Below are 72,089 nucleotides of genomic sequence, written 5' to 3'. Positions count from 1 at the left end.
TACAAAGAAAAATACACTCACAATGTAAAAATGTACCTGAGTACTAGTATTAGATGGTGTTTGCAAATTCTTGCACACATTGATAATTGAGTCTCCCACGCATACTATTCCATAATTTATAGTAAACAAAGTAAACCTTAAGTAGCATGAATATAATTTCCACCCTACGGGATGTCATTGTCAAAGGCATAAACCAAAGAACCATACAAACTACGGTTGAGAATTTGATAAAGGCGAGTTGTAGGAAAACTGCTTAAACGCATGTCAAAATGTTTCTCTTAGTTATATAAAAATGCTACAGTAACTGTAAGAAATTAAGCAGCAAACCATATAACTTGCAGATTTTAGGTTTCTAGCACAATGCAGTGCCTCGGGAAGTTCAGATTATGCTGTAAATATCTGACCTTCAGAACCCAGGGGCATATTACCAACAAATAGCAATATTTATCGCTAAGTAGGGTTAGCAGCAATATTTTTATCGCGGCGCATCACCGTTTTTTATCGCTGAGATAACTTGCTATCAGCAAGGTTTATCTCAAAAGCGATAAAAATCAGGCGAAATGCGTGAATATCGCTGAGAATACAGCGATATTCATGCATTAGCGACAAAATGCTCTTAGCCATGTTATCCACCTCCCATTGGATAACATGGCTAAGAACTGGTCTGAGCAGGCGTTAGTTTTTGGCGATAGCGGGAATATTTCCATCGCTATGCCTGCCTTGCTAATAGGCGATAGCGACGTTAGCGACTGCTTGCAGTCGCTAACAGGTTGGGTACACCCACTTTGCATGTCATTAGCGATAAATATCGCTGACATGCAAAGCAGGCCCCAAACCGCTAGCTATTGCCTTAAAGCTGTCGCTAACATCAGTTAGCGACAGCTTGCTAATAGAGCGATAGAATTATCGCCGCTTAGCGGCCGAAAACGTTCACTAAACGGCCGCTAAACCGGCGATAATTCACTATCGCCACCCTTGGTAATATGCCCCCCAGTTTCCAATGCCAATGCAAAGTTGATTGTCCCAACTACTTCATATATTTTCCCAGACAGGGCATTGACGTCAGCACTCTGGAACACTCTACCGGTGACTATCAGAAGTATTCAGAATCAATTGGCTTTTAGAAAGGCCATAACAACCTGCATTTTTCCTGTCTTGTCCTTGCCTCCTGTTTTGTCACCCTGCAATGCTATATCTAGGTTTTAGCGCAGAGACGCCCCGCCGCTGGGTCAGCCATACGCTATACAAATCTTATACCATAACATAATTCAACTGCATTTAGTATGCATGAGGCTTGCACGATAGGTTACGTGTGGCTATAGATCTGCTTTAGATACCTTTTCCCAGACCTGTAAAAATAATTTTTTGATCCAAGTAAAATAGCTGAGGGGTTTACTTTGTGAGAGAAAGCTATGTGTGAGCAAAATCTGTAGGTACTACAACTCTCCATCCCCGAAAGACAGTATCAACATGTTAATGAGCTTCAAAGATTATTCATTTTGGCACTCACTTCTAATCTATGTATAGTGGCTTGGATTTATTGTGACTAATTGTTACCTGCCTGTAGCATGCTCCATGGTACATAAATGCACACATTTTCAGTACCAATGTGATGCTGCACACACGTTTATAAACTTCAGTCAATAAATATGAATCCTTGCCGCATCAACTCAGACTTTTCAAGTTCCTGAGGTTGATAAAATAGGGGCATTTAAATTGACTAAAACTTTGTGATATGGTACCTTATATTGGACTAACCAAAATCAAAAACTTACTTGCATGCATTAAATGATTGTCTATGATAATTGCAAACAATCATTATGAAATGGAGGATTGGAATATAGAGTATAGAGTCAGATGTATTTACTGCTCACAAAATACTTGTTGAAGCTTATGACCAGTTGTTTGGGACACCAGCAAATAATTTCCTGAACTGGCAATTGTTCGGCTCAGAAACCTCAGATTTTGCATGGGTCGCAACCTGACCTTTGTATGAAAAATCCTATTTTTGGTTTACTCACCACCATGTTTTTTTGGACTGATGATTCCCATTTCCTTTACTCTGTTCACTGCAGTGCATGTGCTCTGAGCTCCAAAACATGTTGAATTTGTCTATATTCCTAATTGGCCTATGTAACTAACGTATAATATATTCTAGTATACCTTAGAAAACTGTAATAAGTACATAGTTCTAAGTTTACCTGTTGTCTCTGAATTAAATGTCACTAGTACCCTGCAGCTCTTATCATGCCACCACTAAAGTGACAACGCAAAACATTAATGCAGGCCTGCTACCAGTAGATGGCTATGCATAATTAAACTGCAGTTTCAAACTGTAAAAATAACTCATTTTAACATGCTTATAACTTCCTTACACATATTAAAGTCACCCCTGAGTTAGGCCCAAGTGCCCATAATGCAGGGTGCATGTTATTTAAAAATAGGACATATAAAAGTTTAAAGTAAAACAAAACCTTACAGTGAAAAGGCCTCAAATGCTATTGTCACTGTAGAAGATTTAGCTGCTCCATATGAAAGTATTGAGAGTTAATGTTAAAACAAAATAATGTTATTTCCACTTTGGAACCAGATTAAAATACTTTGTGGACTTTTTAAAATATTTATTACAAATCCAATCAAATGGTACAGTCAGATTTCTGTCAAATGAATCCAAACAGTACTTTTGAAAAGGTACATTTAGCCTCCCTAAAGCCTATAGAAGCCCATTTGCCTGAGCTTTCATCTGTCACCCAGAAGCTAAATAAATTAAGTGCAAATTTGCTCCCATGTTGTGATAAAGGGCCTGGGTGTGGTTGGGAGTAGACCTACCCCTGACAGGATAGCCTCAGGGCTGGCGCAGCCTCTGACACATCTTTAAAGGATGCCTAGCCTGTCACTTACAGACATAGTTCACATCTGGGTCTACCTCCTTTTTGTCTAACTTGCCAGCCAGACACCAATCCCAGTGCAAGAGGAGCTGTCCCCAAAACTTGTTTTGAGCTACCACAAGGAAAATGTGCTTATTTTATGGGCCACACCTCTAGGGTGGGCACAGGAGCTCTGCACAAGGAGAGTATGGTGCTGCCATCTTGGTTTTAGGTAGGGAGGTGCACTGTTGGAATGTTTGTAGTAAGGAACTCAGAAAGTGCTGCAGAGTGGGTAGGGTTAACCATAGGAACCTTTTGCCTACTGGTCAGGCAGGGACCAGGAGTCATCCCCACCGACAGGCTAGTGGCAGGTATGAAAGTGGCACCTCTTGGCACCCACTGCTCCCCCTTAAAACCCAGATCTAAGAAGGGACTCCAAAGGTCAGTTGATAAACTTCCTGTTAAGCTACAGGGACACAAAAACTGCACGTAAATCCCTTTGCTGAAGGAGCCCAACTGACCAGCATCAACTTGATGTGCCCTGGACCCTGTGTGTGGCTTCTGTCAGAGTGACTCCTCATCCTGAGCAGTGTTCCTGAAGACCTGGAACCTTTGGCTAGTGTTAGAGTGTATGTCCCCTTCCCAAACTGCAAAAGCTGCAACTTACAAACTATTCGCCAACTTTCTACCTTTAGAACCAATGGATTTTGGGGGCGCTGTGAAAACCACAGCTGTTGACGTCAAATCACTGGTCAGACTCAGCTTGCTATTTTGTCCCACTGAAGGAAATCTGACTTTCAGGAATTTTTCTAAGTCTGAATGTAGAGATAATAACAAATGAATGAATGAAAAGAATGAATGAATGAATGAATGAATGAATGAAAAAGGGACTTGCTAAAGCGCTCTGTGGCCAAGCGGCTTCCTGGCGCTGAGAACTGGTGCCTGACTCTACAGAGCATCCGAGAGAGCTAACAAGGGAAGGCCTGGGCAAAAAGAAACCTTTTCAGGGTTTTGCGAAAAGAGGAGTAGGTGGGAATGGAGGGAATGGAGAGGGGAAGACTATTCCAGAACTGGGGGGCAAGAACCGAAAACCGGGTGCCCCCTGTTCTGGATTTGCGGAAGCGGGGTACTTGGAGCAAAGATAGAGAAGAAGAACGGAGAGTGCGAGCCGGGGTATAAGGAGTGATCAAGGTAGCAATGAAAAGGGGGGCGGAGTGAGAATAAGCCCGGAAGGCTAAGCAGGCCAATTTAAAGAAAGATCTAAAGTGCACAGGGAGCCAGTGAAGGGACTAAGTACAGGCGTGATGTGAGAGGATTTGGGAAGGTGGAAAATGAGGCGGGCTGCCTGATTTTGAATGGCCTGTAGCCGTCGTCCTTCGAAAGCTGGTATGCCCACGTAGAGGCCGTTCCCAAATCCGCTGCATTGAGCAGCATCCAATCCATGTTGAGTTCTTCTTGGGCATGGACTTTGAACTTCACCTGCTCTGAGCTTTCCCTCCTTTCATGACGACTGCACTGGGACCCTGTTGTCGAACCCTGCTTCAAATTCATCTTGCCCTGCTGATGACTCGTTGACGACAACTTTGTTTCCATATATGTTTCTAGGTTGGAAGGTTACTCTTTGACTGGAATCAACTTGGTGCTTGTATCCGACTCGCTCTTTATCATGGCCAGGCTTAGAACTTACCTTTGTCAAAATCTAGCATAACCCCCTTGCCCATGGTTGGCACTTTGAGATATTTGCCGCTATTTTGACCTCATATTTAAAATTCATATCTCCAGTTTGCCTTACTGGATTCTTGTCATTTTGTACGTTAAAATATTCCCTACTTGTATCAATTAAAGCAGAACTTTAATTGAGTAGTGTTTTCAACTGTTTTGGTACTTCTAAATGTGTTAGACATTTTCATGAGCTGACCCTGTCTGCTCTGAGCAACTGCTACCAAGGGTTAAGCTAAGGTTTACATCATATAAACCCTTACTGGACAAGAAGAATAGTGACATTATTACTTGTGGTGGACTATCATCAACCACAATTAATAGCCCACTTTCTCACATTGCTGTCCAGGAGTGGGATCCAGAACTTATGTCTAACAGTAACACTCAGCTATTACGTTGGATATAAAAAATCCCGAAATTGAACAGAAAGCAAAAATGTATTTTTAATTGAGAAAGCGGACGATGGGTCAACAGCACTGGGAAGCCTGGCCATGGGAGTTAGTACCAATGTACTGTCTCTAGAAAAGGGGGTAGCAGACTCCTACACTTACATGAAGGATACCATTGTGCAGAAGTTTGGGATTACATCTGAAGAGTACCGAGACATACATAAAGACACAAAACAATCCTGGTTTGATTTTGTAGATGCATAAAGGCACTAGAGGGCTAGATGAAAGGCAAAACAGTCAATACTTATAATGGGCTAAAATATCTGATCATGAAGGAGCACATCTTGATTAACTGTCATTCAGAGCTACACCAGAATATAGTAGATCTAGAAGTCCCCAGGAAGGTTGGAAAGGTAGCTAATTTATGGGTGTGCACCAGGGTTTCTAAGAAGTCTGAGGATGGTGATCCCAATAAACTGGGTTCAGCACCCCTCAGGGGAAAGAGGAGAGCCACAAGGATAAAAAGAAGTTTCCTATCAGGGCCCAAAAAATCTGGTCAAGAGGGGGAGACCTGTGCCTTTCTCAAAGCCAAGTGGGTTGGGTAAAAGTGGAAGAGGCTTAGGTGTGCCTGGACAGTCAAATGCAGGAGATAAAAAGGGAGACTCAGTCTGTTCAAGGAAGCCTCCACTGATGATTAGTCCCAGGGGATTGCTATTGTGGGAATTGAAGTGGAGATTTGCCCAGGGAAAACCAAGGGTTCGGATGAAGCCACCAAAGTCTCTGTGTGTGGGGTGGATGTTGAAACCATTTCCACCTTACCTCACAGCATGCTAAAGCACAGGCAATTTTCAATCACAAATGGGTACAAGGCATAGGCTCTGAGGGATACAGCAGGATAACAGTAATGGGCCTACCGGTTTTCCTTGAGCAAATTAACATAGATACTCCTCATAAGTTTCATCATCCTATGACAATGGTCACTTTCGAGTGGGGAGTGGTTACTTGCCTAAAGAAGAAAGCAGTGAGCCCTTCCATTTCAGTGAGTGTTTGTTGTTGGGAAAAAACTTAGAAACCTCTGCTTGTGCTGAGATTAAAAGAATTTCTCATGGAAAAATGTTGGATCTGCCTGAGTCGGTTTGTGTGGCCACAAGGGTCCCAAAAGGCCATTAGGAAGATCAAGGGAGCCTGGAGTTTGGAACAATGGCTCAAGTTTCCATAACTAAGAGGAAGGGCAAGAGGTATAGGTAACCAACCTCAAAACTTCCCATGCGCAAGAAGAAATCTGACCCTCAGGAGAAGGATCTGGAACCTAAACGGGAAGACAAGCCTACCCTGAGAGACCTACCAGATCTCTCCAATTTTCATGGGGCTGAAAGAATCCCCATGGAGGAATTCTGCCAGCACAGACAAAATGACCAACCTTTGAGGGTCTTAGATGCCAGGCTAAAGTCTAGGAGCAGGGGGATACCAGTGGAATTCAGAGGACCTACTTGGAGAAAGGTGCCCTACACAATGAGGCTAAAGGCCATAAGTCTGTGGCAATCATGATATTGGTCATTCAACTACATTACAGGGCCTTCCCCTTAAATCTAGCCTATGATACCCTCTTGGCTGGGCATCTGGGGCAGACCAAAACCTGTGGCAGGTTGTTCAACCACATTTACTGGCCCCAGATGTCTGAAAAGGTGAAGATGGTAATTGCGCTGGTTGTGGCCACAACCCTGCTTTATATTGTAAGTATAAGTAGGGTTCGCCAAAGAGGTAATCGCAGACAGGGGCAACAACTGTCATGTCTGTGTTCTTGAAGGCTATGTGGGATAAGTGTGGGGGAACTTATAAGTTCCTTATTCCTTATCACTGGAAACCAATAGTCTTATGCAGAGAATTAACAAGACCTTAAAAGGTATAATTTTGATGTTGTCTGAGAAAGTGAGATGTCCTACTCTATTGCTTTTTATTTGCCTACAGGGAGATACCACAAAAAGAGTGGGCTTCAGCCCCTTTGAACTTTTTATGGGCACCCTATCAGAGATCCCTTAAATGTTATCCCAGAAGGGTGGGAGAAACCTCTCAAGGAACCCAAACAGGACACTGTAGACTATGTGCCAAGTCTGCATTCCCTCATAACTGAGTGCATGAAGAGGGCGAACAAAAACTTGGAGGCAAGCCAGGATCTTATTAAGCACTGGATTGACCAGCCTGGTCAGAAAGTGTGGGTTGTGGTGCCTATGGCTCCCTCGGCCCTCCAGGAAAAATTGACTACGCCTGAATGGTACTGGAAAAGATGGGTGAGATCACCTACCTGGCAGACCTTGGTACCCCATCCCCACCTCCACCGGGTAATTAATGTCAATCTTCTGAAGCCTCACTTTGACAGGCCTGACATGACCATGCTCATTGTCACAGATGAGGAGAAGAGAAGGAGAGTGAGCCTTTCCAGTTTCCCCTACTGGATTTCTATCTTTTAGATGTCATTATATTTATTAAAATAGTCTCCATTTTTATAAATGTGAGTGGGATTTTTATTTTGTTGTATTTTCAGCCATTCTAGTTCATCTAAATGCTTTACCCAATTTCTCAAGTTAATCCTTTCTTCTCTGTGCCATGGCTACCAGGGCCTGAGCTCAGGTTTAAATTACTGAATCCTTTAATCCACCTAATAGGAACAGTGACATTATTATGTGTGGGGCACTACCACCCACTCCCATTAATAATCCATTATCTCACAACCTTCCTCATTAATTCATGAGGTAGGTCACAAATTGTGTCTCTCTCTGATTCAGGGCATCACAGTGATGGTGGCCGTTGAGATCAAGAGACCACAATTATCATTTAGTCATGTAAAACATTTTTTAAATGCATCCGTTTTACTTAAAGGAAATACGACACAGTTTAAAAAGATAAGTTTACCTTTATTGAGGTTTGTTTGCGAGATAGAAGTGGTCTCTCGGAGACCTGCCTATTCACCAATAACATTCAGAAAGGGGATCCTTTAACTTTGGCAAATTGATTATCACCTTATCTTCTGAGTCTGTAACTTTTTAAGGGTTCATTACCTCTATTTCAGTACTAAAACACATGAATAGGAATCGGTATTTGGAAGGGGCACTTAAAACAAAACCCTTTAAAATAGTGATTCCTTATTCATTTCTAAACCGATTTAAGGAGTCAGAAAAAGTTGTGAATCCGAAAATAAGTTTAGTACAGTACAAAAAGTATCAGATATTTTTTAACCACACAAAATGTTTTGTACCTCTGACTTCTGATGATGTTAATCTTGTACAATACATTGAAATAAAATAATATAAATATAATAGTCCTAGTTCTTTCACTTAGACTAATTTGATAGATGTGTGTAGTAAAGTGAGTTCTGTCCATTTAATCCGCCTGGATTTTTTACTTTTGGATCACTCTGTTTTGGACTTTTTACTGTGGGTGAGTCTCACTACGTGTGTTTCACCCACTGTAATCCAAGGTAAGTGTTCACCATCAATGTCCACCTTTTAAGATAAGCAACCTATGATGCAGATAAGTTAAGGGGCACTTGGCCGGTTTCATATGAACATGTGCACACGCATGTGCATATATGTGTAATTCGCAGCTGTGAGACTCCACTGTGCATATCCCAGTAACTGTGCACAGGTAGCCTAGCGCAAAGGGGACTCTGCAAGTTTAGATGTTGATCTAGGATAGACCTAATAACATTAGTGAGCATTCATGGGTAAGATCAGTAGAGTTTCTTGCAATTCCACTGTATTATACACATAGGGAAATCTGCCTTAGTGTACAGTTTGACTTCTCTTCAGCCAACAAAATCCAGCATTGTAAGTATCAAACTGGGGTGCAACATGTACGGCAAGTTTGAAAATTCAAATTGCAAGAGTCTAAGGGACAGAGGTACGATGATTGAATTTTGCAACTCGCAAATTGCGTCACTTTACAACTTGCAATTTGCGAGTCGCAAAATGCAATGTACAACAGTGTCTGAGACACTGTTTGCGATTCCCAATGGGATTGCAAATTGCATGCCTTATCAATATTCATGAGGAAAGTGCAATTTGCGACCCCATTGGGAATGTCTAGCACTCCTAGGGATGGGGGCCTGCTGGGGTAAGCAGAATACCATGACTATGACTGCTTTTTCAATAAAGCAGGTCCTTTTAAGGTCGAGCCCTGAGACAGCGCCCACGCGCTGCCCATGGATTGATCTGTGGTAGTAGAGTATGGGGAAGAAGCCACGCCACTCCCCCCACTTTTCATTGGCTTGTGTCTTTGTCCTTTCTAAATGCTGTCTCCTGATTGGTTTATAGGCTGTCAGTCCCTCCTTATGACGGTCATGGCGTCATTTGTATCCTTCCATGGCTACTGGCCCCTTTAATTCATGTTACATGAGCACTATCTTCTTTCCGGGCCCCCCTCCCACTGTCCATGCCTTCTCTCCCGCCCCCCCCCCACTCCTGTTGTTCATGCCTTCTCGCCCCCCTGCTCCCTGCCCACCCGCACTCCCGTTTGGAATGCAATAGGTCTCGTGTAAATGCAAGTCCTATTGCATTGCAAATGCTTGTTTCACCTTTGCCTGAGCGCCCTTGTTTCCTCCCACTACAATGCCCCCTGTCACCTTCCAATGGAACATCCTGTCTCACAATGACCTGCTTACTCTTGGGGGACACGAGGCCTAAGCTCGTGCGCTACCCCTTCAGTCCCTCGCAGGTCGTAGACCTCAGCTGTGATGTCACGGCCGTGATTCCGTCACCTACATCGCGGCAGGGACTGTTGTTTTCATTGCGGCTTTTGCCAGGCGCTGAGAGCTAGAGTGCCGGTTTGAGGAGCGAGGGGAAACCGAAGGGACTCTGCATAGCAGTCATTGGTATTGACTAAATCTGGGGCAGTTGGTGTGGGTCATAGTCACACAATGGCATAGCTCACGCCTGATTACACTGGCAGTCAGGCATTCCTCTGATCTGTGGTCTCTGATCGGAAAGAACACTGGGGCCTTTGCCACCCGGGTCCACCTCTCTCTCTCTTGGTGGCCATATGCTCTCCCAGTCACAGACTACAGCGGTGTTTGTTTCTGGTGCAAAGCCCAGTCCAGCCTGGGAGACAGCCTTATAACTGAGGTCGTAGGGCAGCTCAGTCTTGACCACTGCGGGCTATCTTCAGAGCAAACTTGACCAAAGTGTTCGCACTGGCCGCCAGACCAGGGGCGGCTAGTGCTACAGACTGATCAGCTCCATGCAGCATGCCTGCCACCACTACCCACAGTCAGACCCCATGCTACTCTAGTATGCTGGGTAACGTGGGCAGCGCTTGCCAGCGAGGTGAAGTGGCGATGGGTAGTGAACAATTCTGAGAAGGCCTGGACGAATGGAAACTTAGAATGTGAATGCAGGTGAATCTACACGTTTAATTTAGACTCAACAGGGACATTCAAAACTGATCTGACCCTTCTACTCCTGTATTTTGGTTTTGTTACACACTTTGTGCTGTAAAGAAAAAGCGGTACAAAAGGGGGTGGTGTAAGAGGGAGCATCTGAACCAATCAAACACTCACACCCAGTCAACAGATTTGGGTTTAATCCATCACCGTTCTTTAGCCCACTCCAGTTCAGACATGGCCATATGCAAATCAGTCTGACCCTGTGCCTCATGGGAACAGTCCAGCCCGAACTGCCAAGCCATGCCTTCCCTGGACAGGAAACAAGCTTCCTAGGACCGGTTTCTGGCATTTCAGCTGTCTTCAGCCAGGCTTGCTTGAATCCAGTGGCAAAGTGAGCAAGGGACTCACTTCTGAGCATAGCCTGCCAACTTATAGCAAACAAAGTGGTACAAAAGGGGGTGGTGATGGATTGAGCATCTGAACCAATCAAACACTCACACCCAGTCAACAGATCTGGGATTAATTCATCCCCGTTCTTTAGCCCACTCTGCCATCCCAGTTCAGACATGGCCATATGCAAATCAGTCTGACCCTGTGCCTCATGGGAACAGTCCAGCCCGAACTGCCAAGCCATGCCTTCCCTGGACCGGAAGCAAGCTTCCTAGGACCGGTTCGTGGCATTTCAGCCGTCTTCAGCCAGGCTTGCTTGAATCCAGTGGCAAATTGAGCAAGGGACTCACGTCTGAGCATACCCTGCCAACTTATGGCGAACAAAGCGGCACAAAAGGAGGTGGTGATGGACGGAACATCTGAACCAATCAAACACTCACACCCAGGCAACAGATCTGGGTTTAATCCATCACCGTTCTTTAGCCCACTCTGCCATCCCAGTTCAGACATGGCCATATGCAAATCAGTCTGACCCTGTGCCTCATGGGAACAGTCCAACCTGAACTGCCAAGCCATGCCTTACCTCGACAAGAAACAAGCTTCCTAGGACCGGTTTCTGGCATTTCAGCCATCTTCAGTCAGGCTTGCTTGAATCCAGTGGCAAAGTGAGCAAGGGACTCACGTCTGAGCATACCCTGCCAACTTATGGCGAAAAAAGCGGTACAAAAGGAGGTGGTGATGGACGGAGCATCTGAACCAATAAAACACTCACACCAGACAACAGATCTGGGTTTAATCCACCACCGTTCTTTAGCCCACTCTGCCACCCCAGTTCAGACATGGCCATAAAAGTATCACTGGAAGGGCAAGTTGAAGAACACAGTGAAAAAACACAATGTTACCCATCAGCTTAAGAACAAACGTAAATGTAATCGACACAAGCAACACATTAGAACCCTTTGTTTACACATACACATGTTGTGAATCGTACTGTGGCATAATGGGCGCCTTTTCCCGCTATATGTTAGAGAAGTGTTCAATCATAAACAGCAAATCACTCCTTGCACTAATGTATTCAACAATGAAATATCTGCTTAGTCTTATTGCACGGGATACTAAGAGCACATGAACACTTGATCTTGGGGCTGTTCATCTGGCGCCCTTACTAAATGTTCTCCGTAACGGGTACGTACACGTATCATTTTAGGGTGTTGGAAACTGTTACAGTTTATCGTTTAGCTTGCACACATACCCGTTGGCTGGCGGTCCAGAGTTGCGTTCAATATGTAGAACATAAAATGTGCTCAGCTGAAAGTAGTGAACTCATTTTCAGTCGTTGTAATTAAAAGCCTGTTCATGTGACTCTTCTAGTTCGATAATATCCAAAGTCCAGAAAAAGTTCTCTGCATATGCACTTACTAATTTTAAATTGTCATTCATGAAATAACGGATTAAGACAAAATATCACACAGAACACTTGTTTCATAGGCCAACCCTCATAAATAGCTCAGGTTTCACTTAGGGTTGATGTGACAAGTGACTTGGATGTACCTCCTATGCTTCCAACACCAATAGCACATCCTAATGGCATGTCCTACAAAATATATCCGACAACTGGCATCATGTTTATTTTGGATCACTGAAATAATATCGAGGGACAGAATATCGACCAACAAAAATATCGTTGACAAAATATCGAGAGACAAAATATCGAGTTTCTATCTACAAACAGGTAAGTACAAAAGTATCGAGTTAAAAATATAGTTTACAAAAATATAGTTGTAAAAAATATCGACTTTAATAAAAACAATGTTTAATTACATTAATATAAAAAATTAATTACTAAAATATACTTAACAATACTTAAAATAACTTTTAATAATTAAATAATTAAAGTAAAAAAATAATATTTTTTTTAATCATATTTCTTAAAACATATATATATATATATAGTAACAAAATTTAATTAAATAATAGCCAATATTATTAACGTACAAATACAAAAGAGTAAAAATTACTATTCCCACTCCAGTGGGTGCAACAGTAGGGAAAGCGTTGGATAGCGTAGGGGTTAAAATTACTATTCCCACTCCAAAGAGTGCAACAGTGGATATATGACGTTACAACGCAACTTTTACAACGCACTACCATTACAACGTAAGTATTGGTAAGTATATAATAATTTTTTTAATTTAAATTAATTAAAATTATTTTAATATAATTTAATTTAATTTCATTAAATTAAATTAATGTAAATTTAAATTTTACTTTATTTTTACACTGTACCCCTGTACCCCAAAAACTCAAAACTGACCCTGAACCCTAAAAAAAACCCTTTACCCAAAAACCCAAAACTGACCCTGAACCCTAAAAATACCCCTTTACCCAAAAACTAAAAACTGACCCTGAACCCTAAAAATACCCCTTTACCCAAAAACTAAAAACTGACCCTGAACCCTAAAAATACCCCTTTACCCAAAAACTAAAAACTGATCCTGAACCCTAAAAATACCCCTTTACCCAAAAACTAAAAACTGACCCTGAACCCTAAAAATACCCCTTTACCCAAAAACTAAAAACTGACCCTGAACCCTAAAAATACACCTTTACCCAAAAACTAAAAACTGACCCTGAACCCAAAAAATACCCGTTTACCCAAAAACTAAAAACTGACCCTGAACCCTAAAAATACCCCTTTACCCAAAAACCAAAAACTGACCCTGAACCCTAAAAATACCCCTTTAATTTAACATAATTAGCAATTAATCAATTAAATTAAATTAATTACCAATTACATTTTAATTAATTAACAAATATTTTTTAATTAACAAATAATTAAATATTACTACCAATTAATACATTTACATATTTAATTAATTATAATTAAATTACTTCCCACCCTATTCCCCTATAAACCCACAACCCGCTACAGGAAATAAATTATTTTAATTTACATAATTAGCAATTAATTAATTAATTTAATTAATTACCAATTACATATTAATTAATTACAAATATTTTGTAATTAACAATTAATTAAATATTACTACCAATTATTAAATTTACATATTTAATTAATTATAATTAAATTACTTCCCACCCTATCCCCCTATAAACCCACAACCCGCTACAGGAAATACATTATTTTAATTTACATAATTAGCAATTAATCAATTAAATTAATCACCAATTAAATTTTAAATAATTAACAAATATTATTTAATTACCAATTAATTAATTATTACTACCAATTAATAAATTTACATATTTAATTAATTATAATTAAATTACTTTCCACCCTATTCCCCTATAAACCCACAACCCACTACAGAATAAAATTACACAATAATTTTAAAAAAATCATTAATTAAAAATATTTATAACATAAAATGACACTTTTCACACATATTATAACATAAAAACACTATAAATAATTAAATATTATTTAAAAAACGATATTTTTTACTATCTAGATTATATACTTGGATATTTTCACTTTCTATATTATTTACAGTCGATATTACTTCACTTACCTTAAAAACGATGTTTTGGCTGTCTATATTCTGTCCTGTCGATATTTTGTCCAAACGATATTTACAACTCGATATTCTGTCCAAACGATATTTTGGAGTCGATATTATGTCTGTGCACCGTTTATTTTTATTCTCCTAAACTCGAAGGGCACCATAATTTAATTATCTGTACATTGTCAATTTTGGATTTGAGTAAAGTAATCTGCTCCCAGTGAGTATTTTAATATTCATTGCCACAGACTAAGGTTGTTATACTACGCATTGTCATCAGTGACACACATCAGTTTGGCATCTGACCACATTCAACTTTGAACATTTATTTATTTATTTATTTATTGGGCTTTTAAAGCGCGACAGCTACCCAAAAAGGGTTTCCCGGCGCTAAGAGATACATGACCACATGAGCGAACATTAGCGCACATTTGTATGTCTGGCTGGGTAACTTCTTTTGGAAGAGCATTGTGTTGTAAAACCTATATGGAAAGTACTCAGTCAATTATCTGACACATGGTGTAACTATTGGTGCTATTTTTATCTCGTATTTCAACGTATCTCAAATTTCATGACAGAACTCAATTAGACCAACCCACACAATGTTGGGCCACTAATATACTAATTTCTTGTTGGTTTATTAGGCTTGTACGCTTTACCTTTTGAAGATGAGACTACACATGATTTTTTTTTAAGCAAAGGAAAGGGAATTATCATCAGTGATCTCAAACCATGTCCATTTCACTTACTTTGCAATGCCATGCTTGTGAATCCTAGGCTAAGCACTTACTTTACCATGGGTTAAGAACTCATTTTACAATGCCTTGCTTGTGAATCATAGTTCTTTATTCTTCTGTGTGAGGTTCATGTTTTTCAGGACTATCAAGAATTGATAGGCTTTGTGCGTAACATGGGTTTGATCAGTCCTCTTTCAACTTCTATCAAATATCACTCTGTTATGTAAATAGTAAATGTTCGTAGGGAAATTCAGTACCATCTTTTTAGTCATACCGGGCTGATACTTATTTAGATCCTTGGTACTGATGGTTTTGCCTTATCTGTGATCCTTTCTGGAAGAAAAAGTGTAGCAGTGTCGCTATTCTTATTTTATTTCTAGGGTTTCAAGGAAACCTTTTGTTGTGGTTTGCCTTTTCTAAAATCTTATTTGCCTTTTCTAAAATCTTATTTAAAACCTGACCAAGCTGCAAAGATGTATTTGCTGTTACTTTCGCCTATGTTACGTCCTCACTCAGGTTTCAGTGAGTAGGTTAAGGCATTGGACAGGCCAAGTGCAATGTGTGTTGGGAGAAGAAGCAGCTGTGTGTTCATGTGTGGGTCAATATCTGTCAACACCTCCTCCCGGTACTGGTCCGATTTGGGGCAGGGCCATAGGAGGCACAGCAAGGTGCCTGTGCAGCCCTGCAAGCAAGTGCCCTGTGTGTTAGATCGCTCTGATGCCGCTGGCTGGTGTGAGATAACAATATGTGGCTCTTATGATAGCTGTTGCTGTGCTAGCTGTGTTGCATTTGGTGTGGCGCTCACAGTGATATATTTCTCCCATTCCTTATGTGTAAGAGTGCGCCCCACTTCCTGCTCCCAGCTCAGTTTCACTGTTGGTTTCTCTCCTGAAGTGGCCTGGGTGAGGAAGGCGTAGTTTTTGGAGATGAGTCGCTTGTTGCCGTTTTTAGTAAGAAACATTTCTCGAAGGGTCTTGGACATCTCTGGGTACCAGGCTTCAAGGTAGGATGCAGAACCCAGTGTCTGATCTGAAGATAGCAGAGGCGTTCCGTCTCCGGGAAGCCATCGTGGTCCTTTAGTTGGTCAAAGGGCATGATCCCATTGTACCAAAGAAGTGTCATATTGATTTATAGTCCACTCGATGACAGGCAGAGAAGGCCGTGGGATGTAGACCCAGGTAGAAGCCTGAGTTGCCCAAGGCCAGCGTCACTGGTAAGGGGAATGTGGTCCAGCCCCGATGTGTCGCTCTTAAATCCCTGGATGAGATGGTGGTTCTTATGATAGGTGATGAGATGAGTAAAGACCTCAGGCCCTATGCTTGCTTGACAGCTTGGTCAGTTTCCAGGGCTCGAAGCATATCCGTACATTTACCATTCCACAAGCAGTGATGAAGTTCTGCCTGTAGCTACTTTAGCAGAATAGATAGAAGGCTCTATGAAGTTGTCATATTCAGGCTGGCTGAGCCATGGGAGTCTGTGGTGGTACAGTGAGATTGAGAGCTTGAGACTTCTGCAAGTTGACCTTGAAGCAGGAGACCTCTTCAAAGAGCCAGAGCTTGTCTAAGTAGGCTGAAAGGGAACGCTGAGGGCCAGCGAGCACTACCAGAATGTCATCAGCATCGATGCTGTTAGTGTGAGTGTCTCTCCAAACCAGTTCCCTGTGATGCCCGGGTTGTCCCTCATTTGCTGGGCCAGGGGTTCCATGTAAAGTGCAAACTTCAAGGGGGACAGCCGGCAGCCCTGTCGAATCACCCTAGATACAGGGAACATGTCCGAGCTGACTCTGATGACCCTCAACGCAGTCCGTGGGCCTCATATAGACTAAATATCCAGCCCCTGAATCTGCTTCTAAATCTGAAGTGCTTTAAGGTTGTTGCAAGGTAAGCCAATTAACACTATCAAACACTTTCTCTGCTTCAATTGCCAGGAGCATGTTCTACCTCTGAGAGCCCCTAGCTTTATCAGGTGAGGATCTATTTGGTTTAGTCTCCACACTGTCTGAGGGATAAATCCCGCCTTGGTCAATCATGGATGGCATTAGAGATTTGAGACTCACCGCTACAGGTGAAGAGCTTAGCGTCAACATTAATCAGCAAAATAATTCTTTAGGAGCCACAAGAAGTTTGTTGTTCCGTGGTTTTGGGATTATTATAATAAAAGCCTCAAATATAGACTTGGAAAGAAACCCCATATCCGCAAATGAGTTATACAACCTGATGAGAATCTGCGCAAGGGTCTAACAGAAAGTCTTGTAAAACAGTGGATAAAAAGTTGCCTGGGCCAGGGGAATTTAGGGGTTTCATGACGGGATGGCCGCTATAACTTCCTCTGTGTGGATGGACTGCTTTAGGGACTCCACTAGCCTGGGGGGTTAGTCAAATGGCGTGTGCGCCCTGCAAGTATGTCTAGTTCTCATCGTGTTAGAGCTCCTGCATATTGTTAAGCTGCAGTAGAACTCCCCAAAGCACACCGGTATGTGTAGAAAAATCTGTTACTTCGGAGCCGTCCCGTCTCTAAATGACTTTGGCCCTATAGGTCTTCTGCTTGGTCCGTAGCCTGGGAGCCAATAGATTACTGCATTTGTCTGGGAATTTAATATTTCTTAACTGAAATTGACAAGGTCACAAAGTCTTCTTTTGGGATCAGCTTGCACAGGTCTTGAACAACCAAGCCTAAATGGTTGCATGGCAGATTTATTTTATTTATTTGCAAAGTTTTATATAGCGCTGGCTAGACCGGAGGTATCAGAGCGCTTTACATGAGGATCAGCAAGTTACAGTGATGTCAGGGTCATATACTGTCCTTTGATAGAGCTGGGTGAGATCTGAATATGCTTAGAGAGATTGGTAAAATGGCATATGCATGAGCGTGTGATAATAAAAACTTCTTTATGCACCCTTGATTTCTATGATTTCTGGAACATTGGTGGGACAGAGGGCAAGCTAGGTGATGCTTATTCTTTATGGCTCTCCTCAAGACTTGCTGTCTCCAGCAACATGGGCTCCTGACCCTCCCCCCTTTATTTGCTTAGGTTGTCTACATTTCTTTTGGTGGCCCCAAAAGGTTGTCATGGACGAACTAATAGTAGGGTCACTTTTTGGATTTCCCAGGTGAATATAACGATAGCCAGCTGGCTATCGCCATTCCTGCCATATTTTTTACTTTTTTCTAACAGGGACTCTGAGTATACTTTTATATTTTATAAAATATTTTGTTGGGTTTTTACATTGAATAAGGCATAATAAGAAGTGCAGATCTTAAATCACGAGTCAACTGATCCTACAAAGTCAAGATATGTCATTCTATATTCCTAGATATAAAAAAATATAACCAGAGCGATACTACTCTGCCATATATGTCCAAGTGAAATGCCAGGGCTATGCTATATTGATAATAATATGCATGGCGCAGTCTGAATGAATGAATGGGCAATTTGTTAAGCGCGGACTAAGCCCAAAGGCAACAAGGCGCTGAGTACAGACAAGCCTACAGACAAAACCAGCATTCATACTCAAACCCGTCTCGCAGGAAACAACCAGGTCTTAAGGGTCTTACGGAAGATTGAGTGAACTTGTTGTCCCGAGAGGGAAACAGGGAGAGTGTTCCACGCCTTGGCAGCAGCCAGTGAAAAGGCTCTCCCACCCCAGCTCATCTTTTTAAATCTAGGAACCACGAGCCGATTTTTATTAGCTGACCTGAGGTTCCTAGAAGGAGCGTACATATGGAAGATATTCTTTATGCCCACCGGGCCATGTCCATAGTATGCCTTAAGGGTGAGGCATAGGGTCTTAGACAAGACTCTACGGTCCACCGGGAGCCAGTGCAGCGAACAGAGAGAAGATGAGGCCGAATGACGCTTGGGAAGATTCAGCACCAGCCTTGCAGCGGCATTTTGCACCAGCTGAAGGGGGCGCAGCTGACCCTTGTTATTTCTCAGATAAAGGGCGTTGCAGTAGTCCAGTCTGGCCAATATTAAGGCCACGACCACCTTTTTACGAGCTTCAAGTGACAACAACTGGGACTTTTTTTTATGACTCGAATAAGTCCAAAACAAGTGGCCACTGTTCTAGAGACCTGACGAGTCATGGAAAGACAGTCATCAACCACCACTCCAAGATTTTTCCCATGGGAGACAGGAGTGGGACAGGTACCCAGGAAATTGGGCCACCACTCGCTCGACCAGATGTCAGAGTTGTCCCCAAAAATCAGGACTTCCGGCTTCTCGCTATTTAATTTGAGGTGGTTTTGAGCCATCCATGATGAGACAGCTGTCATACAGTCTTTAAAGTTTTGCGCGGAGTCCCAGATCTTTTATGTAATAGAGACCATGGTCTGAGTGTCATCCGCATAAGACAGCACCTCCAGCCCAAATGATTTCACCACCCTTGCCAGCGGGGCCACATATATATTAAAGAGGCTGGGGCTCAAGGAGGAGCCCTGAGGCACTCAACAGACAAGGGGGGAGGACTCAGAGTAAAAATTGCCCATTCTAACAGTTTGAGACCGCTGACTAAGGAATGAAGCAAGAAGGTCCAGGGACCGGCCCCCAAACCCTATCTCCTTGAGACGCTCCACCAGACTCAAGGGAGACAGGGTGTTGAATGCGGTGGTAAGGTCAAGTAAGATAAGGAGAGTGGTGTGCCCTGAATCCACCTGAACTCGAATATTATCCAACACCGTGGTGAGAGCGGTCTCCGTACTATGAGACCGCCTGAACCCATGTTGGGAACCGTCCAGGATCTGGTGGTCCCTCAGGTAAGCACTCAGATGTGAGTTCAGATGGGATTCAATGATTTTAGCAGGGAGTGGCAGAAGGGAAATGGGACGGAAGTTTTTTTATTTTTGAGGATCTTAGGAAGGCTTTTTTTGGATGGGCCTTACCACCGCAGTCTTCGAGATCAAAGGATATTGGCCGGAAGATATGGCTAAGTTCAGGACAGTCGTGAGATGCGGGATCAAAGCCACCTTGGCCATTTTCACGACTTTAAGGGGACAGGTATCCAAAGGTGACCCAGATTTGATACCTTCAAGCAAGAGATCTACAGTTTCGGGTGATAACATCGGAAAAGCACAAAAACTTGCCGAAGTCATTTTACTAAAACAGCTGTTCAGGAGAGTTTCAGAGGAGGCATCAGGTGTCTGACTGGCATTTAGAATCTCCAACTGATCATAAATATCGGAGATCTTAGAGCAAAAGAAGGAAGATAGGCTGTCGCAGAGCTCTTGTGAAGGCTCCACTTTATCAGAGACTGTAGGAGCAGCAAGGGACTTAAAGATGTTAAAGAGCTCCTTAGGAGTGGTGATATCCCCTGTGATCTTGGAGTAGAATCTTTCCTTTTCCTCAATTATAGCTGCTTTATATACCTTCAGACATTGTTTATCTGACCTTCACATGTGCAGTTTGCAAGGCAGTTGTCCAGGAATACACCTCCATCACCAGAATGTAACAATTACTTTCACCCCTACCCGCTGTGTTCCACCAAGGTCCCCCAGATCTTCTTAAATTACTTAGTAGAGCAAACCCTGTTAGCTTACAATACATTTTTTGCTTATTGAACCAATCTTTGCAGCAAACGCAGTCCTCAGTTGTTGGAGTGGTGTGAGCACCCCATTTATGGGTAGTGACTCTGTTAACTTGAGTAAATCCTGCTTTTTATGGTAAATGCTTTCAGTGGTAGTAGGGGCGGGGGCACAGGCCTAACAGTGCAGACCCTCAATTTCCAATATTCTTCTATTACTGGGCAACTTTAGTGCATGTTTCAAAGTGCCTTTCAGCCTGCATCTCCCAAGACATTATTGGTGGACTTGACAAATGTTTTTATCTGGACCTTTGTATAATATACTCAATGGATAATTTATAACTATATTAATCTCAATGTTGATCTCACTGCTACATAATTTGAATACATCAAAGCTTACTACCATTAGTCATTATCAATATTACCTGTATCTCGTTCCTATCTTGTCTTCAATTTCTCCAGACCTTTCACCATAGGAGTGACATACATGCATGATATTGTCTATTAGTCTGTATTCTAATGGTGACTGCTCTAGCTCACTATCTTCTTGTGAGTATTTGAATGTTTGAGTTGTGTAATGTAGATTCAGATTGGAATTGAGAAAATGATAATACACTCTCAGGGTTTGTGACTGGCAGCTTCTCATATGCTGGTGGTCTTTCATGCAACATGTGTACCCTTTCATATCTGTCGCTTATGTAGGCTGGTTCATCCTACGGCACACAGGCCCTTCTGTTTATGTGAGTTAAAGCAACGTGACTTTGTAATGTAGGATTCCCTCACATCATGGATGCTAGCGGGGGCAGCGGCTTGTAGTCACATGTAGGCCACAGCCAAATGCCCGTATGGCACTCTGAATACCCGTCATTCAGGACCCCGAGGTCCGAGGTGTCACATTGCATTCAGGAATGCTGAAGGCCTCATAGTAACCATAAATTGCGCTGTTTTTTGTATGTCACAGGTTAGGGTACACCTTAGCGTGTGTATACCACTGTGACATTTGCTCCTGAAGAAAGCCTTGCTATGGGCATTTAGGAGGCTGAAACATGTGGATCACTTTTTTCTAACACTTCGGGATGTTTCTGATCAATAATACCAGTTCCACACTTTCTCCTCAGTAACATTTTAACCTTGCCTTACCTCTCCACCAATACATTCTTTTGGGAAGGTAAAGGAAATTTTATCTCATCACACTATCACTTTTTGAACCTCTACAAAATTAAAAACCTGATCCGCTGTAAGCAGGAATTGCAGCACACCAGAGATGCACTCGGTCTCTCTGGTGGGACCCCATGATGAAGCATGTCACCAACTAGGTTAGTGAGTGAGGGTTTTTCTAATAAATAAGAGTGACTCCTCTCACAATGCTCTTCATCCTGTCAGGATTTACTCGTCTGTTATTTATTTATGGGAATACACATAGGCAAACTGCCAAGCAATTCTCAGTCATGTGACTAATGACACAGGTAGCAGGCACCAAATGGTTAAGACAAGAATTATTCTCATAGGAAAACATGTCAGGTTTGAAATTGAAGAGTCACATTCAGATCTGAGTGGTAGATGGGCATTTGTCTACGGGAAAATAAATCAGGTAAATATAATACTTGCCACAATATATGCACCAGTTATAGCTAACCCATTGCCTATTTTGCAATTAAAACAAGCATTGACGGGCATACCAGGTCAAATATTATGGGGGGGGGGTGATTTTAACTTTTTACAAAATCCTACAATCAATTCGACTAAAAAAGATCGGCGTCAAAATAAACCGCAAGTGGCTATTGCCCTACAAAGTTGCAAAACAGATCTGGACATCTTTGATTGCTGCCGTTTTCAAAATCCATCTAAACGTGAATACTCTTGCCACTCTGCAAAATATAACTCAGCATCTAGGCTGGATTTTTATTTTATCTCACATGGTCTCGAAATTAGTAGCTATGAACATTTCCCAAACGCATTCTCAGATCATGCATTAATTAAGATGGAAATAAATATAGGCAATTTGGAAAAGGAAGGATCTAAAAGTTGGTATTTTAATAAACTAAATCTTGCAGAACCTCAATGGTGCACAGAAATCGAGGAGGAGATACAGGTTTTTTTTAATCTGAACAGAGGGTCGGCCCAAATCAATGTAGTATGGGATGCCTTTAAGGCTACATTAAGAGGCATAATCACCTCCAAAGAAATACCGAAACAGAAGGCTAAAAGGGAGGAGAAAGTTGCTCTACAGACAAGTCTGGCCCACGCAAATCAAGAGCACTATAGAATTAGGACCCTAGCTACTAAATAAAATGTATTGAACGCCAAAAAGGAAATTAGGGAATTCTATTATGAACTAGGGGATACAGCTAGCCGTCTATACTTACAGAAGCTTTACGAAGAGAGTGGGTACACAGGGAGACTGCTAGCCTGGCAAGCGAAAGAAAACCAGGTTCGTAACAGAATTGACTGTTTATATGATACAGTAATCAAAATCCATATGAAGACCACATCGCCAATAGGTGAGATGTTCTTCAACCATTATAAGGGGATTCACCAGACCACTGAACAGGTTACGAGCAAAACAATTTATGATTTTTTAGAGGAATTACAAATTCCAAAATTAGGAAATGAGTATAAAAAGCTGCTCCTCGCTGAATTTACACAATAGGAGCTAGATGTGGTAATAAGCTCCCTACCTGGCGGTAAAGCCACTGGGGAGGATGGTATCCCAGGTGAATTTTTCAAAGTATTTTCTGGAACTCTGAATACCGAGTTTATAAAACTTGCTAATTATTTGTTACAAGGAGGGTCACCGCCGGAATCCTTTCACACTGCAGTCGAAGTCAGTATTTTAAAGAAAGAAAAAGATAAAGAAAATGTAAACTCATATAGGCCAATAAGCCTATTAAATACAGACTACACAATTTTTACTAAACTGCTTGCTAATCGATTGAATAAAATGGTACGATCACTTATTGAACCAGACCAGTGTGGCTTCATAGCAGGGAGACAGCTTCACACTAATACAAACTTTTTACTGGAGGCTTTGGATTTTTTTACCGTTAACAAGGTAAAAGCACAGATTTGTTTTTTAGACACCGAAAAGGCATTTCACCTTGTCTCATGGAACTGCAACTTTGAGATTTTGGAGAGTTTTGATTTCCTGAATGAATTTATATTTTTATTAAAACCACTTTTTAGGCACTCTCAGGCGCAGATTGTAATTAACTCAGTAAATGTAGGGACATGTCATATAAACAGAGGCACTCGGCAAGGCTGCCCCCTTTCTCCAATTTTATTCGCCTTATTTATTGAACCGCTGGCTATTGCAATTAAGGGGGAAAAGAGCTCATACGGTACCAGTATCTAGAATGACTAACATAAAACTTTATGCCCATGATATCATTTTATTCTCAAATCCAAAGCTAACCAGCCAGTTGGAAATTTTAAAAATATTTTCAAATTTCCCAAAATTAGGTGGTTATAAGATAAATAAGACCAAAACGGAAATCATTTTATGTAATTGCACTGTAGGCATCTTATTTACTGAGTTTAGGCAAACATATATAATACCCGCCCTAAGAGGTATTTAGGAATTTATATAACAGAAAAAATGGAAGATCTTTATCTACTAAATTCTATGCCACTACTAAAGAGGGTGTGTTCTCAGTTAGCTCTGTGGAATCAACTCCCATTGTCAATAATGGGACGTGCTGCCTTAATCCGAATGTCTATTCTTCCACTTTTTAACTTCCTCTTCAGTGCAGCTCCTTGTGCAATACAGGTTTATTTTTTTAGCAAATAGATGGTATGTTTTCTTCCTTTCTATGGGCAAATAAGATACAGAGGTTGGCACTTAGCACTTTAAATTGTTCGATCACAGAGGGAGGATTGTCTCTTCCAAATATTAGAGACTACTACTATGCGATGTTTGCACATCACAGTTTTAGCTGTTTTTTTCTAGATGACCAAGAGGCAGACAATTTTTTATGAAAAAGATCTTAATAGAACTCAATATTATTGACCCAGTAAGAGTGACCAAGTACCCTAGGAAAGTACGATATAAGACCATACAATGGTTATTCAAACACAAAGCCCAGCTCCTGAAATATTATGACATATTAAGAATAAATAGCTCAACTAGACTAGTGAAATTACACACAGGAGAGATGGGCACTTTAGATAAAAATACACTGAGACTTTGGAAAGAAAACGGATATGATAAAATCCAGGATTTCATTGTGGGGAATAGTTGGAAAACCTGGGAAGAAATTGAAATGGGGCTTCAACATTCTAACACAATTTTAAAATGGTCCTTTATTATATTATATTGTCCGAATTAGATATGGGTAATTTATTTTACAAAACCTATATAAGCGAAGCCCTAAACGGTCCCATACATATGGTCTGATCACAAAGCTATTATCTTTACCATAAAATCACGTGCCCCTAACCCTCCTCAATGTAAACGAAGAGGTAGGATAGGAATTCGGCCATGGAAAAGTGCAGATATCCCGCGGTTTATGGATATTCTGACCTCCTCCCCACCTACAGGTTCTGATAGCCCGGATGTATTATCAGCCCAGTTCCAAGAGTGGATCCAGAACGCGGCTAATCAGGTGGCCCCGGAGAAATTTATTTTCTCTAACAGAACTTCTCCTTCGGCAAAATGGTTCACTGAGGAGCTTAGGCTACACCGACAACATTGCAGGAACTTGGAGAGGCGGTGGCGCAAGCAGTATTACCCCGTAGCCAAGCAATCCTATAAAGATGCGCTTGCAATCTATAAAAAGGCCATCGCTGTTCAAAAAAGTGCTTTTTTCTCTACTCAAATTGAAACCGCTCATAATTCAGCCAGGGAGCTGTTTTCGGTGGTAAATACTCTGTCCAACCCCCCTTCAGGACCTGGAATTGAGCCCTCACAAACATTATGTGACTCTTTGGCTATGTTCTTTTCTACTAAGGTTGCTGACATCTATTCATCTTTTACCGGAAACCCCAGAGGGGAGAACAGGGAGGCAAGCCATCAAGCTAACAGTGGACATGCCACCTTCCCCTCCTTTCATCCAGTCACTATTGACCAGGTTAGCAGGCTTATTGCCACCACCAAGGCAGGCTCCCCTCTCGACCCCTGTCCTCCGATGGTGATGAACGCCATAAATGAGGCAATTTCTTCTCCTCTCACAGACATATGCAATGCCATGTTTCAAACTGGCATATATCCAGACGGCTGGAAGAATGCGGTTATAAAACCCTTGCTTAAAAAACAATCTCTGGACCCTGCAGTCTCGGCCAATTATAGACCAATTGCGGGCCTTCCTTTTCCGGCAAAAATTTGTGAAGCTTTAATGAACCAACAGCTTTCTGAGTTCGTCGACTCCCACAATCTTTTAGACGATACTCAGTTCGGGTTCAGAAAGGGCCATGGGACCGAGACTGCACTAATAAAAGCATCTGATGAAATTAGATCCATCATGGACCAAGGAGGAGCGGCAGTCCTTATTCTTTTGGATCTGTCCGCGGCCTTCGACACGGTCGATCATGCCATCTTGATCGACCGTGTCACAGCCCTGGGGATTGTCGACTTGGCTGGAGATCTTATTTCATCTTTCCTGAACAGTCGCACGCAGACAGTGAAATTAGGTAATTTTTACTCTCCTGTCTCCGCAATCCCCTGTGGGGTCCCCCAGGGCTCCTCGCTAAGTCCGACGCTGTTTAACATCTATGTAGCGGACTTAGCGAGGGTAATAAAAACCCATGGGTTGCGTCTGACATCTTATGCAGACAACACCCAACTAGTCCTGGCGGTGCATAAGGATGGTCCAGTGGTGGCAGCAAAATTCCAAGAAGCAATGCTGGTCGTCTGCTCCTGGATGTCAAGAAATTGTCTGAAACTTAATTTGGATAAGACCGAGGTTATGACCTTTGGCAACCTATCCCCGGAATGGTCACCCATCTGGTGGCCAAGCCAGATGGGCCCCCGCCTGTTCCAGTTGCAAAGGTCAGAAATGTGGGAGTTATTTTCGACAATAAGCTGGTCTTTAACCATCATGTAAACAAGGTAGTATCATCCGCCTTTTATGTCCTGAAGAAAATCAGGAAACTCATGCCCTATCTTCCAGCATCAGCAGGGAAAACTCTCATTACTACCTTGGTATTCTCGAAGATGGACTACGGGAATGCCCTCTTTCTGAACACTCAAAAACAAGTCCTAATGAAACTCCAGTCCATACAGAATGCGGCAGCCAGAATTCTGCTCGGTATTCCCCGACGCCATCCGACAACTACAGCCATTCGACAGCTTCACTGGCTAAAAGTAGAAAACCGTATTAAATTCAAGGCATTATGTATTGCCTATAAAGCCGTACACAACATAGGACCCAGGTTTCTGGGGGAGGCCTTTAAACTGCACACCCCAAAGAGACAGCTCAGATCTGCAAACATTTGCATGCTCTCAGTCCCTCGAACCAAAACAGTGATCTGGGGAGACAGGCGTTTCATGGTAGCAACACCCAAGCTATGGAACACCCTCCCTCTGATCATTAAAACCGCCCCCAACTTGGTAGGTTTCCGTAAGCTCCTTAAAACCTGGTTATTTGACCAGTAAGCTGGTGGGTATTGGTCTTTATCTGAGTAATCATATGCGCCGAGACACCCACGGGTAATTGTCGCGCAATAAAAATCTCAAATAAATAAAAAATAAAATAAATAAATACAGAGGAAGATTAGTACTTGGATAAAAATCTTTAACGAGGACAAATCACCCCCTCTGTATTAAAAGATCAGGGACAGATGGAGAAAAAGAGAAGACGTAGAGATTAATAGATCAACCTGGGATAAATTAAATAAATATAACAAAACTATATTCCGAGGTGCTAATTTTAAACGGATGCAATTTTTCTCAAAATGGTTGATTTATAAAACACCTTCTTTTCTCCACAACATATATCCTCAAGTAGAAGATAAGTGCTTCCGATGTGAGGAAAAAGGCAACTGGAAACACATCATATGGGAATGCTAAAAAATACAGAATTTATGGAAGGATATTGAAAAATATCTCAGAAATACAATAGATGCCCATATCTCATTTAATGAATCTATTGCGGTTTTCGGTTGCTCTTCTGTTCCCTCTGCCCATGCTGAAACCTTATGTATAGCAGCCCTTGTAGCAAGATCCCTTATCCTGCAACTGTGGAAAACAGATATTTGATATTTGATATTTGATATTTGTGGGTATTTGTAAAGCGCGAGCGTTCGCTCCCAGGGGAGCATCATGGCGCTGGGCGAGTTACGGAGGAATAACTGAGATAAGTGGTGAATAAAAGATGGAACTAGATGGCAGCCAGGACAGAGGAGTCTGAGAGTTTATAGACCCATGTCTTAAGGAGTTTCCTGAAGTTGTTCTCATTATTGATGACTCTGAGGTCAATGGGTAAGGTGTTCCAGGCTTTAGCTGCCAGAACATAAAAGGATTTTCCTCCTCTGGTCTTATATTTAAATCTGGGGATTTGGACAAGGTTAGTCCCAGAAGATCTCAGGCAGCGCGAAGGATTGTAGCGCTTGAAGCGGTTTACAAAATAGCGGGGTCCTGTATTTTGCATGGTCTTATAGACTGTGAGAAGCAGTTTGAAGAAGATTCTTTTGTGCAGTGGCATCCAATGAAGTGAATTCAGGGCTGCAGATGCAGATGACCTTCTGGGGAGTTGTAGAACCAGTCGAGCTGCCGCATGTTGTAGACTCTGCAGCTTCCTGAGGGTAGATTTTTTCACCCCAGCCATAAGGCCGTTGCAGTAGTCAAGTCGGGAGAGTAGAAGAGCTACCGCGACTGACTTTCTGGCTGCAATTGGGAGGAAATCAAAGAATTTCCTCAGGGATTTTATTAGTCCAAAACATCGACCGGCAGTGATCTTGACGTGGTCATCAAAAGTGAGGGAAGAATCAAATTGTACGCCCAGGTTTCTGGCTGCTGTAACTGCACTAGGAGGAGCCTCGGAGCCTGTGGGCCACCAATCTTTAGGGGAGAAAGAGATATTCTTGCCTATTGGAATGATCTCTGTCTTTGCGCTATTGCATCTAAGATGGTTAGTGTTTAGCCATACAAAGACATCGGATAGGCAGTTTTTAAAGCGAAGCTCTGCGTCCATACGCTGTTTGTCGATGGTGACGACCAATTGTGTGTCGTCAGCGTAGGACGTAACCAGGATACCATGCGACTCTATCACAGCTAAGAGGGGTGCCATGTAGATATTAAAAAATAGGGGGCTCAATATGGACCCCTGGGGCACTCCAGATGTAATTGACTTTTCGCTGGAAAGATATGGTCCAAGTGCTACAGTCTGGGACCTGTTTGATAGGAATGATGAAATCCAAGCCAGGGCTAAGTCTGTCACACCGATCTCTCGCATTCGATTGATTAGAATAGCGTGCGAGATGGTATCGAATGCCGCTGTGAGATCCAACAGGATGAGGACAGCTTGCTTGCCCTCATCCTGTAGGAATTTAATGGAGTCGGTAAGCTCGATCAAAGCTGTTTCTGTCGAGTGACCGGAGCGGAAGCCCGATTGCTGTGGATGCAGGATGTTATGGGCTTCCGTGAAGGTTTTAAGTTCCTCGTGCACTAAGTGCTCCGTGACTTTGCCTAGGAAAGGAAGTAGGGAGATAGGCCGCATATTAGTCAGGTCTGTGGGTGGTTTATTCTGTTTTTTTAACAGGGGTTTGACAGTGGCCTTCTTCCATTTGGCAGGTACAATTCCAGATGCAAGGGATTCATTAATGATTCCATTAATGTGGGGATTGACTATATCAATCAGGTGATGAAGGATAATAGGAGGACAGGAGTCCGTAGGTGCTCCTGATTTACAGGCGCGGATTGCCTTGCTTGTCTGTTCCAAGGATACTGGTTTAAAACTGGAGAGAGGAAGGTGATTGACTGGGACTTGTGTGGTGGTCGTCGGGGGTAGAGGAAAGTCTTTCTGAATGTTGACAATTTTGTCAACGAAGTAGTCCGCAATTTGGTTGCAGAGACTCTCTGACGGAGGTATGTCAACGGTAAGAGCTTTTGGGTGGGTGAAGGACTTGACTATAGTGAAGATTGTTTTTTGATTTTGGTGCGCTTCCATTATGAGATTAGTAAAATAGTCCTTTTTAGCTGCTTTGATGTCAGAGAGATAAACTTTTCTCTGTTGAACATAGCGAGTTTTGGAGGTCGTGTCATATGTTTGTCTCCAGTGTCTTTCAAGTCTCCGGCATTGGAGGTGGCTATCTGCCAGGGTCTTAGTGTACCATGGGGCATTGGGTTTTTTTTTCTTGGGTCCCTTTCCTTGGTTGTTTTTGGGTTCAGAGTTAACCGCAACTATTTGGTGCATCCAAGTGTGGAAGTTACATGAGTCAGCTTCGACATCTCCGGTTAGTGCGGGGGGTAGGGGCAACGGTTTTGACTCAAGCTGTATACGTTCTGCCACCTTCTTCCAGTTGACTGTATAAGCGGCTTGGGTGTGTCTGGGGTTAGATGGGGGAGCAATAGGTGTCGTGATGTCAAAGGGGATAAAAAAATGATCGGTCCAAATTAAGGGCAGTGGAAGGGAGGTGGAAAGGGTAGGGATATTAGAACAGATGCCGTCAATGGTATGACCAGCACTATGGGTGGCCGTATTAATAAGTTGGGGGAGGCTGAAGATGTTCAGGGACTGTAAAAAGGAAATGACGTGGGGGTCGGTGGATGATTCCATGTGTAGATTCATATCGCCAAGGAGCATGAAATTAGAATATTGTAACATAAGTGCGCCTAAGGCCTCGTCCAGAGAGTTGAGGAAAGAGGAGGGATTACCCGGAGGACGGTAGAGAAGTCCGGCCGAGAGAGAGAACGATGGAGTAATTTTAATTGAGAAACCCAGACTTTCAACGTCTTTAAGATGGTATAGGTCGAATGAGTGGCAAGGAAATATATCCTTGATTATTAATGCTATCCCACCACCTCGACCTGAGGGTCTGTCCCTTCTAAGAGTAGTGTAACCTGGGGGGAGGGCAATGGCCAGGTCAGGGTTAGAAGAATCGTTAAGCCAACTTTCCGTAATAAACAAGGCATCCAGCTCTTGGTTTAATATTAGGTCGTGTACATCTTGGCAATGGCAGGCTAAGGACCTGGCATTAACCAGACCTCCCTTGAAGAGGGTGGGGCGAGTCTTTGGAGGGGCGTGCATATCGTCGACGCCATTTGTGGGTATCAAAGGTGTCCATTTACAGCAAGGACATAACAGAGAGCTGGAGGAGGGGTCAATATGGGGGCAGACATGACCATGGGGGGCGGGTGGAGGGCGTAGGGACAATAAATGATTGTTGTCATACCTAATGACAGGCTTTGGACCGACAGCATGCCCTGCGCCCAGCGCGATCCGGTCGCGGACGGGCGCAGACGGGCTTGGCTTAGGCGCGGCTTCGGCGCGCATCCGGCGCGCCCGCTGCGCCAGCCCGCTGCGCCGTCTGGCCGGATTGCACATGATATAGGGAGAAAAGGGGGCGGGAGTATAGCGCGACTAGAGCGCTCTCCCTGCCTCCCTCAAGATGGCGCCCACCGTCGCCGGTGTTAGAACAAAGCGGGAATGGCGGAAAAGTAGAGATTTTAGAGTGGTAGCGGTGTCAGTGTGCCTACTAAAATATTTCCCCTTAGCTACAAGCAAGTCCCCCAAATTAAGGAAGAATAAAAGACTAAAAAGCAATTGAGTTTAAAATTTGCACAAAGCGTATTTCAAAGTTTCCACGTTAGTTAATAATTCACCACAGTTTCCAGGAATAAAAAGTAGCTCGCAGCCCCAGTTGCCTCGCTGGGGAGAGCTACTGTAGGGCACCGAGCGCGAGGAGAAGTCTGGTTAAATATTCCAGGGGGGCGGGAGTATAGCGCGACTAGAGCGCTCTCCCTGCCTCCCTCAAGATGGCGCCCACCGTCGCCGGTGTTAGAACAAAGCGGGAATGGCGGAAAAGTAGAGATTTTAGAGTGGTAGCGGTGTCAGTGTGCCTACTAAAATATTTCCCCTTAGCTACAAGCAAGTCCCCCAAATTAAGGAAGAATAAAAGACTAAAAAGCAATTGAGTTTAAAATTTGCACAAAGCGTATTTCAAAGTTTCCACGTTAGTTAATAATTCACCACAGTTTCCAGGAATAAAAAGTAGCTCGCAGCCCCAGTTGCCTCGCTGGGGAGAGCTACTGTAGGGCACCGAGCGCGAGGAGAAGTCTGGTTAAATATTCCAGGGGGGCGGGAGTATAGCGCGACTAGAGCGCTCTCCCTGCCTCCCTCAAGATGGCGCCCACCGTCGCCGGTGTTAGAACAAAGCGGGAATGGCGGAAAAGTAGAGATTTTAGAGTGGTAGCGGTGTCAGTGTGCCTACTAAAATATTTCCCCTTAGCTACAAGCAAGTCCCCCAAATTAAGGAAGAATAAAAGACTAAAAAGCAATTGAGTTTAAAATTTGCACAAAGCGTATTTCAAAGTTTCCACGTTAGTTAATAATTCACCACAGTTTCCAGGAATAAAAAGTAGCTCGCAGCCCCAGTTGCCTCGCTGGGGAGAGCTACTGTACCGACTCTTAATGCATGGACATTTAAAGTATCAAAGATACAAGGGATGGAAAAGAAATATGCATTAAGATCAGGGGCAGTGAAAAAATAGGAGAAATATTGGAGTGTTTGAATGCTAGCCCTTCTGGCATTATGTTTTACATTTTCTACTTTTTTAAGATAAGATCTGGGCTATAATCTGCTTGTTAAATCGCTTGGGGTCTCTTTTAATGTCTTATTCAAATAATATCTGGTATATTGCACATTGCACTTTAAAGGAATCTTTTTTCTAATGATCAGAAACTGTGTTTACATCACGGAGTATTTGAAATCTGCCACGTATGTATTTTGTATATTTGGAATTCCATATGAGATTTATATGTACTCTATATCCTATATTTGTGTCTATGAACTCTCAATAAAAATAATTAAAAAAGAAAAAAGAAATGAATGCCTTTCTTAAAATTGGATCTATTAGAATTGCGATAGAAAATATGACTTTATCATTACAGAAGTTTTAAAATTACAATTAATTTCAGCCCAGACTTGATATCCCTATCTTTTCCCAATCAAAACTTAGCACCTATTAAATGTAATAAGGTAACCCATTGTTATCCATTGGGAGAGAAATGCCTTGCAGCAGGTAAAATCACATGTACGAGTTTTGCACAACCAGGACATGTAAAACGTAAAAACACATGTCCTATCTCATAAATACCATGCACCCTGCCCCCTGAGCTGTGTAGAGCTTACCTTAGGAATTACTTATATTTTTTAAAAGAATGAAGATTTAGGCCAAGTAAAATGTTTCTTTAGCCAGTTCTAATTGGCAGTTAGGCATGTTTTAAAGACCTAATTATAGGGGTGCCACAATGAGTGCTGCAGCCCACAAGTAGCATTCGATTTACAGGCCCTGTGTGCAAGTAGTACCAGATACTAGGGACATATAAGTACATTAAATATGCCAATCAGATGTTAGACATTTGTACACTTTTTTAGGGCGAAAGCACAACACATTAGCACTATTTAGCAGTGGTAAAGTACACTAATGCCAACAAAAATGAAATTCAGAAATCAGATGGGGTAAAAGCAAAATGTTTTGGGAAGACCACAAGGATGACTGTAATAACACCCAGGTTTTTCAGGATGTTAGGAGGAGTACACTTTGAAACAGGCCAGGGTTCAAGGACCTCAGGAACAGCGCTTGAGGGTCAAAACTCATTTAAACTGAGACAAGCAGTAGGGTCCAGAGCAGTTCCAGTTGGAACTGGTCAGCTGGGCAGTTGCCAGTCAGTCAGTCAGTCAGTCAAAAAGCTTTATTTCGGCTATTACAGGCATAAAAGCACATATTATATGACATTTCAAGTGAACATCAAAAAATAATAGAATAATTTAAAAACTAAAAAGATACAAATTGTCATTAGCGCTCCTTCACAGTTATAGAAAATCAATATGTAGAGGGTCCCGCCCCCTGGAGTCAATTATCACAGGAGGGGCAGCAAACATGAGCAAATTGCTGAAACAAGGGCGTCATTGTCAACATTTAAGATAATATACACAATTATACCAGACTCTTTAAAAATATAAGTTAAACAAAAGATATAAAAAAGAGTTCAAACCCTAACTTTGTACAAGTTTGGGTCACAAAATTAATCATAAAAAGCCAACATTACCCAGATTCACGACTCAATCTTTCAATATATGTCTACGTTTGCACCACATTTCAAATAGAAATTTAGAAATTGCAACGACAAAAACTGGGTGAGTGTCATATTTTAGTATCCTAAAGACTTTTCTATATTGTCTTGTACCCAGGTTTCTACAGAGTTGCAGCACCCATTTAGATCTTGCCCTTCTATAGGCCGGGCAAAAAAATATCACGTGAATTTCTGTTTCTTCCATTACTGTGCGCCCGGGACAGAGTTGTTTAGTAGCACCCGCCCAATTATTAGCAAAAGCATAGAGCAGGAGAGTCCTGTGCCTAAATTGTAGAAACAGTTTCTTTGTTGCAAGGAGTTTAATACAGTCCAACACCAGCTCTAAATTATAGTGCTGTTTTATATCCAAAAACCTAGAAGTCAGGCTGGGTGAATCTACTGTCTGCAGCATATGTGGGCAGTTGCAGTATCTTGTAGCTTGTTGGTTCCCTAGAGCTTGAACAGAGGATCAGCCTTATGACCCTTGCAGTCCACTCCTTTGTTCTGGCTGCAAGAGGAAGACCACGTCTAGATCTTCAAGGCTCTTCTCATAACTCAGAAAACAAGTAGAGAACTCTTATGAACTTTCACAGGTCCATCAGTGTTCTGGGGAGTGTGCTGGGAATGCTGCATTTGTACTTAACACGCGAGAAAGAGGAAAATGACCTGGTCATGACCTCCACATGACAACCTAATTTCAACAAAAATGCCAGGTCACTAGAAGGGTTTTAGGGTTGTTTTACTGGAATCTCAAAAGATTTTAAAAAATTGCCTCACCCACAACTTCTTGGGTCATGCTTCATCATTGGTGATTTTCCACACCATGGTAGGCAAATACCACCATGGTGGACTCAACCATTGCTGAGAGTTTTGAGATAAATAATACTGGATTAATGCAGAGATCCAATAGAAAGTTGAAAATATCTTGATATATGCCTTAAAATGATCCTTTTATAGTGGGTATCTCCGATTTGATTAAAACCTGAACGTATTTTGGGTGAAGGATAATGTATAATGTCTCATCCACTTATGTGATTATGCCAACATATTTTGGTTATACAGGAAGCCCGCTCAGGTCTCCCTTCTTCCTCAGGGCTACTCTCATCCCTGCCTAACCACACATTCATGCCATGCAGTTATAATGAGGCCTAATGCTCGTGCCTTCCTGGACCTTTCCCATGAGCGATGATCCCTGACCCACACGGGGTAGAGGATTTTTGCAGTCACACATTCATCAAGGGGATGTGTCTGAGGGCACACCTAGGTAAGTTCCTGCCAGCCGGCCTAGAGAGTCCAAAGAGTGGGAAAGGTGCTGCTGTTTTATCGGTGTACCTTCAACTAAAACAAATCCATCAGCATATGCTCATATAGAAACATGTGATATGCAGTTTAAATGCAAAGCAGTTTTAAATGGTCAAGTAAGAATACAATAAATCAGTTAAATATATAAGGTGCTAAAATGCAGTCCTGCTGTAGGCCATTTGCTGACAGATATTTCTTGAAATAACTCCGTTTTGCCTAGCTGTACTTTAACCCAAGTACTCTCATGAAAACCCTTAATGCAACAAACTTGGTTCGGATCTATTCCGTACTTTAAAAGCATATACCATGGGAGCCACTGTAATCATTGAAAATACTATTTCTATATCTTGACCCATGTTTGTCCCCAAGATAGAATAGGTTTTGCAGTTAATCAATGAGATGCTGGGCTAACTAAAATTGTAATTCCAAACTGCTAAAAAATAATAGATTATTGGGGTTGCGCAGCAACGGAAAATTAAACTCCATGGTTGAACAGTAAATTTGCTTACAGGTACGGAAGGACCTGGAAGAGGTCTGTGAGGCACTGAAAGCTAATTTATGGTAGCACGTTGTATTTATTTTCAGTCAGGTATATACACCAACACCAGGGGTGTTTGGATTTGCTAAGTGTTTTAATCTAGCACTTTATCTTTCTTGGCTGCATTTATATGAGGTAATATTAATGTTAGGATAAAAGTCCTTTATGTGGCTTTTAGATTTTATGTCGTCCTCTGCAGGTGTGTTTACGGACAGCCCAGTGTTTTTCCTCCATGAGTCGGGCAATAAAGAAAAGCTACTTACTGGAGGTGCTCATTTCCCATTCTGTTTTTATCAGGTTTTCCCCATTCATCAAGCTTGGGGGACACTCACATTGTAACTTCATTTGAATGACTGTGGCTACTGCTTTCTCAACTCAGGCTATAGGATGATTGATGGTATTGGGAAAGTTGATCTATCCAGGCTGCCATGTGTTCTTACTTGTTTCCCCGTGGAGAGATTGCCCCTCAGCTCTCGCAGGTCTTTTCAGTCTCAATGATGTTGTTCACTGGCTTTCATAATATCTGAAACATGCATAAAAGGTGTGGTTGTTTGAGTAGGGTTTACTGGTGAGTATTGAGATACACAAGTCCCACTTGTGTCTGCCGAATAAAAGAGTAGTCTCTTTGGGCTGGGTGCCAGGACTCAGGCAGGGCGGGAAACATTCACGATGTGATTACAAAACGACTGGCACTCACTGTCCTTCTTGAACGTCAATTCACTAAAATGGGTAGCGGGAATGACATCACATGTCCTTTGTCCCAGATGACATCAAAGGAAGTGAAATTATATGACCATTATCATCTGTCTCTTTATAGCATCTATCACCTTTCTCCTGCCCATGTTCCACCCATCTGTTTCTCACCTGTCTCTGTCTCTATATCACTGCTCTTATTCACCCCTACCGCCCCACCTATCTCAGCTGTCGCGGTCTCTTACATTTCCATCTCTTTATAACAATGTTCCCCCTGTCTTACCCTCTTCATCGTTAGTCTCTCTATGGCCCCACTTTTTCACCAGCCTCTCCCCTCATTATTCGAGTTCTCTCTCACATCAATCTGCCTCTTAATCAAGTCTCTCACCCACGTCTCCTCCCTTCTCCGAATTGCCTTTCTGGCCTCTCCACTGTTCCTATCTCTTTCAGCCATTCGTCTCCTTATCACTTTTTTCCCAGTTATCTAAAGCATTTTCTGTCGCTCTTACTATGCCTTTCTCATCTGTTGTTACAGCCTGTGTCTTTTTCACTTTGCTAATGCGTCTCAACCATTCTCACTTCTGTTGGGCTCTGTCACTCTTTAATTATCCTCCTTCATGTTAACTGTCTCTTTGTTATCTCTCTCACACCTAAAATACAAAAATACCAACACAACTGTTTTTGCCTGCCACTGATCTAAAACTCTGCAGTGTCCTCTTCCTATCTTCTCTCTGTTTCTACTATCCTCTCTTCTCTCTCACCTCCCTCTCCTCTCTCATTCTCTTCTGTCTTCACTCTTGTTTCTCTGGTGCTGATTTTCCCTTTTCCCTCACATGCTCACAGACAGCCAAAGAATTGGAGATGCTTTTATGCTGATATTTTGTTGCAGTGTATTGGTTAAACATTCGGGGCCTTATTTATGAGGCCTTTGTGACAGTTTGCGCTGCTGTTGCGTCACCTTTTGTGATGCATCGGTGGCGTAAAACATGCTCCCTGTTGCGCCCTATTTACAAAGTGACGCATCTAAGTAGAGGCGTCACTTTGTAAACCCCTGCTCTACATTATACTTGTGTCAGGTATAATTGTTTACAGGAGGGGCATTCCCACGCAAGTAAGCCTTGTAGAAGTGACGCAGTGAAATCTAGGAGATTTCACTGCGCCACTTCTAGGACACAATTGCGTCAAAACCTAACGCCTGCCTCATGGAAGGCATAAGGGTGACACACTACTATATTTATAGCCTCCTGCCTGCATTGCTGGAGTTGCGTCAAGTTTCCGACACAACTCCAGCAATGGATAATTTTTGCGCTGAGAGATACATCAGTAAAACTGACGAATCTGTAATTCCTTACAAATTGATGCGTCATACAGTAAATGTGGTGCATCCATCATGTTGCAAGGGGGGAGCAATGAGAAGTGACGCATCACAGGTTTTCACGCAGTGATGAGTAACTTTTTATAAATGAGACCCATGATGTCTGTGGTAAATGCAAGATTCTGAAAGTAAACATGGCTCACGGCTATAGAATATAGCGGTGCCAAGGGTAGCAAAAGGCATGCCTTGGGTAGCAAAGGACTGGCCAGGGGTCGCAACTGTGACCCCTGGCAACCCCTAAATGACGTCTGTGCTGTCCTTGTGGATATACATGAGTATGCAAGGGAAAGTGCTTTAGAGTCAGGGCAACTGAAGACTAGACTTTGAGAATCACTCTCTTTTGGGTTGAGCACTCACTTCTGGATTGACTATGGCGTCATGAGCACTTAAACGCTTTAGCCCGTCAGTAAGAAGCTTAGCAACGATTAAATAATACAGTGGCATGATAGTCCGTTAAATGACTAGTTTGTCATCTTTCAAACCCATCATCATCGTTCCCTTCAAATTGTTCTGGTAATACCTTTGATTCCTTTAAAAAGTTGGTGCCTTTGTCTATGATATCCAGGGTTCTCCTGAAATCCCACTTGCGCGAGGACTCATTAAAACATCATCCACTTTGGATTATGGTGAGAGGTTCAAATAATTGTTTTATTTATTGTGCTGTAATGCACCAAGATGTCCAGCTAACCCTATGCTCCCTTTTTAACTCTGTGAGCAACCCATACTAAAAACCCTGTTTGTGTGAAGACCTGGTCACCTAACTGGATCATATTGACAACTGTCTTCTATTTCTCTCTCTCTTTCCTTCTGGTCCCCTCTTCTTTCCTTATTGTTAGCAAAAGCTGTTTGTGGACATTAGATGGGAGGACTCGCAGTGGATCTATTTTGGCCAAATTAAACACTTGATCGGGCATGTTGATTTCAGACAAAGTCATGCACTCTTTGTCCCCTTCATGAAATGTGTGCTCCCAGTTGGTGAGGGAGGGTCCCAGCCTTGTCCTCAGAAAAAGTTTTCCCTAGAGAGTAACTGATAGAAATCTGCAAATAAAAGGGCCAGAAACCGCAGATACAATCATACTGCAAGATTGCAAGATCACTAAAACCTTAAATAGTGATTGGCATCAGAAGCATGCTTTGTCCACAAGAGGCATGAAAATACTGTCACTATCTATGTTGACCTGATGGTAATGTTTATTATTTTTTCATTTTCACACATGCTAATAGTCTGGGCATATGCACCATTTCAACACCCAAATACACAAATTAGCAACCGAAAGGTGACCAGTCAACATTTGTGAAGGCCTTCCGCTTTGCAGCAATACGGGTAGTCACGGTTTTGGAAACTTTTGATCCATTAGCGCTAGAAACTCTTTTTGGGGTTTAAAATCTGCAGGGATTGTTTGACATTTGGCAAATCCATACTTATGAAGAAAATGCCACCAATGTAGAATTGCATAATTCCGGTGGCCCTGACCTTAGTCTGAGGGTGTGAACACCCTGTCAAGCATAGGCGTTGGTACTGAAAGGGAAGACTTCAAGTACAAAAAATATCCTAAAGAGTTTTCCCACTGTATATGTGCTGTACAGTGCAACACATATGTAAAGTTTGGAAAATATGGAGACTTTTAAGGTTGCTTCACTGTTACACCTGCCTCAAGGAGACGTAATTGTTTGGCTCAAACGCCTGTCTATAAATGTTAGTAGATAGGGATTTGTCTCAAAACCCACAGGTGGTTGCCCAAAGTACCACCCAATGGCATGCCCCTTTGATGCAAAGTAGCGCAATGCAGGGCAAACTGCTACTTTGGGCTTCTGAAGGCAACTTTCCCACACACATCATGATTTTATTTGGACAGTAAATCTTACCACAACACTGTGTGCTGGGTTTGTGTCACTTTTGTGATGCAAACTCAGTGCAAAGTGTTAGTAAATCTGGATCAGAATTTCTACCCTGGCATTATTATTAGGAAAATATGTGTTTTTACTTTTAAGATAATGCAACTGAGTGTTGTTTAATACCAATTGAAGAGTGGAGGAAGGCATTTTCTGGTTTGCATTAGGGCCCATGGCACCCTTACTATGCTACTAATCCCGGTAGCCTGCACACCGTACATGCTTGAGTATTAAGTTATTGCTGGTCTTCAGTGCATGCCGCTCAAGCTGCAGTTCACAGAGCACCTTTATTGCCACACATAGAGGAAAACAACTTGAGGGAACATTGCACATATTTAAGAAAGCAATACCAGGAATCAAACATCTCATGGGTTGACATTCTCCCTTCAGGCGGGATCTAAATCTGTAAAAACTAGGGGGCATATTAGCAAGGGGAAGTATCGCCGCTTTTTCGGCGATTTGTGCCGAGAAAGCGGCGATACTTCTAGAGCCCTATCCACAGAGGCATTTTAACGCCTGGCTCAAGCCCACTTTGCATGTCGGCGACAAACATCGCTAATGACATGCAAAGTGGGCGTTCCCACGTCCAACCACATGTGAAATGTGGTTGGAGGTGGGAACACCCTATTACCAAGGCAGGCGTTGGCAGAAGGAGACCTGCTATAAACTCGTTTATCGCAGGTCTCCCAACGCCTGCTCTGACCAGATGTTAGGGCATTGATAACATGGGGGTGTGGATCATAAAGCTGAATCCACCCCCCCCCCATATTATCAAGGAGCACATTAGCGCGTGATAACAACGTTTGTTTTCATGCGCTAATGTGCCATATCGATGACTATCGCCGGATTTCATTTCGCCTACGTGATGCGCATAGATAATTGCGCGCTATCACGGCGATGGAATCCGGCGGTAGCCGGCGATATGGGAATGTGTGTTGTGCGTTTTCTAACGCACTTCTAGGTAATATGCCGCTAGGTGTTTGGCCGAAAAAATGAAATAATGACTGAATGAATGAACATCACTTATATAGTGTATTCTGCTCAACATTTAATGTCCTGGTGCCAAGCAGTGCTAAACAATTGAACGACTGGCACAACCAAGTCTCAAAACGTTTTTTCTAAATTGAGAATGATCGGAAGTTGACTAAATTCCCAGCGATATATATTCAAAACATTATCTGTAAGAACATTAAAAGACGTGCCGCCTCATCTGGATCTCTTAAATTTAAGGACTTGAATTGGCTGAGCCAGAGCCAAACAATCTGGGAAGGGTACGCCAAGCAATAAGCCTTCGAAGATAGAAAGGAGTAATAGTAACAGAGAATATGTCACACAGAGAGGACATTAAAGACTGAGAGGTTGACCACTAGTAACCAAAGCACATGAACTAACTGCTCTGAGATAGAGGAGCAATGTGGGAATCCTAGTACAAAGACAGTGGTGTTGTGTACCAGCTGATGCTGTTGAATGCGGTAAGTATTGAATCCTAGAAAAAAGGAATAAACAACCATTCCTATATTAATTGCATTCATGGCAACTTTACAATAACCAGGGTGCAAAAGGGATGGCTTTATGTAGAATACTCAGATGAAAGAAACTTGTTGCAGTCTTGGTTCTATTTATTTATTTATATTTGGAATTTGTAAAGCATATCATTCATCTGCAGCAACCTTGGCATTGAATTCATTTTAACAAGAAATATTGCTACCATGAACAAAAATATTGCTATATATTATATCGCCGAGAAAAGTCATGATTTTCAGTAGCTTTCTGATGGCTTCCAAAGGAATGTGCGGCGTCATAGATCATTTCTAAATAATGGGTAGACAGAAAAGGAGGCGGAGGAGGTACTAACTCGCTCAGGCAGCTACCAAGCAGAATCTCAAACTGAGGGAGGTCTGCCTCAAATAATAACTTGTTTTATCACGGTTCAGTTTCAAGGAGTTTAGTGGTATCCAATTGGCTTACTCCAAGACATATGATTGAAATTTTGTGGCAATGCCCATTAACCAGAAATCTTTAAAAGACACAAAAAATGGGTATCATTAGTATAGGTCATAAAAGAAAAGCCAAAGTATTTGTAGAGAGGGGAGATAGGAGAGATGTAAAAGTTGAACTTGCATGGAGATGAGGAAAGAGCCATGTGGTACCCCTCAAGTAAGAGGTGTAGAAGCTAAGTGATAAGGAGCAATTGTTACTACCTGCTTTCAATCATAAAAAAAACAATTAAATCAAGAGTGGATTCGGTCTCAGATGCTGAGGAGGGCCATTCAATGGATCAAAATCTCATGGGAGGCAGTATGAAATGCAGTGGTCAGATCTTGCTAAAAAAAAAAAACTGCCTGCAAAAGGAGCAGCATTGTATCTTCTAAGATGTGTGACTTGACCTTCAAGAAGCCAGCACAAGAACAAGTTGACTGGAAAGCATGTCTTGAGAACAGATTGAGGATCTCAGCCTATCAATTAGTAACATGGTGACCTTGGTTCAGCTGCCCATGTTGAAGGAAGACCATTAAATGGATCAGGACTTGCTCCATCACCTTCAACGTCTAAAGTACTGAGGCTGTATAACAAACTTGCACCATGCAATGCCATTCCTAACTTTTCTCAGCCACTGAAGACCAGGAACCCTTTGGTCATAGCACCCCTGCAGTGCAGCCTGATCTTGCTGGTTATAGAAGGATGTCTTGCATTCCAAACAATTTGAAACTTATGCCTATCCTTTAGAGTTCTGGCGATTTTGGCAATTTAAGATTAACAAGTCACATAGTTTCTTGGGACAGGAATGTTCATCTGTATGGCCTATAGTTGTGATCCATGTTCCCGAGTACTGTGAGTTTCTGGTATCCTGGTTTTTGATTTGGGTTCCAGCCTTATGGTAATCTAGTGTGCACTAAGGCCTAGGCCTGACCTTCGATATGAGTGAGGTCTTGGACCTGTAATGGACTAGGAGTTGTGCATAAAGCATTCCCACATTTGTTTAAAAGTGGATGACTATCCCTGTCATGGTTTATCACGAGCAGCGATGGAGGCAATGTGCCATGTTTTGGGAGTCATTAGTGTTGGACAAGACCTTGCAATAGTGAAAAACGATTCTGTAAGTTTTTCAGTAGCGGTACAGTTGAAACCTAAAAGTATATATCCTGCCTTTTAACTACATTGGACCTTGCTCCTTCAGTTGCTCAGGGCCTACCTTAGGGGTGCCTTATATGTAAAAAAGGGAAGGTTTGGGCCTGGTCAGAGGTTTATCTTGCTAAGTCGAAATGGCAATGTAAACTGCACACACAAGCAATGCACTGGCAGGCCTGAGACATGGTCAGAGAGCTACTTAAGTGAGTGGCACAAGCAGTGCATTTAAAGTACAGGCCATGAGCCCTTGTAGTGCACTTTACTAGAGATGTATAAGAAAAGTAAATATGCCAACTGGGAATGAGCCAATATTACCATGTTTAGGAGAAAGAGCACAAGCACTCTAGCACTTGTTAGCAGTGGTAAAGGGTACATAGTCCTAAAGCCAGCAAAGCCGAGGTCAGAAAAGTAGAGGAGGTAGGGAAAATGTTTGGGGTGACCCCGCAGAAAGTGTCATTTTCCAACACCATGTCTTGAAAGGTTTACATGTCTTGTTAGTGAAAAACTGTTACATTTGTTTTTCCCTACTGCAAGGCCTTCCTCTACCATAGGATACCATTGGCTTGCCTTATCACATTTAATAAGTGCTAACTTTCAATTGTGGTACAAAAGGGGGTGGTGATGGACGGAGCATCTGAATCAATCAAACACTCACACCCAGTCAAAAGATCTGGGTTTAATTCATCCCCTTTTGTATAACTTTCAATTGTGAGCAGGTAAGACAGTCAAGTTTGTTCTATAAAGAATTATAAAACCGTTTTCATTGGAAAAGTCAGATTTTAAGACAAAGTCCGAAAATGCCACTTTTACAAAGTTGAACTTTTCTTGTACCAACCATTTGATGCCTGTGGCCTGTATCCTGGGTCACATGAATAGATATAGCTGAAAGTTGTTTTTTGTGTACTGCTCCCAGACAGTGAGACAAAGTGAGAATAAGTGTTGGCTCTGACTTGATATGGGGATGGAGTCGACACCTACCACACTCACACATTACAAAGGCCCTGTCTCAGTACACTCACAAAGGGGTTGACTCTAGTCTTTTGTGCCCCCTGAAAATCTGGGGGGGTGAAAGCCTTCAAAACCATCTCCTGATTCAAAGCTGGCACCAAAGATAAATTGTGGATACTCAGACCCAACTCTTCAGTACACCTCTGGACCTGTGGCTCAGACTCAGAAGGACTGCTATGCTGCTCTGCTTCATGAAGGGCTGCTACTCTGCTGCCCTGTTACTCTGCGGCCGTGCTTGTTGAGTGAGAAGGACTGGACCTCCATCTTTAACCGAGGACCACTAGAGATACTCCAAGGGATAATTTGCAGGCCTCCTGATCAGAGCCTCAGAGACGGAAACGGCTCAAGCTCTCTAGCACCCTGCATCTGGACTCTGCCTGATGTGAGTGCTGACCCCACAAGTGATGCCCTTCCAGCCCTGGAACCTTGGAAGTTGGAATATAGGGGCTTACCCAGCCCAGCTGTGATCTTCACCAAATCCGGTGAGAAGCGACACAAATCCTCGCCGCACAGCTACAGGCTTCATCAGGACAGACACCAAGCAACATAGAGCCCTGCAGAACCTTGCTGCACATCTGCTAGCCTCAAGGGAATCAAAGCAGAGCACTGCAAAGCCCTGCCAACCCTCTACGTCCAGCTGACAGCCCATCTAAACTGATGCAGCTTTGCAACAGAGTCTTAGCCGAACCAGCCAGTGCAATGCAATTTGACGCAGGCGACCTCACACCAGGAATTAAGGCCTTACTTGGTCCCTGTCCCGGTCCCTGTATCTGGTGCATGATCCATCATGGTTGGCCTGAACTTAAAACTTTGTCCTGATCCGGCGCGACCAGATACCCACAGTTGGCACTTTGTGTTGCTTAGCACGCAAGGCACTTGCCTTTTCTTTATTGCATATCTCCAGTTTTACTTATTGAATATTTGTTGTTTTGGGCTCAAATAAGTTATTAAATTCTACTCTATTCTTCTAAATTGGTGTGGGATTTTTCTTGTGTTGTGTTTTCATTTAGTTACTCTTTGAAGTGCTGCATAATACTGTACACATTGCCTCTAAGGTAAGCCTTAATGCTTTTGACCCAATCTACCAGAGAGTTGAGCACAAGTTAATTGAAGATTTGCATGTTTCACCTTGACAAGAATTGTGACTGCTGCTTGAGTAGTTTTTCACCACATCAACCAGTAACCCAATTTCCTACAACTAGTTTTGACCAGAACATTTTCTCTGTGTTACTGGAGTGGAGACAGACTAGCTCACTCATGTAAAGTTTCACTGCTACACAATAATACGGGTCCCAGTGTTAGCATACCATTGCATGTTCATGTGTGGCCTGCCTGGTGCATGTATTATGTTTGTGATTGAACTAGAGAAATGTTGGGATGCGGGTTCCTTTTTCATGTGCGCCTGATGGAGGTGAGGCTGTTTTCACAAAATCTTGAACAATATTGCTAATATTCCTGAAGCTGGACGGAAGGGACCTAGATCGTGCAATTGGAGACGGGGCTCTCTTTAGACATTTGACTGGGTCTTGTTTCGGCAGGGTGCTGCTAATTATTCCCCCTGAGTACTTCCATTTGGTAGATGGAAAGGTGGTCCTGTGTGCTAGCCCTGACATACTTGCGTGCTCTTCCCCCAAAGTTTTTGCCTTCATCCACTGTTTTTGAAGTTGTTAACCAGTGCTAAAGTGCTTGTGCTCGCGGGCTACAACCTGTTAAAATTGGCCTACATCTGATTGGAACATTTAATTTACTTTTAAGTTCCTAGTATATGGTACCACATGTAACCAGGGCAGGTAAATTAAATGCTTCTAGTGGGCCTGCGGCACTAGTTGTGCCACCTACAAAAGTAGCTAATTAAAACATTTCTCAGACCTGCCATTGCAGCTGATAATAGTTTTAAACTGCCATTTCGACATAGAAAAAAATAAAACTTTTGCCTTGTCTAAATCTTCCTTTTTTTCATATATATTAGTCACCCATATAGCAGCCCCTAAAGGCCTGCAGAGTGTGTATTGTATTTAAAGAGCAGTACAATGTTCATAAGTTATACTTGCCCAGGTAGTGTAAAACAGCTAAATTTGTTTTTCACTATTGTAAGGCCAATCTCTCCTATTGGATAACATTGGGTTACCTTACATTTAATAAGTGTAATATTTTGATTGGGAGCTTATTGGGATGTCAAGTTTGGACTTGAATTGTAATTTAAAATTCTCTTTAAAGGTAAAGTCAGATTTGTCACAATACTGAAAATACCACTCTTAGGAAGTTCACATGTTCTTCTCCTAACCATTTGGTGTCTGCTGCTTGTTTCTTAGATCACAGATGTGAATGGATTTGCTGTGGGCTTTGTGTATTCCTCCCAGACAGTGATACAAAGAGGACCAGCTGTTGGCAGGATGGGCCATCCTGCCAGGATAGCTGGGCCATAGCTGTTCCCTTCTATACTTACACTGCAAAGGGCTTGCCTCCAGCACACACAAAGGAACCTGTCACTAGCCTTTTGTTATCCCAGACTTCTTGGAACCTTGGGACGGGAAGGGGAAACTTTCCAGCACAAGACATGCTGATGGTCTAAAATAATTCCTCCACCTCAACAACTGGAACCAGGTATAAATATTTGACCCTCAGAACACCTCTTCAGTACACTCCTGAACCTGTAGAAGACTTCAGAAGGACGTACTTGTTCCGCAGAGGACTGCCCTGCCGCTTGTGGCCTGACTTGTTCCCCAGAAGACTGCCCTGTTACCACCAATGGACTATCCTTCTGCTTAAGGCCTGCCTTGCTTCCCGCTGGACTGCTCTGCTGCTTGAATGCCTGCCTTGCTGTTTGAAGGAGAACTGGACAATCTCCTTGAACCGAAGGATCACCAGAATTGACTCTAAGGGCTGTTTGGTTGGCCTTCTGGCTGGACTCACTGGCCCGTCTCCAAAGGATGTTTTCATGGTAAGTACCGGCCCGTAACTTGCGTTCCTCCTTGGCCAGGGTGGTGGCTGTACCCAGGTTTAAAAGATCTAAAGCAGTAGGCAGATCATTCAGTGTGGCTGCGGCCAAGCTTTGGAATTCTCTGCCCACTGAACTTAGGCAGATTAACTGCCTTCTTGCCTTCAGAAGGCAGCTAAAAACTTGGCTTTTTCCCCGCTCTCCTTAACTTTCAGCCTGCCTCCAGCCGCCCTTCTTTCGCTTTTCATGCTGCCAGCGCCAGGATGCCTATCGAGGTGATAGCGCGCTTTACAAGTGCAATAAATAAAATAAAATAAAATAAAACAAGGTCTGGAGAGCTTAACCCTGCAATGGACGATGCTTGATTAAGTCCTAACCCGCTAAATTGTGCTTCCAGGTCTTAGATGTATTAGAGGTGCTGCTCATGCCTAATCTTAAACGTATTACTTAGAAAACACTTCACCGAAAAGTGCCAGAAGAACCGACAGAAGAATGGGCCAAACCTTCTATCCAATCAGCCAAAGGTGCATTGCCAGTCGGCCTGACTTTGCAGTAGCACCCGTTACATTCTTCTCTGCAACAGCAAATCCTGTTCAACCCCTCTGGCTATAACCCACAGCTTCATCCCCCTGGATGTTTTTGACATTGAAAAAGTTGTCTAAATCTGCAGGTAAAAATCTGCACTGGGCTTAATGGTGACATGCTACCTATCAATGACAACAAACTGCTCAGCCTGGAAATCCATAGTTTCCTGCTTTGAGCTTTTTCCCGCTATCGCCAGATCCTCCAACACAGCATGTTGCCTTGCCCCGCACTATTCTACCTCTTCCTGCACTTTTCTGAAGGTTCTCCAAGACTGGGCCCAATCGATTGTGTGTGTACGACCTGTGCTTTATTGCTGTCAGTGTTAACTTCTCACTTTGTCCCCGTCTCATGTGGCCAGATACATGCAGCTGGCACTTTGATCCTTCAGCAACTAGATTTCACACACAAAAAAGGAAAAAATACATAATTTCACTTCTTCTGATTGGATTTTTTTGGGTGTTATTTTAGTTCATTAATCTGTATCCTGTTTTTTAAAAATGGGTTTGGATTTTTCTTGTGTTTTCATTTTACTCCTGGTTGTGCGCTGCATGAATACTTTTCACATTGCCTCGAAATTAAGCCTGACTGCTTGTGTGCCAACTTATTAGAAGGTTAAGCACAAGGTCTCTCTCACCAAAATGGCCGACTGGTAGGAGCTCCAAGTGACTGGGATCCCTTACTTGGAGAATATCCCTGTCAGCGGCAGTCACTGAACGGAACAGAACAGACAAGCGATAGAGGAAGAATTCACGGATCTTCTGGAGTTAATTAGACAAGGATCGTGGCCTAATAACGTTGCTCACTTTGGTACTAACAGACTTTGGGGAAAGGACGAGTGACTGGCGAGTTTGGGTGTTTATCCTGGAAGCGGAGAAATGCTCGGACTCTCCTGAGTCGCCGACGATCACCAACTGCAGTAGGTAGAAGAACACGATTGCAGCCTGAAGAGCACTTCTCCCTTGTCGAAGAGGGAATGGGCGAGCAGGACCTGAGGTGCACAGAGCAAACTCAGAGCCCCTGCGGTAATGGGACAACGCTGCAATTTGTCTTCGACACTGCAGGATCTCCACTCAACATCACGGATGGCACGGTATTGATCTCCTCACAAGGCGCAGGTCTCGGCTACATGGAAAAAATTGCAGCCTAGCTCCTAGTCCCAGCTGGACTTGAGGTGCACGGAGCAAGCTTTGAGGCCCCTGCGGCACCGGGACAACCCTGCAGTTTGTCTTCAACACTGCAGGATGTCCTCTCAACATCACGGATGGCACGTTATTGATCTCCTCACGGGGCGCGGGACTCGGCTACACAGACAAAGCAGCCTAGCTCCTAATCCCCGCACGGGTTGCGGGACTCGGCTAGACAGACAGGTTGCTACTTAGCTCCGACCCCTCGGGCTCAACACATAATAATGCTTGTAGCGCTTGTATATAATCTCTTTTACGGACGTTTATGACAAAAGAAGTTTATGACAAAAAGTTTATGACAAAAGAAGACCAGCTACCATTGGACTATGACAACAGAACCTTTGGGCATCAAAGGGAGGTGCTTATGAAGCCCGCAGCTCGCTCATACTGGGTCAGCACCGACTGTAGCGGCAACATCGAGGATGCAGCCACTTTACTAGGTGGCATGTAGTATTGTTCACAAAATGGCCGACCACATCAACAACAAGTGCGAGGGGTCCACATCCAGCCGGTGGTCACTCTAAGCAGTGAGAAACATCGACCTCTGGGGAACCAAAACATAAGAATTTAAAAAGGACTATAATCATCAACAGTTTGATGGAAAGTGAAACAGGACTAAACCGGGATATTCACTGTCAATGGGAGAAGACATAGGACTGCAGGGCTGCCTACGAAGTTTTTGCCAAAGGAGGCGGCCACATTAGACTGACTCCCCCACAGGGGAACAGCTCATAGTCTACGACCACCGACCTTCCTACCAACTTACTTCAGGTCAGAATTGCAATGACAACTGCTATAAATGTAATCTATCTCTATGCCTCTCTGTCTTATTTTGTACCCAGTCTGCCCCACAGCCTACCCCTCACTTGACGCCCAAGTTGCAATCATTATTGTACTATAACTAACCTCCTTTTACCCAGCCCAAAATCTAGCCACCACCACAGAAGCTCCTTCCTCCTCCCATACTTGCCCTCCTCCCCAAGCCCATCACACTGCATAGCACTGACCCCCCTACGAGCCTCATACACACTTTTCACCCCTTAACAACCCATCAACTGGGCTTGTTCTACTATAGAGCTCACAGGCCCGCATACCTACAACATCATTTAACCCCAACCTCTCAAGAAAATCAGCCAAACGATTTAAGCATAATTTTATAAAACTTAACCCTGAAACATCCATCGCTGACCCCTGCTTCTCAATACACAATGGGCATACAACAACAGATATCATTTTTCACGTGAAACGAAGAGCACAATGGAGGAAAGCTTTCCTATCCTTATTTGTGATCTCCTCCACTAGGAAAACCGCGCATGGTCTAGTTATTTATTTATATCTTCCCCTCCCAGCTCTTCCAAGCGACAGCAACCATCACCATCTCCAATAACGGAACCATCCTCATGCAATCCACAGACCGCAGTTTAAATCTTCTGGATAACATCTTCCACAATATTAAAGAACAAGTATATAAACCTCAAACTGCCACCCGGCTACTCCCACCACCAGTACACAATATATCACATTGTCAATCCCTTCTGACAACCACGCCCAACTATTACTCCGACCAGTATCTACATCTGAGTCATATGCTACCTCCACCCAGACTACCCCCTCCACCAACACACATCACATCACTTCCCCAAACCCTCCCACCAACCACGTTCCTCTATTTCACCATCCATTACTCACATTAGAGACACATGCCACTACCGCGCCACCGGACCCACACATAATACACTCACCCTGCACGATTTCGGCAGCATACGCACCCCTAACAGATACCCCTCCGTATACGATCACAGCTCCCCCCCTTGTCAATATTAAGCATGGGCGGATTTTGCGAATTGGCAAACCGCGAACTTGCGTATTTACGGATTCGCAATCCGCACAATCCGCGAATTTAGCGGATTTTTTTTTTTGGTTTCGCAAGTGTTTCTGACAATTCGCAAGGGTTTTTTACCAGTTCGCAAACGCGAACTCACTTGTCGGGTAGCAACGGTCGCGACCATGTTGTTTCTACGTCTGGTGCATCACAGCACCCTCTTTTTCACCACTGCCACCCTCTGTTTCACCACTGCCACCCTCTGGCTCACCCATGCCACCCTGTGTTTCATCACTGTAGATTATGGGGGGAAAAGCACACCTGCCCTGCCTCAACTGACATGAATGAATTAGGGGCTGATTGATTAATATGTCACTGAATTTGAACTTCCAGTCTGGCACCTGCTTCCTTATCTGTAATTGCTTTCTGTTGCAGTCTAATTTCTTTTAGCAGGACCTTTGGCATACTTGTAGCTATTCTCTGAGCCTGCTGTGAGGGTCAGAGCAGGGTCATAGAATAGTTGCAAGTAGGCAACTGAACTCTGGAGGGGCCCCTCAGGAAGCAGTAGATGGAATGGTTACTAATGTTAAGATTGAACTTTTGCACCTGCTGAGTGCTTTCAGTTTTGCAAAAATCGATTTTCTGCAATTTCGCGCGATTCGCGGGGCGGGAATTCGTGCGAGATCGATTTCGGAAGCAGCGAATTCGTGCGAATACACAATTTGGTTTTTTTGCGGCGTGTTTGTTCGCGTGATTTATTGCGTGTTCACAAGCCGCTTGTAGCGCAACGTTTGCGAAGTTACCCTAGCGGTCGTACATGGGCGCGGCCATCTTGTTTGCGTGACGTAATTCCGTTTCCTGGGGCTATGTGTAATCTCGCAAAGTGTGCGGCTCGCTAGTACATGTTCGCGTGTGATCACGGAGAAAATCTCACGCGAACTTACCCACGCGGTCGTCAATGGGCGTGGCCATCTTGTTTTTCATTCATTGCTATGGTTCTGGGCATGCTTTCTGTATCCTCTGTCAATCTCTGCCATCCTTTGCTTGTTTGAAGTTGTTTTTGTTCTATTTTACTTATTATCTATCCCTCTATTTTTCTAGCTCTATATTTTTGTGTTTTCTGCTACTTTGGGTTAATTTTAAACTACTTTTTTTAACTCTTTTCTTTTCTTCTTCCCTATTCTATTTCTTCTTTATTATTTACCTTCCTTTCTGCCTAGACCATGGTAAAGGGAGCCGGGAAGCAGCCCGCGAAGGGGAAGGATCCCGCACCCCGTGCCCGGCTCCCGTGCGGGCGTTTGAGGGGGGAGCAAGTTATAGCTCGGGAGATTTTTAGTGCGGAGGAGGTGGCCGCACTAGTCTTTCATGTCCAGCGCCGCCTCCCCAAGACCATCATGGGAGGTGGCAAGATCGCTACCGTCTACGGGATCCGGGAGCGCCGGAAGCGGTGGGAGAAGGTGTGCCGGGCCATGTTTGAACACTCCGGGGTCCGGCGCACCTACAAACAGGCCACCCACCGCTGGACGGATCTCATGGACCGGGAACGCGACTTGCTGGACGTGCTCGGCATCGAGATCCCCGGGATTGGTGAGTAGTAGTAGCTATTTCTAGCTATTTCATCACTACTCTGTTTGCTCCCGCTCTGTGTGTTATTATATTGCAAATTTTTGTTTTTTACCAAGAGCAATAATGCTGCCGATTACATTGTAGGTAAATTCTATTTCAAAATCTTCGGTGCATTTCTGGTGCACTGCTCTCCTTCTCAGTAGCCTTCCTACTATACTTATTTGTTTTCTATTTTGTGTTCATTTCATTGGCTTGAGAAATTATGTATGAGTGTAGTGTAAAGAACTGCGTAATGCTAGACACTAGGGGTCAGATTTTCAATTACCGACGCATCCCTGCAAAGTAGCAGGGATGCGCCAGTAATTGTGTGCCACGCCACCACCACCCATGGTGCGCCGTATTTACAATGCGGCGCACCATGGGCCCAAAACGTCACAGAAGCCTTACGCATCTGTGCCGTAAAGGCGGCGCATTGCTGGAGTTGCGTCACAACTATGGCGCAGCTCCAGCAATGCTCTGGGGTGCCCTATCTCCCCAATGCTGCGTCAAGCCGTATGTCTGCTTCAAGCAGGCGCAGGGTTTGAGTCACGCATCATTGTCCTAAAAGTGACTGATGGACATCTTGTAGATTTCCCTCAGCCACTTTTAGGATGCTTTCCTGCACAGGAACGCCGTCCCTTGCGCCAGAACGCCCCCTGATGATGCAGGGCTTTACAACGTGATGCATCTCCCATATGCATCACGTTGTTAATATACGCCGCACCATGGCGCCTCTTTTGTTATGCCTCTGCATCACAAAAGTCACTCAACAATGGAGCAAAAGAGCCGCAAGGGGCTTGTAAATCTGCCCCTACAGACTCAAGTCCAGTCCTTCCTTTGTACACCTGGCAATAAGAAGAATAGAGCTGTTGCTGACTACAATGGGAGTTTCATTTTACACCTTTTGCCAAATGTTCAATCTTAGTTAGCTACACAGACAGACAAATACAAATAATCTAATAATACCACAAGGAGTCATAGTCGAGGCAGGATAAGAATTTAGATACAGTCTACAAGAAGATCAAAGACGATTTAGAAAAAATCGAATGAGGAACGCTAGGAAAAAATAGGTACTCTATATTCAAATTAAAACTTACCGGGGCCAGCAAAGGAGCCCTCGCCTGACCGATCCTGGCCTTGTTCATCAGCAGCAGCTTCCTCCAATGTCCTCTTGCCCCTGGGGGGAACTGATGTACAACATGAAAGAAAGAAAGACCCAAAAACATGGATGATTGTTGTCAACCAAGTCAAAAGAACAATAACAAAATCTTTTGGCGAAATAGCAAATAGACAACTATTCAACGAGATATATTGACCTATCTCATGTGGTCTACTACGATATTAGTATTGCTTGATTTGCGGACCGTCGACTTGGAAAGTTACGCAACTCACTAAACAAACTACTAAAAAGGTTCGCCTAGGACTGGCAGGCAGCAGTCTGCAGCACGCGAAGTGACAGACAAACTCCATCGTGATTGCAGATCAGTGACAACACTAAGTTTCCTACTACATTAACCAGTCATTAAAATACTCAAACTATCAATCCACTACCACTATTTCTTCTTATTGCCAGGTGTACAAAGGAAGGACTGGACTTGAGTCTGTAGGGGCAGATTTACAAGCCCCTTGCGGCTCTTTTGCTCTTTCCATAATGTCTTTTCAAGTCTTCTAAATGTTTATGCTTTGACAATTATCAACAATAAAAAGGTGAATGACCACCAAGAAAGAATAAGATACTACTTTACTTTTGGTTTGGATAGGAGGACAATCCATACTACTACTGTTGCAGGGACAAATCTGTACAAACAGAACTATGGACACTAAAGTGCATTGTTTATCAATTATAATAGGCGCAGTTAGACTTTCCACATACCTCAGTGATATCGGACTTTGAAGAATCCCCAATCTCCTTACTGACTAGATAGTGTGGCAGAGTCATTTAGCTCCCGAATTCATCGATGATTGATCCCCAGTGCCACAATGTAGCCTAACAAATGGTAAAGTATTTAAAGTATAACTACTACATGCGTTGAATTTCTTTGACATTGGCTACTATTACAAGAAATAGTACTGAAGGTGAAGGACACAGCAGCGTAATAATTTCATTTGCCACGTCTAGGAGGAGGATGTTCTTGATGACCAATCAAGTTGATGGCACACATGAAAATCTGCTTTCATTTGCCAATAGTGACTCGGTGTCAAGCTGAGTAAGAATATATCCTCGAATTCCTACACCAGCCTGTTTCTATGACCTTATCCTCCCCAGCAAGTGTGTGGAATTATTACTGTCATTTAGTCACACATCAATCAAAACCACACAGCCCATGGGAAGAGGGTTAAGGTTTGGAAAATGGATGGGAATGGGAGTTTTTGGGAAAGTTTTGTTGAGAGAAGAAAAAAAAAGCACAGCATGGACAAACAATAATTGAAGATAAACAAATCTTTGGGTACAAAGCTGACCATGAATCTTTTAAGTGACATAAAGGAAGTGCATGCACTACTGCATTCATGGTTGCTGAAAAGTAAGTAGTACTTTCGACAACCGTGAATGAAAGAATGCGACAGTACAGGGCTGCAGTAATAATTATGCGTTTTCACTTGCCTATCTCTGCACTCAGAGAAACACTTTGTACATTAAATTAGGTTTGAAAAATAGCAGAAGTAAAACCTATCCAATGGCTGTAGGGATGAATTTAGAAGCAGAGATCAAAGAAATGCAGAGTCACACTCATAGAAGTTCACAGCAATAACATTACTTAAAAGATAATTAGAAAAGAACGGATACTGTATCTGTATGTTGTTGTAGTTGTCCTGTTGAATTTGGGAAGTTGTAAGATGCATCCAACCATTCCTCTTATTAGCGGGACTCCTCCATTCCATCTGACGCTCCGTCCGTCAATGTTGGTGACCAGAAGAGAGAAGACACCCTGTCCACTGCCTGCCGGATGCTGAATTGCGGCTCGCTAATGTAAAGCCTGACTTCATCCTTTTTTTCCCATTGCACAGGCTGAAACCCGGCCTGTAATTATTGATGGAAAAACAGGAAGTGATATTAGAACACCACTGACAAATAAATATAAGGTATGTACGCTGTGTAGTGCAAAAAGTCACACTTTGAGATTCCTAATAGACACTACAATGTTTTTAAAAGTGCCTACTCTGTCTGAGTCTCCTTTTGAAGGATAAATAAGTATGGGCGAATTAATTTAGCGGATCCTTCCCCTCAAGCTAGGTGTACTGTAAACTGTGTTTTAGAACAAAATTAGACCTTCCCAGCAGTGCTCCCAGACCCTTACTAAACCCAGTCGCAAAAATGTAGAAGACCCTAAGAAGACCCCCAGTCAGATCTCCAAAAACGAGGCCTAGTAGAAAATGGTGACAAAACGTACTTTGAAAGTAAAGTAGGCCCAAATCCCCCCTTACCCACCGTGGATTGTATTCAAACCACTTGCAAGCAAGCAGAAGTATCCATACCCAGCATCGCTCCAAGACTCACAAACCCCCCCACAAACAGCCCCCCGCTCAAACACATGCAATACAATACTGCTAACCCTAACAAGCCCTAACTTAAGAATAGTGGCAAACACTTTCTTTAACTAGGCCAAATCCCCCCTTCCCCACCATGGATTTTCTTCAAACCACTTGCAACCAAAATTACACATTCCCACGAGTGCTCTAAGACCCCAGAACTCAGTTGCAAAAATCTAGAACACCCCGAAACACATGCAACCCTGCTGCTAGTGCTAACCCTAACGAGCCCTAAGTTAATGTGCAAAAACGCTTTTCCTCATGGATTTTCTCCAAAACACTTTTATCCGGTATTAGACCTTCCCAGCAATGGCCCCAGAGCCGTCAACCCAGGCGGAAACAAGTAGAAGACCCCCAAACAGCCAAAAAGCAAAACTACAAAAAAGGGGACTTAGTAATTTTCCTGCCAAATTCCCAACATCACTCCACGCGCTTTACAGCTAGGCCCTAACTCCACTTTGCCACCACGGATTTTCATCAAACCACTTGCAATGAAAAGTATCCATACCCAGCATTGCTCAAAGACCCCAAAAGCCACCCACAAACACCAAGAAGCCCCCCCAAACAGGCCCCTGAAAACGCTGTAGTGAGCGAAATGACAGAAAATGCAAAAACGTTTTCCTCATGGATTTTCTCCAAAACACTTTTACCCGGTATTAGACCTTCCCAGCAATACCCCAAGACCCGCCAACCCACCCGCAAAAAAGCACAACACCCCCAAACAGGCAAAAAGCAAAAATGGAAAATCTCACTTAGAATATTTTTCGGCCTTCTTTCAATTCTGTCCAAACGCGCTGTGCAGCAAGGTCATAACTCCACTTTTCCACCATGGATGTCCTGTAAAACAAATCCAATCAACATTAGACTGTGCCAGCGTTGCACCCAGACCCCAAAACCCACCCCCGTACACCAGGAACCCCCCAAACAGGCCCCCGAAAACATGATAGTGAGCGAAATGTCAGAAAATGCAAAAACGTTTTCCTCATGGATTTTCTCCAAAACACTTTTATCCGGTACTAGACCTTCCCAGCAATGGCCCCAGACCCGTCAACTCACCCGCAAAGAATTAGAACACCCCCACAAGTGCAGAGTCTTTCTTTCTTGGGCGTAAGCCAGCCATCTGCTTTGAGGGAAATAGGAGTCTGGAGGAGGAGGATAGAGGAGCATGTTCTTGTTAACTTGTGAACCTGAGGAATAGACTGTGGCACCTTCAAATCAATATGCAAATAAGTGAAGACAGTTCTGCTGATGGGCTTGTTTTTGTGATTAGGTGATTATTTTTTTTTAATTTAGATTTTGCAAAACAAAGAGAGACAGACACACAGGAATAAAAGTGAATAAGGACGAAAAAGAAAGTTATTGATTCATTGGCTCATTTTCAGGGCTCGGTGTCAGGGAAGAAGAGTTCGTCCTCATACTCTGTGAATTCAGGCGGGAGTACGTCACCTAACAGAGAATAAATTCCCTCATCTAAGTTGGTGTCCTCCTCGTCTTCTTCCTGCGTGTATTCTCGTACTTTGTAATCTGGTGGTATGAGGTGCTGATTCATCTTGATCATTGTTAACCTCTCCACATTTTTGGGTGAGAGGCGGGTCCTTTTGCAAGTTACAATGCCACCAGCAGCACTGAAAACACGTTCAGAAGACACGCTTGCGAGTGGGCAAGACAAATAATTTATAGCCAGGTTGGTGATCTCTGGCTACAATTCTTTTTTCCCATGCCAATACGCCAATGGGTCATCATGAAGAGAGACCTCTGTTGAGTCATTCAGATAGTCCTGCACCTTACTTTTTCCTGGGACCTTTTCAGAAGCAAACCCAAGCTCAGTTAGCCAATCCTCTTCTCCACACAATGTTACTGTTGTGTCTGGTGCAGATGATCCGGTTGCTGGTGTCTTTAACGGCTGAGAGGGAAAATCACTCAATTCTGCCACAGCCACAGATGTAGAAGGGGATTTCATTTCTTTTGACTCCGGATGGCCTGCTGATGCTGATGTACTGCCTTTTCCTTCAATTTCCTGACGTTCTCTTTCAAACCGAGTGGCTGACATAGCTAGCCAATGTTTGTACTTTGTAACTTCTGCGTCATCAAAAGGAAAGAATACTCTGCCTGCCAGTGCCTTTTTGTACCGTGGATTCAGAATAGTAGCACAAATGTAATGCTGTTCTGTGTGGATCTTTTGAAGACGTTCATCGCAAAGTAGGCGCTCTAATAATTTCTCCGCCAAATCAAAAGCTTCTTGCTTTTCTTCATCTTTTTGAAACTTAGAACACACCGCCTTCAGTTTGTGCTCTAGCATGCCCAACAATGGGATAGCTTTTCCCAAATTACAGTCCTCCCTGCTGACTGCACGCGTGAAGACCTCAAAAGGACGAAGCATGTGTGTCACGCTTTGAACTAGCTTCCATTGCTCCGCATGTATCCTCAGGTCCTTTATAGCTGCACCCTGTGTAAAGAAATACTGATCGACTACCGCACACTGCTCAAACAGACGCTCAAGCATGTAGAAGGTTGAGTTCCAATGTGTTGGCACTAACCCTGGGCGAAGCACTACGCTACGCTCGCGTAGTTTGCGAAGTTTGCACAACTTCGCACTACGCGAGCTGCACGTAGCACAGTGCAAACACACGTAGCGCAGCAGTCATTTTTTGCTTGTTCGCGGTTCTCAACGTCATGTTCGCGACCGCAAGCAAGCAAAATGACATCCCGGCGAGACTCTCAACGTGGGGAAGTAAGGTTTGTCATTGCGAGTGGTCATGTATGCTTGCGACCGCTCGCGATGAGAAACTACCAGTTCGCGTTGAGAAAGCTGCCGCTCGAGTAAAAATCTACTTGAGCGGCAGAATACTACAGCTCGCACTGTGCAAGATGCCGTTTTCAATGATTGCACAGTGCCGGGTGCTTGTTCGCACTGTGCAATCATTGAAAATGCATCTTGCACAGTGCGAACATGCTACAACGCAGCTCGCGTAGTGCTACGTGAAGTTCGCGTAGTGCGAAGTGCACTTCGCGTAGCTTCGCGTAGCGCTACTTCGCGAACTACGCCCACCCTTAGTTGGCACCTCCTGGATGAGTGCTTTCACTGGCAGGTTACGATCATATAGCAGGCGCCTCAGATGCTTCCGGGTCTTAAAAGAATGGTTGAAATATGTGCACATTCTTTGGCAGGTGGTCAGTAGCGCGCACACTGGACTTTCTTCACTCAAGAATTTTTTGACAACCAGGTTTATACAGTGGGCCAAAAACGGCACTCTGAAATAGTTACCCATATCCATGGCCTTAACTACATTGGCGCCATTATCCGTGGAAACATAACCAATCTTGCGTTTTATTGGGGACAGCCATTGAATCACCTTTGTGTTAAACTCCTTCAAAATGTTTTCTCCTGTATGACTTGTCTCCATGCCAAACATGGCTAGTGTTGCATGTTTCCGAGCAGCTTTAAAAACGTTTTCCGGGTCAGCACCTGCCCTTAGCTTTGTTGTAACCCCTGAAAAAGAGACCCAGTGTGCAGGGATGCACATGTAATCAGTGCCTGCGGAACTGGTCCACATGTCTGTTGTTAGATGTATAGTGTGAACAGCACTCTTCTGCAAAGCTGCCCCAATCACCTCCAGCACATCTTCATATAGTGCTGGAATCGCAACTCTGGCAAAATAGAACCGGCTAGGAACCTTCCATTTAGGGCAGAGCGTTGCCACTAATTCAAGAAAACCAACCCCTTCCACAAAAGAAAAAGGGAGAAGGTCCAGCGCTAGCATTTTAGCCAGCTTAGTGTTATACCATTGGGTGGTTGCGTTCAAATGGCTCATCTGAAAACAACATGCTTCTAATGGTGGGCTGGCCCATTTTTTTACAGGAAGATGATGACTTCTTCGACCCAGTTACGCTCGGTGATGATGAACTTTTTCGCATTGGTGTCTCACTCTCTCCCACACTCTTAGTGTGGCTCATATATCTTGCAGGGGGTGTGCTGCTGACAGGGGTACTGGGTGTAAGTGAAGAAATGTTTGACGCTTCTTCCTCCTCGTCATCATCAGATGAAACATCAACGGATACAGTTTTTTTACTTGCAATTCGGGCTTCCTTGATCTCCTTTAGGTGCGCATGCCATTTGACAGTGTGCTGTCTCTCAAGATGACCTCTCTGGCCTCCGGTACCATAGTTGGTACCAAGCTTACCACGACTAACTCCAAGCTTACAAATGGTACAAATGGCTATGTTTTCCCTTGTTGTGCTAACACTAAAGAAGTCCCAAACTGCGGACTTCAAATGTCTGTGGGGGGCGGAGGAGGCGATACTGGTCATGCCAATGCCAAATGAAGTGGAGGATGTGTGTTGCCGAAGTTTACTACGTTGTGCACTTGCAGCACTACTAATTGAGGAAATGGAGGTCGAGGTGGATGGAGGTCCCTTCTGGCGAGAAAATATGGAAGCGGTAGGTGGTGGTGTACTAGTTAACTGCATTTGTGGTGGTCCCGTTGTCACGTCGCCATCATCACGCTCAGCAGCATTTCGGGATAGGGTAAAAATGTCTGTTTGCTGCATGCCCGCTGAGGCTGGAGTGACGCCTAAGATGACTGCGTCGTCGTCATGAGAGTCTTCATCAGCAGGAGTATACGCCACTTCTTCTTCAGCGTCATCATCACTCTCCCTAACTCTGAGACTTTCGGGGACCTTCCTTTTACGCTTAGCTACCTTCGTCAGATCATGGTGTGCCTCACTCTCAGATGGCAGTGGTGGTTCCCAACTTGGATCCATATCATCAGAAGGAAGGGGGCTTGAAGAAGATGTAGACACCATCCTTGATCTTGTACTTGCTAGGGATCTGGAAGACAATGAATGATCAGGAGGAGTGGCTTACTCAAATGATACCTCGGCTTCAATGTCGATTTCCTGATGTTCCCCTACTTCGGGAGGAACAACTATTGTGGGCACTTGTGCCGCTCCATGCACCTCTGCTTGCGCATCTCCTTGCGCTGCCTCTCCTTCCACATGTACTTGGGCTTGTACTACTTGCACAGGTGGTTGTTGTTGCGGCTGTGTTTGTTGAACACTCGTCAGATGAGTTACAACAACCTGTGTTGATTGAGGGATGCTGCTACTTTCTTGCGATGAGCCAACATCACTGGTCGATGGTGATTGAAGAACTATACTGGCTGCCTCTTCAGCACTCAAGGGCTTGGACTTAAGTTGGCGTGGTTGTGGTGACACTGAGCCCAATGGAGCGGGGGTGCTGCTCCCAGCTGCAGGCGTACTTTTTTCCCCAAAAAATGTGGCGGGCGGCACACCAGTCCCCTTGGTAAGTGGCGCCACTTGCTTCTTCTGCTCCTTTCTGGCAACTTTCTTGCTAGAGGAGCTACGGGGAACTTTTTTCGGGGCCATCTTCTTCAGATGTCAGAACCGCAGGCCGCAGTTGCACGAGTTGCAGAGTTGTCTTGTCTGTGGCCACACGTGATGTCGTGTGACGTTATGCTGCACACACCGCTGCAGGACTTCTTCCTGGCACTGGTGGTTCTCTTGTGCACCTAAAAGCAATGGAAGACAGAGGAACATCAGTTATACACCCCCAAAAATTGAAAAACACACAAAAATCAGCACAATCCCATGCCATCCATACCCTCCATGATGTCTACATTAAAGAGACCCCACAGAAAGACTAGGCCCATGCACCACTGAGTACCCCTGGGCAAAAGGCCCCAACAACAGCCCAAAAATCGAAAAACACACAAAAATCAGCACAATCCCATGCCATCCATGCCCTCCATGATGTTTACATTAAGGAGACCCCACAGAAAGACTAGGCCCATGCACCACTGAGTACCCCTGGGCAAAAGGCCCCAACAACAGCCAAAAATTCGAAAAACACACAAAAATCAGCACAATCCCATGCCATCCATGCCCTCAATGATGTTTAAATTCAAGACACCCCACAGAAAGACTAGGCCCATGCACCACTCACTACCCCTGGGCATAATGGATGAAAGCTAGGCAAAATGGGTGCAGGCCTGAGAACACTGCCTGCCTTCAAAATGGCCCCTTGCACCCCAAGCACATGGCCAGGGCCTGCCTGTACCGGCACTCAAAATGGCCCCCACCCACATGGCCAGTCCCCATCAACAGTACACCCCAAAAAAATGAAAAACACATAGAAATCACCACAATTCAATGCCATCCATGCCCTCCATGATGTTTACATTAAAGAGACCCCACAGAAAGACTAGGCCCATGCACCACTGAGTACCCCTGGGCAAAAGTCCCCAACAACAGCCAAAAAATCGAAAAACACACAAAAATCAGCACAATCCCATGCCATCCATGCCCTCAATGAGGTTTAAATTCAACAAAACAGTTGTATCATGCACCCATAACTAACCCTGGTCCTACTGGATTCTGTGGCTACCCGCAATATCTTTTATTTAATGTTCTGAAAAAGTTCCAAAATTGTAGTTGCAGCAACTGTAATGCCCCAAACAAACTTACTTGTGAAAGTTGATTTCTAATCCAAAAGTGATCCAAAGAAAGTCAAAAAGGCCTCAAATCCAAATATCCAGCAGCATCCACAAAAAGTCATCCTTCCAGGTCAAGATCCAAATGAAAGTGACCAGCACTTGAAGAAAGCACTAGGAGGAGCCTGCTGGACAGGAACAGGAAGTTGGAGACTGTGGGGCACTTCCTTCCTCCCACCCCCCCTCCAAAATGGACTCCTTGCAAAAAAAGTGCAGGCAAATGTCAACCTTAGGAGTTATTCTGATAATTTGTAGAAGGTTTATTCTGCTTGCTGGTGGATTCTTGTGCAAAATTGCAAATTTTGAAATTTCGCGAGTGCGAGATTGTTGCTGCTCGCCGCATCTACGTGTTCGCAATTGCGAACTCTCGCGATGGGTGCTGTGCAAGGTGGCAAGCCGCGATGACGTAATCGCGGTCGCCAAACTCCCGCGGGATCCCACAGCAAGATCCAAAATGGCGCAGCACACGAAAACAACTCTGCAAACGCTGCATGACGGTAAGTGAACGCCGTGCGACGCAAAATTGTATCACCAAGCAAAAAAATCCGCTGCGTGTGAATTTGCGGATTTTTGGCAAATTCGCCAGAGTTCGCAGATTGCGAATTAGCCGAAAATCCGCGAGCGGAACGGATTTTACGCCCACACTTAGTCAATTTCATCCCTCCCAAAACCAACACTACCGCCACATCATCCTTGCTGCACAATGATACTCCTAGCACGTATATCCCCCAGTCCAGCCCACCGCCCCAGCTCAGGTGTTGGAACATAGAACATAATAGGACACTCCATTACCACATAGAAGACACACCGCCCTCTGATCACACATTGGACCCAAGTACACTCTCCATGCCCACAACACAGCTATCCACATCCACAACTCAGCCATCCACATCCATAATACAGCCTCCAACTCTATTCATACCTGCACCAGACCCCACATCTCAGCTATCCACATCCACGACTCAGCCATCACCATCCACAACTCAGCCATCCACATCCATAACACATCCTCCAACCCTATTCATACCTGCACCAGACCCAAGACTTGACCAGACCTCAATGTAGCCATACACATCCATAACACAGCCTCCAACCCTACTCATACACACACCAGTCCCCAGACAGGATGAGATCATGATCTCATTATGTCAAATCAAAGAACTTCAAGCATTTATTGAGTTGATGTTGAGACAACTGTGGTTCACCAGAGCTACAAGACAGTCTAAATCTAGCAGGCAGCTGAACCATATAACAGTCACTTCGAAACTTACTCTACCCAGCTGGAAATTAGTTCCCTCCCGTAACAAATCAACCCGCCCAATCCGTAGCACCACTCCGCTTTCGGAGAGCAATCTACTTTCGCTATTACAATCATATGAACCCTCACTCACTAACCCTCTCGCTCCCATTTTATCAACTATCCCAACTATCTCTGTCGACAGTGACCTCTCATTGAAAACCCAGGTTGGCGCGGATGTAGCCAAGTGTTTTTTTCAAATGCGCAAGATCAGGAAAATAGTAAATACATCGCTTTCTCACTCAGGACGCACTGATCTAGGTCATAATAGCCTCTGTTCTTTCTCACCTGGATTATGCCAACTCTGTGTACTCAGGCATGCCACATTACCTGCTTAAACGTCTGCAGATGGTCCAGAATCATGCAGCACGATTGGTTTTTCGACTACCTAGAGGGCAACCAGCAACCCCACTGCTGATGAAATTGCATTGGCTCCCCGTTTCCCAGCGCTGTGCTTTTAAAACTGGGTGCCTCATTTTTAAATCTCTGCATGGTGTCAGCCCTATGTTCATTAACAGCCTGATACTCAGGCACACCCCCATGCGCAACCTAAGGTCTGCCCATCTGTTTCTTCTTTCCACCCCGGTGTTTAAACGGGCACGTCAAGGAGGCCGCAGATTTTCCACCCTTGACCCCAAACTGTGGAACTCCCCCCCATTGCAGATACAGTCTTGCACAGACCTTCTGCAATCTAGGAAGTCCCTGAAAACTTGGCTATTTGCACAAAGTTAGACTCTATGGGGCATATTTATGAGTTCTGGCGCATCTCTGCAAATCAGCAGGGATGCGCCAGAACAAATGCATCACGCAAAACTACCCTTGCGTCACGGCGGATGCGCTGCATTTACAATGCGGCACACCGTGGCGCAAGGGTAGGCAGATGCGTGACGCATCTCATGACGTAAGGGCGGCTCATCGCTGGAGTCGCATCGCAAGCACGACGCGACTCCAGCAATGCTCGGGTGTGCCCTATACTTAACGTGCTGCATCAGTCCTTACGCCTGCTTCAAGCAGGTGTAAGGAATTGACGTAGCAGCGTCGCGCAAGTGCCTCCGTGAAATCTTGTAGATTTCACGTAGGCACTTTTGCGAGGCGCACCTACCTGCCCCGGAACGCCAACCCTGCGCCGGAACGCCCACATGTGGCACAGGGCTTTACAATGTGACGCATCTGCCTAGATGCGTCACGTTGTAAATGGGTCGCAGGGATGTGCCACGTTTACGCCACCATTGCGTCACGGAACGGCGGCGTAAATGTGGCGCAAGTGCCTTGTAAATCTGCCTCTATGTCCCTCTTCGACAGCATTCGGAGCCTTTTAATGGCAGGAAGCCACCCGGTATACGCGCACTCCATGCATTTTTATTAACATTAATTATCCCCCCCCAACCCCCAGAGGACCACTAAACACAATACTAGAGGCATTATTAACCACAACCTAAGAAAAGTCCCCCTAATTCAGGAACCTACTTCATCCCTCGTCACGCCCTGCCTTAAATGTATACTCCTAAACTGTAGATCGGCGGCAAGACACGCAGCGGACAAAGCTGACCTCCTTCTCAGACAGGAACCAGACCTGATAATGTTAACTAGAGCTTGGCTAAAGGAATCCTCCACACAAATCATTGACATACTAGTACCCCCAAACTACGACATCATCAGACTGGACAGAATTGATAAGACAGGGGGAGGTATTGCGTGCATACACCGTAGAAATATCTCAGTAAACAGATCCATATCCCCTGTATTCTCTCCTTGTGAATAAATATGCCTCGACATCACCAGTAATAGCAAACCAGTATGCTCTTTACACACCCTCTATCATCCACCAGGTGACAACCTCACCTTCACTGAACACTTCATTGATTTGGTCTCATCTAACACTGGTCATCAAAATACCCAAATGTTCCTTGGAGACTTCAATCTACACTGGAACGACCACAATGATGCAGTGGTCACTAGTCTCAAAAACTTCCTCAATGACCTAGACCTCACCCAAATTTGTAACAGCCCTACACACGATAAAGGCTCAATCCTGGATATAATAATCTCTAAAAGTGATTCCATTCAGTTAGAGTCGATCTAACCTTGTGATTGGTCAGACCATCATATTATCACTTTCTATATCAAGGAAAAAGTGAAACCTAACTCAGTTCAATCCACAAGACCAAAAGTATAGAAAAGAGACCTGCAAAAAATCAACCTTAACATATTTCCATCTTCCAGCTACAACCTACGTCTGCCCCCTGCAGAGACTTCTGAAGTCCTTAACCTCACCAATCACTACCTCAATTCCATGAAATCAATACTAAATGAGGTAGCCCCTCTTCAACGAAAGAGAGTCTCCATGAAAGACTCTAAGCCTTGGTACAATGGAATACTTAACGAGGATAGACGATCTCTCAGAACTTCTGAACGCACTTGGAGATCAGTTCCATTCGCCAATCACCTCAAGATTCTAAGGAAGAAGAGAAATGCATATTACAGAAAGATCAAGCACACTAAAGCAGACTTCTTCAGCTACCAACTAGACCAAGCAAAAAAAGCGTCCCCAAAAACGTTTTGAAATAATCAAAACCCAATCTAAGGATGCTCTTCCACGCCCGCAAGACTTGGCTTGCCCACAACCCAATTGTGAAGAATTTGCTGCATTCTTTACTCAGAAGTCCGACAGCATCAGGAAGGACCTCCTTAATGTTCTAATCTTACACTCTGGACCCCGTATGAAATCTCTCTAAAATTGGCAATTGCACCACACCAAATCCCATCAAAGTTTGCCCAACAAAATGACGTAGCTTGGTCATCCTTTGCTACATACAGTGAATAAGCTATATGCAAAATGCTTACTGCCCTGAATCTTGCCAATCACTTCACTAATCCTCTCCCGGCAAATGCTGTTATAGACTTATCTCCACTGCTTCTACCTCTCTGGACCAAGATCATAAACAGCTCACTACAACAAGGTTGCATCCCGGACACCCTCAAAGCAGGACAGGTATCACTCAGTCTAAGGAAACCCACGGCCGACCCTACAGACCTAAACAACTATTGTCCTATTTCCAATATGCCTACCTTGGCCAAACTATTGGAAAAATGTATACACTTCCAGCTGACAAGGCATATTAATCACGTTGACCTTCTTAACAAATACCAATCAGACTTCCGAGCAGGTCACAGCACTGAATCAGCCACGACACATATAATTGAAGACGCTCTACAAATTCTTGATCAGAATGAAACCTGCCTACTCATTCTGCTAGACCTCTCCTCTGCCTTCGATACGGTCAAACATGAGAACCTGATAGATCTTCTGAAGCATAGAATGGGATTATCAGGGTCAGTGCTAAATTGGTTGACCTCATTCATCCAAAACCGGACACAACATTTCAAGGTCAACAACTCCCTGTCCTAAACCATCCAAGTAACTTTGGGAGTCCTACAAAGGGTCCTCACTATCCCCGACATTGTTGAATCATTTCATGGAACCACTAACCGAAATTCTACACGTGTCTAACATGCAATATCACATGTACACTGATGACACACAACTATACCTTAAGATCCACACCCTAGAAGACATCAAATCGCTGACATGGCTGGCAGAAAACCATCTCAAATTGAATGCCCTTAAAACCGAATTCCTCCTAATTGCTCCACCCGCCCAAGTCCCCATAATGCAAGACTGGATCAAACTTCTTACGGCACTCAACGGTCAACTAACCGTCGTGGATTCAGCAAAATCACTGGGAATAACTCTTGACAGTAATCTCAATATGCAAAAACACATCAGCAACCCAACAAAGGGAGCACATCTCCAGATAAACACACTGAGGAAGCTGAAACATTTCCCGCCAGACAATGACTTCAAGCAGGCAGTTCAAGCTCTAGTTATCCCCCGAGTGAATTACAGAAGTGTTTATCTTTGTGGCCTGCCCAAATCTTCAAAATAAAACTTTCAAAATAAATAAGGTAATTTGGTGACTGTTGTGGTTCACCCTGGCAAGGATTGTGGTTGTTGCTTGAGTAGGGTATTCACCGCTCTTAATCAATAACCAACTTTCTTACAGTGGGGGTAAACAGTCTCTGGTCTTCAGAGTGTGATATGTCAAGAATTATTTCTATTTTCCTGATAAGAGTAGCTATTGATAGCCAGATGCAAGAAAGCTCACACTTTATTATGCCTTTGTTGTGGGTGCTTCAAACTTGAGCTGACCCAGATGTGAGAATCATTACTTGACACAAGTACTGGGTCTTAATGACAGACTGACTGGCGAGGGCAAAGAAGAATCAACCCAGACCAGTTCTGAGAGTGCACACAGAGGATCTTGATCCTCAGTTTTGTTTATCTATTTAAACATTAGAAATGCTGACCCACTTGTTCCAGTTTCAAGTTCTCTTTGATCAAAGAAGGGGTTGCTTCAGAGAATATTGAGATGAATATTGTGCAACTGGTGATCATTTCCTCATAACAGCCAACTTTCCAGAGATGAGGGGATATCAACTATGTCCCTGTCCTGAAGTACCTAGAGGCTGAATTGGGAATAGGAGGGAAAGAAAATGTCAATCCTTTGGGAAGTACTGTGTTCCGGAGTGAGAAGCAGCAGCTATCCCCAAAGCTGAGCATCCATCAGCCCAGAGAGACCAGAAAGAGCGTCTGGCATGCTCCCAGATTGAAGCACAACATTCTAGCCTTAAGCACTTAGACAGTGGCACTGCTGACGTGTGACACTGAAAGTGGCCTATGTCATGGCACTGTCTGGAAGCGTGTACACTGCAAACGGAGACATTGTGACCCTTAACATTTGTTCATAAAAGCAGGACCTACAACTGCATATCAGGAAGTGGGGCCAAAGCTGAATGCACTGCCATGATGAATGACCATATCTTTGTGGACCAAGCCACTTTCTCATTGCTGAGAGTGATGTCAGAGCTACACTACTACCCTGAAAAGGTATCTTTTGTGGCCTGTGACCTCTGACCCAGTTCAAATCATGCTGCGACTGGAAGATGTCCTGCCAACGACCATCGGCCACTAGGAATGAAGAACCAAACCCACCAACCAGACTCCAGTTAGTGGCCTCGCAGCTGCTGCTTCCATGGATAGCGAACACAAGGAAATGATAGACGGAGTGTTGAAACTTTTCAGATACTCACCCCCAGTCACAGATCAGGGCTGAATCCATCATCAATCTTTAGTTCACTTTGCCACCCCAGTTCAGACCCAGACTTATGCAAATTTGTCTTTACCCTGTTCCTCATGGGAACAGTCTAGCCTGAACTGCTAAGCCAGGTCTTCACTGGATGGGAAAGAAGTGAGTCTGTGAGTCTGGGACCCATGTCTGGGCATATACCGGTGCATGGTCCAGGCAATTTGCATCTGTTTTCATGCATTGAGGCATGCTATCATGTCATGTCTGAGTGCACACAGTTTTAAATATGCACATTGGACCTCAGCAGTGGTCCTTGTCACAATATTGAGGCTCACGTCACTACAGTCCCACATAACATAAATAGTTTCCATATAAAATTTACAATTGTAAAATTTACAGTTGTAGGATTTACACCTCATGATCATGGTTACATGAATTGCTGTCAGCCATCAGACAAAGAATCAAGACATATAAGATTGCCTTTTATGAACAAAAATCGGTTCTGTAATAGGGCAGACTCACTATTGCAAATTGAATGCACTTATTATTTAGTGAGTGGATCAATGCAATATAAGAGAGCTTTTGGCTACCTACATGAATATAAAAGTGATTTCATGCTCTCTTACTAAGTAAAGCACAAAGCTTGCTAGTTCCCTGCCTGAGTGAATGTTCGTACCTTACAACTGATTCGATATATCAAATTCAGTAATCAATCAATCAATCAATCATTTCATTTGTAAAGCGCACTACATACCAGTGAGGGTCTCAAGGCGCTGGGTGGGTAGGAGGGGGGGCTGCTACTGATCGAAAAGCCAGGTCTTGAGAAGTCTTCTGAAAGCCAGCAGGTCCTGGGTCTGTCGTAGGCTGATAGGGAGAGTGTTCCAGGTCTTGGCGGCGAGGTAGGAGAAGGATCTGCCGCCGGCGGTGGTTTTCCAGATGTGTGGAACTGTGGCGAGGGCGAGGTTGGTAGAGCCGAGGCTGCTGGTGGGGGTGTAGAAGCTGAGTCGGTCATTGAGGTATGCAGGCCCGCGTTGTGTAGAGCTTTGTGTGTGTGCATGAGGAGTTTTAAGGTGATCCTGTTATTGACGGGGAGCCAATGCAGGCCTTTCAGATGGGGTGTGATGTGGCCGCGTCGGGGGACGTCAAGGATCAGTCATGCCGAGGCGTTCTGGATGCTTTGCAGCCATCTCAGGAGCTTGGTTATTGTTCCAGCGTAGAGGGCATTCCCGTAGTCCAGGTCTGCTGGTGACGAGGGCCTGGGTGACGGTTTTTCTCATGTCGGAGGGGATCCATTTGTAGATTCTGTGGAGCATTCGGAGGGTGTTGAAGCAGGAAGTGGAGGCGGAGTTGACCTGCTTGGTCATGGAGAGGGCGGAGTCGAGGATGACCCCCAGGTTGCGTGCGTGGTCGGTGGGTTCTAGGGCCGTTTCTAGCAATGTTGGCCACCAGGAGTCGTCCCAGGCTGAGGGGGTGGGGCAGAGGATGAGGACCTCCGTCTTGTCAGAATTCAGCTTCAGCCTGCTGTCCTTCATCCATTCAGCGACGGCCTTCATTCCTCTGTGGAGGTTGACTTTGGCGGTGTGGGGGTCTTCAGTGAGGGACATGTTCAGCTGGGTGTTGTCGGCGTAGGAGATGATGTTGAAGCTATGTTGTCGTACGACGTGGGCGAGTGGTGCCATGTAGATATTGAACAGCGTCGGGCTGATGGATGAACCCTGTGCAACGCCTCAGATGATCTCGGTGGTCTTGGAGCGGAAGGGTGGGAGGCGGGCGCTCTGCGTTCTGCCGGAGAGGAAGGATGTGGTCCAGGCCAGGGCCTTCTCTTGGATTCTGGCGTCATGGAGGCGTGCTGTTAGGGTGTGGTGGCAGACCGTGTGGAAGGCTGATTATAGGTCCGGAAGGATGAGGGCGGCTGTTTCTCCTTTGTCCATAAGGATCCTGATGTCATCGGTGGCGGCAATGAGGGCAGTCTCGGTGCTGTGGTTGCTGCAGAAGCCGGACTGGGATGGGTCCAGGATGTTGTTGTCTTCGAAGTAGCGGGTCAGCTGTCTGTTGACGATCTTCTCTGTGACTTTCACCAGGAAAGGGAGCAGGGAGATGGACCGGAAGTTCTTGAGGTCGTTGGGGACCGCCTTGGGTTTCTTCAGTAGGGCGTTGATCTCGGCATGCTTCCAGCTCTCTGGGAAGGTTTCTGTCCTGAAGGAGATGTTGATTGTTATCCGGAGATGGGGTGCGATGGCTGTGCTGGCTTTGTTGAAAATGTGGTGAGGGCATGGGTCAGGTGGGGATCCGGAGTGGATAGAGTTCATGGTCTTGATGGTGTTTTCGTTGCTGACGTTGGACCAGGCGGTCAGGCGACTGGTGCGGGTGGTGGTCGCAGTGGTGGTGGTCTCGGCGGTGGATGTGGGGGTGGCGGTCTCGAAGCTGTCATGGATGTCGGTGACCTTGCAGGTGAAAGAAGGTGGCTAGTGAGTTGCAGAGGTCTTGTGATGGTGGAATGTCGTTGGTGTTGGAGCTGGGGTTGGAGAGTTCTTTCACGATGTTGAAGAGCTCTTTTCTGTTGTGTGCATTGCTGTCTAAGTGGTTCTTGAAGGCGGTCCTGATGAGTTGGTGGTGTCTGCGGGTGGCATTCTTGTGGGCTGTGTAGCTGTCTGGTGCTCAGTCGTGGAGCCAGCTCTTCTCCAGCTTCCGACAGGTGCGCTTGGAGGTCCGGAGGTCTTCGGTGAACCATGCAGCTTTCTTGTTGGTGTGATTGGAGGCGGAGGTCTTGAGTGGAGCGAGGGTGTCGGTGCAGTCATTGATCCACTGTTTGAGGTTGATGGCGGCGGTGTGGGGTCGGCGGGTGGTCCCAGGGCAAGGGTGGTGATCAGTTGGTCCTCGGTGACCATGCCCCAGCAGCAGCGTGGCATCTGTTGGGAGCGGTGGTGTGGTGGGTTTCCTGAAGGTGAAGTGGACGCATCTGTGGCCTGTCCAGTGGGGTTCGGTGGTGTGGTTGAAGGAGACGTGGGGACTTGCGGAGAAGATGGGGGTCCAGTGTGTGTCCAGCGGCATGGGTGGGTTGTCTGAGTCCGAGGTTGGTGAGGTTGTCGATCAGGGCGGTGGAGTTGGCATCGTTGTTGTTCTCGAGGTGGAAGTTCAGGTCCCCGAGGAGGATGTAGTCCGTGGAGGCGAGGGCGCGCGTGCTGATGAGGTCGGCGATGGAGTCGCTGAACTGTGGTCGGGGTCCAGGTGGTCTGTAGACGAGTGTTCCTCTGAGGGTGATATTGGGGTCAGTGTGGATCTGGAAGTGTATGTGCTCGGCGGTGGTAAGGGTGTTGTTGGTGTTGGTTGAGACTCTGAGAGTGTCCTTGTGGATCATGGCGATTCCCCCTCCCACTCCGTTGGTGCGGTCTCTGCGGGAGATCTTGTAGCCTTCTGGGATGGCTATGGCGATGTCTGGTGCCGAGGTGGTATTCAGCCAGGTCTCCGTCAGGAAAGCGACGTCGGGGGTGGTTGAGTCTACGAGGTCCCAGAGTTCGATGGCGTGCTTGCAAGCGGAGCGGGTGTTGAGGAGGATGCATCCGAGGTGGTTGGGTTCTCTTGCTGATAGTTTGGCAGGCCGGATGCTGGTGAAGCTGCAGTTCCGGCAGGTGAAGCCCTTTGGGTGCGCTTCGGGGTGGCCCGATAGCAGGAGTGATCTCGTCTGGGGTTGAGTGTGTGGAGGGTGCTGGAGTCGTAGTGCAGTCTGGTGTTGTGGTGCCTTCAGGGTCCAGGGGTTCTGGCACTGGGCGTGGTCCATGCGCGGA

Source organism: Lissotriton helveticus, chromosome 5_1 (genome assembly GCF_964261635.1).
Source record: "Lissotriton helveticus chromosome 5_1, aLisHel1.1, whole genome shotgun sequence".
Classification (NCBI taxonomy): domain Eukaryota; kingdom Metazoa; phylum Chordata; class Amphibia; order Caudata; family Salamandridae; genus Lissotriton; species Lissotriton helveticus.
The sequence above is the reverse complement of the archived record's forward strand: the minus strand, read 5'-3'. Positions refer to the sequence as shown.